Source organism: Nuphar pumila, chromosome 14 (genome assembly GCF_984573655.1).
Source record: "Nuphar pumila chromosome 14, dmNupPumi1.hap1.1, whole genome shotgun sequence".
NCBI classification, from domain to species: Eukaryota; Viridiplantae; Streptophyta; class Magnoliopsida; order Nymphaeales; family Nymphaeaceae; genus Nuphar; species Nuphar pumila.
The window spans coordinates 87,747,848-87,819,936 of record NC_143262.1 but is presented as its reverse complement, the minus strand read 5'-3'; the positions used below and the strand labels follow the sequence as shown (position 1 = coordinate 87,819,936).

The window sequence follows — 72,089 nt, the reverse complement described above, 5'->3', positions numbered from 1 at the left end:
TACCTCTAAAGAATAATGATATGCACACTTAGTGGGGGTAGTACAAATAGCTAGTGACACGCTTGATGCCACTATATTACATTGTTCAACACTCCCCCTCAAACTTGAGATGATGCAAGAGGAATCATCCAAAGTTTGAAAAGAAATGATTGAAAGTGTAATGGGGTTAAACTCTTAGTAAAATCAGCTGCAATTTTCTCTTTTGTGCCAACATGCTCTAGAGCTATATCTCCATCCACAGGCGCTTCTGGTGAAGTGACAATCAATCTCAGTATATTTCGTTCACTCATGAAACTCGGGATTCTTGGCAATATGAATAGCACTCATATTGTCACAGTATAGAAGTGTCTTCTCCGGGACTCACTCCCAGCTCTTTCAGGAGCCATCTAATCCATATGATTTCAGCAGTAGCCCGAGTCATAACCATATATTCTGCCTTTGCAATAGACAAAGCAACTCGCTGCCTCTGCAGTAGACAATCATATATAAATAAAACACTAAGTAATGTCTGTTCCGGAGTTACCAGAAGCGCCTAGGCATATGGGGAAGCGCGGTTCCCCGATACACGCTTCAGAAGCACGAAACGTCGCGCTTCCGAAACGCGTGGGGAAGCGTCCCCCTTTTATGGGAAATGCGCTTCCCATTTATGGGAAACACACTTCCCATTTATGGGAAACGCGCTTCTCATTTATGGGAAGCGCACTTCCCCCACGCTTCTCCATTTTTTCATTTTTTTCGCTTCCCCCTCGCTTCTGGTTCGCTTCCTAGGTCGCTTCCGAGACGGTTCATAATTTTCTTCTAAGTGGTCCCCCACTTCCCCGCTTCCTAAATTTTTGAAAGTGCCTTGCTTCCTGCTCCCGCTTCCTCGACTGGTAACTCTGGTCCGTTCCCTATATGATGGATCTAGATATTAAATATGGATCTAGATTTAATATCCAAATCCAGCTAATGTTATCTCTTAATAGCCTCCCTTAAGTTATGCATGGTAATCAATATGGACAACTTGGACTTTAAGTACCAAAACCGTCAAGCCTTTTGTGAAGAGATCTGCTATTTGGTTTTCTAAGCCAATGAGTTGGGAGTGACAGGTTTGACAAAGCAATGGTTTTGGTACTCGAAGTACAAGTTGTCCATAGTGATTATTACCATGCACAACTTGAGGGAAGTTATTAAGAGATAATATTAACTGGATCTGGATCTAAAACCCAAATCCAACATATAAGGAACTAACATGACTTAGTGTAACACTTCAATTTTTAAATCCTAAAAATGGCAAAAAAAAAGTTAAATACTTTTAATCATTTTAGCAAAATAACAACGAAAAAATCTATCAGGACCAAAACTTAGCGTGCTACTTCTTATATACATTTATAACCATACAACATTCAAATTGGAAATAAAGCATTCATAAATTGAATTTAACAATCCATAATTGCCCAAAATTAATTACAAACATCCAATTAACAAATGAATTAAAAATATTAGAGTCAGGAGCAATTAGAATTGCTCTCAATCCAAAATGTCGGAGGTTTGAGAAAGGTATGGCTTGGTTCATGTCGCAACCTCACGCCATCACACATGAGTTCACTCACTTTCTGAAAATATTAAAATTCATAGGGTCAGACAAACATTGTCTCAGTAGGATAGAGTTATGCTAAACAAGTGAATCAAAATACGTAAGCAGGAATTTCATCAAACTTTTCATACACCTAATCAAATTAAATATAGAAGAATTCAACACACATTTCAACATTTCAAGTAAGCATTCTATTAAAAAAATAACAAATATGCATTATTCATTCAAACTTAAGCAAGTAAAATACATGTACTTACCAATGCAAAAGTCATTCATATGCATGAATTAATTCTTATCTTTAATTATCTTTTCTTTCTTATATGATGCATGTCATGCCTATCTAATGCACAATCATTTAGGTTACAGTTTTTAACAGAACTCTATGGGTACAAACACAAGCAGAAGTCCTAGGTCAAGGTCGGGGTGCAGGTAGTGTTTTCAATCAAGGAATAGCTTTTATCCTGGCCAGGTACCATTCACCGGTGCCAAATAAGGGATGCAAAGAGCGAGAAAAGTTCTCACACTACCATCCTGATGCATCGGACTTTACTCATGAGATTTTATATCCTCAACGTTGTAGTCTAATGTGGAGGGTTCCCCTATCTTCGTGGTTGGGGAGGGGTAACCTTTCATACTTAAAACAATACCCACAAAGCCAGATTAGTATCACTCACCTTCTCTTAGTGAGTATCAGTCATTTAATGTCACATGTTTAACCTTTAGTTATTTGTTTACATGCAGTATCCATTTAGCAATCTCATTCAATAAATTCAGCCACTTTAGGGCCTAAGGATGCATTTTCGAAACCTTTGGTTCGAGAACATAGCACGTGTTTCATTCCTTTCAAAATTGTGCATGAATGCGTGACAAGGAAATGAAGTTTCTTTAGACACTAGATGCATCCATTCATTCACATCATTCATATCATGTACATGACAGTCATACGTAAGGATTTGCAGCATGTTCATTAATATACGACATTCACATTCATTACACATAATGGACACTTTGGTCCAACCACTCAATATAGGCCACAGGCACGCTTGTGCCTTAATATTTTTATCAATTAGTGTCCCAAGAGTGGACACTTCAATTTCCTGCAGCAAACCCATACTCATAACAGTTCATAGCAGATAAATATCCATTCGAAACATCATGCATTCATACGTATAGTTTTGAAACAAATAACTAGCTGAGATTGAAACCAGATTCCTATCTCGTAAAAACTCAACTTTGTCCGGCTCTTACAGAGACTGCAAAAAAAAATTCAGTTGATGGTCAGAGCTGAATTTTTCAAAGTTTGTAAGAAATTTTATCAGCTTTCTAATGCCGCAAACAATTCCGTAAAAAATCATCTGTATGAGGGAGTTACAAACGTTTTGGTGTAGACCGATACTTTTTTATTCCGACTGTCACATAACAGTGCACAGTCCATCAACATAGCTCAAAATTTTATAGTAGATGTAAAATTTTGTTAGCTTTCTAAACTCCTTCGGACGAGGGAGATACAAACGATTTACCGATCGGATGTCAGGCCAAAAACCAGTAATATCGGGTATATACATTCGGGTGGGCCAAAACGGGTCACTCGAATTCATATTTTCGATTTTTTATACACAAACTAAGCAAAAAAAGTTATGAAATTTTAAATACACTAAACTAAAATATACTACAATGGACAAATCTTATTTGCGTAGCTGTTTGGCCAGAAATAGACCCGACTCTCATAGGGCTTATTTTCTCAGAAATAATTTTGGTAAATTTCACAATAACATAAGTAAATCACGCAATTTTTCTACGAATAAAAATTCAAAAAATCATGCAATAATTTCAAAATATCAGTATGCACATACACTACAATTTACAATTAAATTTTGCATGAAACTAATTAGACATATCATGGTTTTTACTAAATTTACCAAATTTTTTTCTTAGAAACCTGACAACACAAAATACAAAATTTCTAAAGAATTCGACCATAGAAATAATTCAAATTTTTACAGAACATCTATATTAACATGATCTACTAACCTAAATCGAAATTTGTAGAAAAATAACTAGATAACTCATGTATTTCAAATTTTTTACGGTTTATTTTATGAGAAATCGGTTTTTAGGAGAATATGATTTTTAGAGGGGCGAAAACCCCTTTTAATCGCATACTTTGATAGCCCTAAGCCCAACCCACGTGTGGGAGGCATAGTTTAGGGTCTATACTTATGAAAAATCGATGGAATTCGTGCCCACGAATTCTGTTCTACAAGTAGAGCATAGAACCCCCTACCTATATGGTCCAAACCCCTTTTTAAGTTGAAAATGTCAACTTGCTTGCTTGGCAAGCAAGTTGACTAGTCAATGTTTATTCTTTTTCTTTCCTTTTTTCCATATTTGCTATTATTCTTTTTAATCCAGCCACCCCCCCCCCCTCTTAAAATGTATCTCTCTTATGTAAATATTTACATATATATATAAAGAGAGATACATATACATATATACATGATGTATATATGTATATGTATCTATCTTTATATATATATGTAAATATATATGTTTCCTTTTTTTCTCGTAAAACCCGCAAGGGTATTTTAGTCATTTCCTTTCCTTTTGCGCATATTCATAATTATGAATATGTTGTAATATTTTTTGTATTTCTACTTCTTTTTTTCTCTTCATTTTTTTTTTTTCTTTTTGTTGACTCAAAGTCAACTTGGAGGGGGCTCAACACTAGTTGTTGAGCCTCTCCAACGGTTAGAATTCTAACCGTTGGAGGGGCTCCAACAGCTAGTGGAGCCCCTCCAAGGCTCCTTGCTTCTTATAAATAGGGGAGTTCCCCCTTTGTAAAACTTCACTTCTTGGAGCTTTTGTTCTCCATTCTTCTCAATAAAATTCTTTATATTTTGTATGCCTTTGTGCATTTGAGTTTCTTTATTGTACATTCGTGTACATTTGTTCTAAGTGTTCTTGTGCATTTGTGCACATTGGTGGTGTTGTGCTTATCGCACACTTTATCTCTTTTTTGAGATATTTTCACCCCCCCCCCCCTAGAATCATCTAGGAAAGGATGCCCCTCTCATGGAAGGCCTTAATTTGAAATAAAGAAAGTTTTGACTTTTCGAAACTTGCCTTGGAATTAGGTAAATTTTAATTTAAACTTGATTTTAAAGTTTGTTTTTATTGTATCTTTTTAAAAGTTAAAATGGAGTGCCACATAGGATGGGATGGCCCACCTATGGACTCCTAAAAGTTTAGAAATTTTGGTTAAATCACAAGTTTCATTCCACTAAATAAATTTTAAATTAATTCAAATCAAATTCAAAAAAAAATTTATAAAAATTCAAATGTGAAATTATATAAAATGTCAACAAATGAAATTTAAACTAAGCTTAAACATCATTAAATTCCATTTATAAATTTTTGAACTCTCATATATCTAAATTATTTATTTTAAATATTCATTAAGGGGTTAATTCAAATTCTTCATAAATAATTTTTGAAAAATTCGAAACTCAATAGGGTTGATGAGACCCTTGGGCGTGTAGGGGTATTTTCTCATACTCAAGATTTTTTTTAAAATCCCAAAAACCCTATAGCACAATACTTAAGTCAAATTATCATTATGAAGTTTCTCTTCTAAAAATATCGTTTTCTCAAAAATGCATTTTGAAAACAATTTCTACCAGGGTCGGCAGAACCTGTTGTCGTTTTGAATATTTGATTTTATTTTTGTTTTGTATATTAGATTTCAAACTAAATTCAAATTTATAGAATTCACATTAGATATATATCAAGTTATCCTAAATTCGTCTGAAATCACATTCGACTTTATTTTGATAAAATTTATAAGTTATTTTATTAAATTTTATCTTTTTCAGAAATTCGATTCTGAATGTGAGTTTCACTTAAATCAACTTGAATCAACTTTATTTTTTCATAGGATGTTTCTTATATTTCATTTTAGAATAATTTACATTTTATACTTCTTTCTCGTAAAATTCATCATCATTATTATTTTATTCATTAAAAATATCCTAAAGAATTCACAGGTATTATTTCTAGATTCAATCGAAGGTTTCAAATTCAAATTAAAATTCAACAAAATATATAAATTATTATATATTTCAAACTTGAATTAACATTCAGTTAAGTATTAATTTAGATTCGAATCAAACTCAAATCTAATTATAATATTCGAGACATATTTATTAAATACAAATTCAAATTCAAATCTGATTGAAAATCGAAACCGTGATTCAGAATAAATTCTTCACTGAAAATTTATTTTGAATCATAATAAATTTTTGAATTATAAATAAATTCTCATTTTAATCTCAAATAATATTTTAGGCTTAATTCAATGTTATTTCTCGTAAAACATAAAAAAATTGTGAGTTTTACACTTAGTGTCCTATTTATGTATGCATGTCTGCTGTAAAGGCAACAAGTTACATAAATAAGGGCAATTCCATATGGGAAATTCTTCTATAATTCTTCTTTCGCTTGGCAACATTTGTTGCATAAATAAGGTTTTACTATGGAACATCAAGCTTAATAAGGAAAAAAAGTCAAAAGAAGAGGTTTCAGCTTGCCTAGCCAATGTTCGTTTTGCCGAATACATGAAGAATCATCTTTTCCATATTTTTTGGTCATGTTCTCTTACCAAGGAGTGTTTCGCAAGGATCATAGTGACAAACGTTTTTATCGGCAATTTCTCGTTTTTCAAAAACTCGCGAGAAATCGAAAAAAATCATAAATCTTGCATTTTTTTCGGAAAAATCTCAACAATAAAAAAATTAATTAAAAAATATAAAAAATATTTTTTATAAAAAATATTTTAAAATAAAAATACATGATTTTTTCGGGATAAATAGCCATTTAAAATGTAAATATCGCGTTTAAATCGTGGTATTTATGTTTTTTCATAAATCTCGCGATATTTTAAAAATCTCGCGAGAAATTGCCTTTTAAAATTTTAGGCAATTTCTCGCGATATTTTCGCGAGATTTTCATAAATCTCGCGATATTATTGCGAGATTTTCATAAATCTCGCGATATTTGTCACTATGGCAAGGATTTGGCAATGTGCTGCAACTAATTGGAATACGCCAAGCGACCTTCAAACTGACATTATTGCACCCCACATGTATCAATTTGGCGCCAAGCTCTTGCACATATGGCGTTGTTTTGTGCTAATCTTATGGCGACATGTGTGGCTCCACCGGAACAACTGCCGTCACTCAGAGACTCCAATAAGTGTTTACATACTTATTGAAGCGGTCAAGCGTGAGCTGCTTCTATGTCTTTCCTTCATGGGAATTGACGTACCTGGTTTTCTGCGATGATCTGTAAGCTGCATCTCTGATTTGGGTGACAACTCATCACCTTTTTTTGCATTGGATATTAACGCTGTATCTTTTATCATATCAATCTGAATATTTTTCCTTAAAAAAAAGGTTTTATTATGATCCTATTGATTCCGTTAGCAAAACCATAAAAACAAAAGGACCTCTCTCCATCAGTTATTATACCCTTTGAATCTTGATATCGGATGTCATTATAGTTTGATTACCCATTTTCTTCATGTGACCTGAATTTCACTTTTTGTTCATCTTTATGGTTATGTTCATAAAATTTAATTATCTCTAATGTAAAAATTATAATTAACATAGTATTCTTACTTATTATGGATTCACCATCCAGCACCATAACTAATCTTATTTATTTACATTTTTCTTGCATGTGTTTATCGTTTTCTTTATAATCAAATACTCTGAAAATGATGCCTAGGTTCTCATTTTTTATATCTAAATTTTGGTTTCTTGATTATCAAGCAGCATCATTACCCCTCACTTAATAGTTTTTTATGATTTTTCCGTTTTTCCTTTTCCTTTTCTCTTTCTAGATTTCAGATTCTTCATTGTTCCCGTATCTTACACCATGATATAATAAATTATGACAAAATCTGTATCTCAGACCCTTATCATACATGTTAAGATACACTTATTACAATATTGTTTATGACACAAGCACGTCACTCCTTGTTTTCAAGCATATACTAACACCCAGATAAAAAAGGACTCTCTATGGTTAATGTCCATGTTTACAACCATAGGTGAGCACCCGGACTGTCTCCCCAATGCATACTTATCCTGATTTATGACAGAACCATAATCCTAACGCTACTAACTTGCCAAATCCCATTCGACACCAAAAAGTGGGGCATCCTTCATGAGGGATCAAGCATGGGAAATTAATGCAGGAGTGGAGCGGGATAGATTAGGGTCCACATAGTCTACTTGGGTCTCACTTTCTATTTTCTCATTTGGTTCTATTTGTATTTGGATTTTGGATCATTATGTTAGTTCCACATTATGATAGGATAAGATTTTAGAAGATTTATCAAGATTATGCAGTGCTTATCCAATTAAGAAGTTGTAATTTGTTAGGATTAGAAGCTTTCATCTATAAAAAGATGAAAGACCTAGGAGTTAGGGAGCAGAGTTGATGAGATAATTTCTAGTTCTACTGATGTCCAGTTAAATTTCACTTTTTCTTGCGTTTCCTTTTAATTTCCTGCATTTTCCTAGATATTCTTAGATAGATTAGCGTCTAGCTGCGCTCGGGTATCAAATCTGTAGGTTTCAGGAACGATCTTCCTGAATCGCTACATCAGAAATCCACCAAACTAATCATCATATCCCAAATTCAATGTTCTCCAACTAATTGAATCAAAATCAACATATTCAAAGGAAAAAGGACTCATGGTCAATCAAATTCTTATATGGCACAGGAGAAGAGTGACTAGCAATACTTTTGAACACCCATCCCAGATGAAACACTAGCTTCTAACATACAACTCATGAACAAATTGATCGTATAGAGTTGTCCCAAGACCAAGTTCAACACTAACACAATATTTGTAAGACCAAACTACTAAAAACGAAAGAACTGACAAACAAACAACAATTATGAATAAACAAACTCCAGAAAACCATATGCTTACCACTAACGAATTCTTCTTCTTCTACATACTCATCTCGTACTTCTTCATACTCATCCTCTACCACGATGGATTGTTCGATTTGGGTATTCTTTTTCTTGGCATATAGACAGAATCTACTGGCAGAAAAGGCTAAAGATGGAGATGGGTGCTCGTAAATTGGAAGGGAGAAGACGTTTTTGGGCGCTACAAGCTTCGGAAATGTGAAGGGAGTGAAGATGGGAGAACCCTTAAGAGTGCCCATCGTCTCCATTGAGAGAGAGAGAGAGAGAGAGAGAGAGAGAGAGAGAGTAAGAATATTTGCAATGCTGGTAGAGAGGAAAGGGGATATTCCTATAAATCAGGTTTACGGTTCCCATTCAATGACCAAAGATACTCTTATGCTGTTTCATTATCCGAATTGGTTTCCAAGTGAATCGGATTCTCTGGTTCGGTCAATTTTTTGACTGAATCTAATCGAGTCAATAACAATTTTTATGTTTGTTTATTTTTCACGTACATCACAAAGACACGTGAACAGGAGGATGCGTGATGCAAGTCAAACTTGCAAGTTCAATTTCTTTTTTTTTTGGAAAATAGGATACAAGGATACATAATTTTTTAATCAATAAAACTATTTTATATTTTAATGTTAAAAAATACATTTTTATTAAAATACTATTTTAAAAATTAAAAATATTAAATATTGTCTGTACGGGTTGGTGTCCTTGTTTTTGTGTCCGCTCGTGTCACCAGGGATACACCACCGAAATGGCATTTCCCTGTGACATAGTTTTTCACAATCTTAAGCTAAGTTACGGCATGTTTGGTACGTGCATGGTAATGAAAATTAGTCCCATGGAATCATGGAAGGATGTCAACTGTTTGGAATTGGGTCGGACCATTTAGTGGGGTTACTAAACAGATCTGGATTTGGTATAAAGTATCACATCAGATCTGAATCTGATGGATATGGATATCCGCAGCTGAATACATGTAAATCTTATATTTGATTAGCTATTTGAGCTAGTTGGACCTGGATTCAGTTTTAGCTTCTTCTTCTGAGTCTATGTCCAACTTAAGTCTAATTAGATCTGATTCAGTAATGCCAACATCCAAACTGGATTCGAACACGAGACCCCTCCTAGTGCGACTTGAGATCTAGCAATCTCATTGGGCCCTATAGTTAAATAATTCATTAATCAATTCCTTCACCAGCCAAGCGAGTGCTCTACCATCCGAGCTACATCCCCTTTTAAAAGGACAAATGGCACGGGTGTATCCATAGCTTTTAGAGGTGGGCCAAGTAAGGCAAGGTGAGGGGGGGGGGGGGGGGGCTCCCAGTTTTTTTCACACTTTGGCGATGGTTCTTTGTCATAAAAAAAAAAAATCCTTCACCAGCTAACACATATCACTGATATTTTGAAAATATCATGACTTTGATGTGATGTTTTTTAATGTCATTATTTTGACATTAAAAATGTGACAATTTTCAAGAAAAAATTAGAAATATCATATTCTCATGCAATTTTAATGGGATATTAACATACTAAAAATATTTTTTTGTAATTTTTTATTATTTATATATTATATATATAGGAAAAATATATGATGGTTATGTACCATGATAGCTTATGGTGGTAACACTATTGTTTGCAGAGATCTCGCCACCAAATGATAAATATAACCTTACATATGTATTTAGCAAGATTTATTTAGTATATTAGGTTTTATCATGTTTAGTACATAGGATTTCATTTTTGAGATGGTAAAAATCAATGGCTCACAATGCATGAAAAAAAAAATGGTTGAAAATGGTATAAAACTTTAACACATGCAAATATTAAATGGAATATGCTAAGTATGATCCAATGGTTAGATTTTGCTTTTGGAACTTAGATCTAAGTAACAACACACACACACACACACACACATATATATATATATATATATATATATATATATATATATATATGCGCGCTGCTAGTTTCTCAAGAAAATCCATATTTTGAAAATATCAGGTGATTTTTCCTTGCATATATTTTGCTGAAAATGGGGTTTGTGACTATGCCACTAAGCATATAAAATGCACTAGAATATATTCTTGTTTGACTCAAAATTTATAGTTTTTTGAACTAACACTACAAGAAAATCGTGGATTAGCGACGACTTATATCCATCGTTAATCCGTCGCTAAGCCGTCGCTAAACTGTTTAGCGACGGATTAGCGATAGATAGAGGCCATCGCGATTTTTTGCTCGCTAATTAGCGGAAAAACTTAACTGTCGTTAATTCTGTCACTAATTTGCGACAGATTAGCGACAGACATTATTCGTCGCTAAATTAAAAATAAAAATAAAAAAATGATCTATGTCGGGCGGTATTCCGGCAACAATAAACCGGACTTATACCGCACCCGACAGGCATTGCACAGAATGATCGCTCTGCCTCGTCGCCGAACTTGTATCATCCTCCGTGAACCGGTGCTCTAATTTATGGGAAAAGATAAATCAAGTCTACATGAGAGACTATTATCCTGTGAAGGTTGAAAGAAAAAGGACTTTGAAACTCCAATTCATATCTGAAAAATGTCTTATGTATATCATATACCCACCGTGACTAAGAACCTTGTATTAGCCTTCCCTTCCTACTAACCACACATGGTTTTAAACTTGTATTTGAATCCAACAATTTAATATTGTCAAAGAACCATGCATTTATTGGTAAAATTTTTGTTTTTGATGACCTATTCAAACTAAATGTGATCAATAAGACAATTTATGTTTATGCTTACTTGTTTGACTCTTTTGAAGTATGGCATGCTAGACTTAGTCATTTGCATTTTAGTTATAGTAAGAAAATAAGTAATTTATGCTTAATTCATGTATGCAAATATGATTATTATAAGAAATGTGATGTGTGTATTTAAGCAAAAAAATTTAAAAAGCCTTTTCATGGAGTAGAAAGAAGTTCTAAAATTCTTGATCTCATACCCTAAACTCTTTAGCATAATGGTGTTGCAGAATATAAAAATAAAATTTTAATTGATTTGATGAATGCAATGCTTATTAGTTCTGGTATTGAATTAATTTATGAGGATCAGAAGCTTTACTTAATGCATGTTATATGTTAAATTGTGTATCTTACTTGAAATTAGATGTTATTCTTTATGAATTATAAAAAAATCAAATTTAAGTTATCTTAAGGTTTGAAGTTGTATTGCTTATGTCAGATTCAATGAATTTAAATAAACTAAATTAGAACCTAAAACTAACACGTATTTTTATTGGTTATTCTTACAACAACAAATCATATATATTTATGAACATAGAAATTAAAGTAATTTGTGAATATGTACAAATTGAATTTAAAAAAGATTTAACTTTTATAAATTCATAAAATCTTTCTTCTCTCAATGCTTTTCATGAACGTATATTCAAAAATCATGTTTTGGAGCTAGAAAACTTAGAAATAGAAAAAGTAAGAGAATTAGAAAACAAAAGGATTATGTGACAAATTTTTATCTCTACGTGATTGATAAAGATCCATTAACCTTTTCTGAAACTATGTCCTCACCTGATGCTGCCTCTTGGAAAGAAGTTATTCAAAGTAAAAGTAATTTTATTCTTGAAAATAAAACATGGGTTTTGGCAGATTTACCGCTCATTTTTAAACTACTTGATTGTAAATAAAATTACAAAAAAAAAGAGTCAATGTATCAATTGATAAATTTAAAGCGAGATTAGTAGAAAAAAACTAAAAAAAAAATATAAGAGACTATTGTGACATGTATGCTCCAATATCTAGAATTAATTCTATCAGAGTTCTTATAGTTTTAGCTTCAATTTTCAAGCTTGAAACTCATCAAATGGATGTTAAAACTTATTTTTTAAATAACAATATAGAATAAGATATTTACATCAACAACTTGAAGGTTTTGTAGTTTCTAGTCAAGAAAACAAAGTTTGCAAACTATTTAAATTGTTATAAAGATTAAACAAGCTTTAAAACAATGGCATAAAAAAATTAACCAAGTAATTTTTGGCTATGGGGTTAGCATCCTTGAATATAAAAAATGCATTTATACTAAGGTTGATCATAAAAACATTGTTATAATTTGCTTATATGTATATGACATGTTAATATTTAATAATAGTATATAATGCATAAATGATACCAAGAAATTCTTGTCATTGATATGAAAGATATGGGGGTTGCTGATCTGATTCTTTATATCAAACTTATTAGACATGAGTATGGATACAATTTGACTCAATTATATTATATTAAAAAATTACTTAAAAAAATTGATTGTTTTAATTGCAAGGTTGTTGATACTCTATTTGTTCCTTATGTTAAATTATCTAAATACACTAGAAGATGTATTTCTTAACTTGAGTATGCAGTATTATTGATAGTCTTATCTATGTTATGAATGAAACTAGACTAAATATAACATTTTGTATAAGAAAATTAAACCACTATACTAGCAATCCTGGACTTGAACATTGGGATGCAATCTTTAGTGTCCTCAAATACCTTAAAGAGACATTGGATTATAAATTATTTTATATGGAAAAACTCACTAACCTTGAGGGGTATAACAATACGGTTTGAAATTTGGATAAGAATAATTGCATGTCCACAAGCATATAGGTGGAGCAATATCCTCAGCAAGAAGTAAACCATCATAACCCAATCCATTATGAAAGTTGAGCTTATAATACTAGCATTTGCTAATATGAAAGTTGAATGACTCAAAAATCTTTTAATTGAGATTCTATTGGTAGAAAACCCTGGCCCCTATAGTGATTCACTATGATAGCCAAACTATTATATATAAATCATGAAATAATATATATAATGACAACTCTAGTTTAGGACTTGGATTTGGCTTTGAATTTGGTTTTAGACTTGGACTTTGATTTTGATTTGGCTTTGGCTTTGGCTTTGGCTTTGGCCTTGGACTTGAATTTGGCTTTGGCTTAGGACTTGAATTTGGATTTGGATTTGGCTTTGGACTTAAACTTAGATTCAGATTCGGCTTAATCTAGCTCGGTTCAGTTTGGTCTTGGTTGTGGTCTTTGTTTGACTTTGACAAATCTTTTATCACTTTATTTTGGACAATTTTGTACCTCATAAAACTTTTTAAAAAACTTTAATTTTTTCCAAACTCTTTGGTGGTTGACTAGGATAGTCAAAGGTCATTTGTGACCTATTTGGGGAGTGACACCTAGCCATTAACGGCTAGCCTCAACATCTTTGGTATGTTGGGATGGCGAGTGGATGAATGCAACTTGTTGTGGGTGGCCATTTAAACCTTTTTTTATGCTACCCCTTTGGCCTTTATGAGCCCATGCAAATAGTCATCTAGACTGTTCTGCTGGGGTCTACAGCTGGCTTAGCCTTTCTCTACTCTGTCTTTGTCTGTCTTTTACTGTCATTTTTCTTGAAGGTGTTTAGGGTAGCCATGTGTGGTTACTGGCCATCTCAATGCTAGGAGTGGTTCATATTGCACGTGAGGTGCATGCTTGGTTGTATCCTAGAAGCGATGTTGTGTTCAACCCTATTGCACTCAAGTTCAACCCCGATGGGCAACTGATGCTTTTAAGAAAACATCAATGATTGACAATGTCTGTTGCTTTTTATTTATTGCTTCTAATTTTGGAGACCCCCATGCCCTTTGATCCCATGGTGTCAATCATTGATTCCATTCCCAACAGCTAGGCCTGCATCTCTACTTTGTGCATGCCTTGGTTTGAGCTGATCAAGTTCTGCTATTTCATTAGAGTTGGATTACACCCAGCTTGGATTCTTGAAAAATAAGCCAAAGAGCTACAATTTGCAAAATTATATTGCTTTCTCCCTTACATACAAACATCTCCTTGAGCTTTTCTTGGTCACCATATATCACTCCTCGCTGTTCTCTTGAACATGGACATGCAAATCTTGACAGTTGGAGCCCGTTTGATTGGGGACAGGACTGTGCAAAACAATCCTGTCTGAACACTGCTGGCGGGCTGTAGAGGTGTCCTGGACAAGCTGAGTTTTTGTCCCAGGTGCTCCATTTTATTTTGTTTTACTTTTGTTTTTTTGGTTTTTGTCCCAAGTGTTTCAGATACCACTGCTCCAGGAGAAGGGGTGAAACACTCCAGTACACCTAAAAGGTGTCCCCTTGGACGCGCAGGATGCAGTGTTCCAGGGGCATGTCAGCCGTTTGCGCGTGGACAGCAGCAACCCACAGACGCTACTGTCTGTGCAATCACTGATCCGAGGATCTAGCATGGCATGAGCAGATATGAAATTCTATCCTATAAAAGGAAATAGGGCCAGATCCTCGGATTTGAGAATGAATAGAGAAGGGTCCGCTCTTGATCTTTAGATTGCAAATCTGAGGATTTCCCTCAGATTTGAGATCCAAACCTTTCAAATGCACCCATAGTGACTTATCTGTTCTCTAGATAAAATGGATCTCATAGTCGATGGGCCAAAATATTGAACAATAGATCACATTGCTTTGTGTGATAAGAGCTCAATCTGCCTCCACATTTTGATTCATGCAAGATAGTGTATAATAACATATTGGACCATTGCATCTATTGACATTGATTACAAAATTGAACTTTTGATCATAAGGTGTCATAGCCATTGGATCCAATTTGGAGTATATCCATGTCCATTTTGCCCAATCAAAACTCAACTCCATAAAATCAGTGTTATTTTGCTTGATCAAACAGTTGGTATTTAAATTCAGAATTTTTCATTGAAGAGTCGTATATGCAAGAAGAGATGTAATGAAGTCCAATGCAAACCAACACACCTAAGCATAAACCTTATGCTTTCTAAAAGGTATTTAACATGAAATTATCGTCTAATTTATTGGATAAATGAGACTCACCAATAACGATCAAAGAATTACCAACTAGTCAAATAAAAAAGCCATGGCTACGAAATTAAAAGTTTGTCTTAATAAATTTAATTACAACTTGAAGAAAGAAATGAAACTCATGAATAACTAAGTGTCACCAAATAGATATGGTGAATAATCCATGAAATAATGGCGTGTCTCAATCTTTGAATGACAAGGGACATCACTAAGAGAACCTCTCTAGTCAACCACATTCGATAAAAAAAGGTTTTCTATAACACAAACTGGCCTACCAATTATGACGTTTTATAACATATTTCAAGGAAATATATTCCAGGGAATAATTGGCAATTAGTGCTCGAAAATTTACTTATTTATTTATTTTTGAAAGAATAGATTCATGTCACATGAGAGAGAGAGAGAGAGAGTAATACTACTGAAATCTGACGATTGCAACTAGCATTACATGATGTAACACATTGCCTTCAAAGAAACTTAAGATATGATTTATCCTATAGCATATGATATTTACACATCATGCACACCGCATGCGTACAATTGCATGGTATGTTTGCATCACACACACACATCATTGCAAGAACCTCCCAAGTCAAAGAAATCTTAACCACCAAGCCACATATTTAAGAAGGTACCATACAACATAGACTGGCCTAACAATCATAACATGGTTCTTCTGTAAGTTTTCCTATGCCACAATCTTTTGAAAATAACTGAAACTTATCAACCATACATGAGTATTTTTAGCAATTAATCTATACCATGAACCATATACCTTTTTTCTTTTTTTCTTTTTTCCCCCTCTTTTTTGGCTACCTTCTTAACTCAAGAAGATGATCAGCAATTGCACCACTGGAGAAGCCAAGTGAGGCAGATGCAAGAGACCTTGTGGAAGAGTTAGAACTTGAAGAAGGGATGAAACTCAAATTATTTGTCATGTCTCCCATTGACCAATTATGTGTAGCCACATATGCACCTTTGCCACCTTGGCAAGGATAGTGATCAGACTGTAGCTCCCCTACTAGTTTCTTCAAGAACTTGACATAAAGAATTGCCTCATCCAGCATGGAAGCTGTGTCCATCTTAGACCCCCCTGGCACTAGCCTCCTGAGGATCCTGATCCTCTCGCTGATCCGCTCACGCCGGAGGCGGGCGGCGACACTCTGCGGGTCATTTGAGATGTGCATGTTCCTCCTCTGTGGCTTCTGGATCATTGTCGCGTCAATGCCCATTGGCTGCATTGCAGCAATCTTGAACATCATCTCTTTCATGGACGCTATATCTTCATTGTGGTCCTCCATGTCATTGCCAGAGCTAGGGAGATCTTGGTATGACATGGATTGGAATGAAGGGACTTGGTTTGCATGAAGATGGCTCATGGGGGACATGGATTCAATAAAAGCTTGAGACCAAGAGAACATTTGATCATTCATGATCAACTGGAGGACCTAAACAACAATATGAGCTTGAGATGCTGAAAAAATGAACCAAAGGATGTAGGAATTTAATGTATAAGAAGGGCAGAGTGAATTGAAAGAAGAAATTAATAGGCAATACAAAGACAATATGAAAAGGGAGTAGTGGGTGGACAAAAGGAACCATCATTACTTTTAAAGATTTTTGGGTGATATGGCTAACAACTTTTCATTAGTTGCCATATATGTGTATACATAAGTCATAAAAGTGTAGTAAAGGAAGATGATGTAGACCCACAAAAAGTCATGGGCCATGTGTGCACCCTTATGAAGGGCATTGCAGGCTTTTGAACTTGCCTAGGGCATGTCTTTGTCTTGGGATGACGATTGCAGGCAAGGGAATCCTTGCGATATGATGTTCCCAAGCATGTCAATTACTGTCAAGTATAGCAGATTGTTTGGTTTTGAGGGGATTACTTTCATGTTTTCAGAAAAGTTGTATCGTGGCACACCTCAGCGAGGTTCAATCAATAGGAATTTGATGGTGCATTGCTTAATTCTCTCTCTCTCTCTCTCTCTCTCTCTATATATATATATATATATATATATATATATATATATATATATATTTGGTACAAACAATTGTACCTACAATCTAGTTTGAATCTCACCATGAGAGTTTTGACACAATCTAACCTCATAGATGTGTTCAGCCTTATTGATTAAGTAGGAATTGACTCTTGAATCATGTTTTCTTGACGCAAAAACATGTTTTTATGAGTTAGAAAAAATGATGCTTTCATAGCCATTGATTTTTAGATCACCGGAAAAACATGTATACAGGTTGGATTCCAGCGATCTAAAAGCCGGTTCTCACTAAACAAAACCTGTAGATCACATCTATGGTGATTTTGTAATTTTTTTTTGCAAAATAGGACGTGAGGGCATAAATCTTTTCATTTTACAATTGATTAAAAAATATTTTCTAGTTATTTTAATATATATATAAACTTATATTTATTATTGAAAATGTTAATAAAACTATTAAGAATTATTAAAAGTAACAAAATATTTTCGTGATTTTTTTAACAGTGTAAATAAAAATGTCCCACTAGTAGCACTAGCAGCAATATATGTTAATTAATTTTGTGATCTGTTTAACAGTGCAGCATTTACATGACAGGCATCATTGACCTTTTGATTAAATATTCTTGCATGCGACCATGTGCACGTGCTTGTTATAATTTTGCATCTCTGATTAATATATGCACAGATTTATCAATATTGAGAGAATAAGAGCAAAAGTAGTCTTTTTTTTTTAAAGAATAAGAGCAACAGTAGTCAATATTGAGAGAGAGAGAGAGAGAGGAAGCTTGTGCATGTGGCATGCTTTTGGATGTATACATAACTAAGCAAAAATAGACTGGAAGGGTTTTAATTAGGGGTGTCAACAGGTTGGTCTTACCCATACCCGACACTGATCAAACCCTATATGATCCGGGTATTGTGAAAAATAAGAAGACCCAGGTTCAGACTTGAAGGTCCAATTAATACATGGACCCAGGTATAGTTTGTGAAATTTTATACTAGATCCGGGCCCAACCCGAGTTCCGATTAAGCTCCGCAATTTTTCAATGTAAAAATGATAAAAAATACTGGGTATGGTCCGGATCTGGTTCATGTAGTTCTTATCAGGTTTGGGTATGGTTTCTCTTATAATTAGACCTAGGTTCAGACCAGATACCATACATGAAAATCTGGTCCAAGTCTGGTTTCACCTGGGTCTGAACCAAACCCGACCCGTTGACCTTAGTTTTAATGGAGAGCAGATCAAGTGATTTAAAAGTGATTTGGCATCCTCACCGTCCACAATGTACACAAAGGACCATGAGGTCTTGTGGGATGAAGAAATGGACGGTGAAGATGTCAAATCACTTTATTAAAGTGATTTGACAGATCACCTTATCTGCTCTGGTTTTAATGTGTGAGAGCGTTGCAACATGCATATACCGTGATTTGTTAATCAAAGTGCATTTTTGTGACTTAAGATCCAAATCTAACATGCGCACCATATCATGCTAATTAGCACAATGACCACATTTTAAGTTTTTAGACTAAAAGCTAATCTGGGTCATCCAAATCCAAGTTGGTGCCATGCCATACCAATATGAGCCATTCAGATGATCAAATCTGAAGGTGTGCACCATGTGGGTCAAACTTGAACCCCACAAATCTTTGTTTTGCACCATCTCATGCTAACTTGGACCATCCAAGACAGTACCATGACTAGTTGGTAAGAGAGAATAGGGATTTATTCAGACCCCTTTTTCGTTAGGTCACAGTTGGGACCTTCCAAAAATCATAGTTTTAGGTGTTTTGTGTTAGATATGAACTGTGTTTCTCATTGCCTATTTATTAAGAAATAAACTTTGTTTTGACTTGATTTGATGTAAAAAAATGTGAATATTTTATCATCAAATTTTACTATAATATCAAGCATTGATTTTTTTACCTATTTAAAATACACGACTGAGCATAAATATGCTTAATCAAAAACATGTTCTCTATTGAGTAAACAATGTTAAACACATCTCTAACAGTTCACATCTAGCATAAAATACATAAAACTATGATTTTTGAAGGGCCCTAACGGTGACCTAACAAAAAAAGGGGCAAAATAATCCCCATTCTCTTGATAATTAACCATCTGCATTGGTTTCAAGCACTGCTAACCGCCCTTTGAAGAAGAAAAAAAACTTGAAGCACTGCTGAGTGCTAACTACCCGTGTATACATATTTGGATTTCCACACAAGTGGGTGGTAGGAATGGTGTGAACACAACTAGCATACGCATTGATTTGTTCGTTCTTTTTTAACGTGATCTCCACAATGATATTTTTTGAGAAAATTACAAAAGACTGCCCAACTCATCATATATTGGTGAAAAGCACCCAACTTTTTGGTTATTGCATTTAATTGCCTATTTTTTCATCTCTCTCTCAAAGATAATACTCAGATGACCATTGCTTAGTAATTTAACTATAATGCCCTCGATATTTATCTCTCAACAAAAGAACATGAGTTATATTTAACAAAAAATTAGAAAGAGTAATCCTATATAGTAAGCAGGTATTTTAAATGCATTAAAAAAACAGGTGGTTTAGTGTAAAAGCAAAAGTTGTGTGATGGCTTTCTGTATAGCTAATAAGTTGGATGCATTTACTCTTCCTTATCCAAACGGAGATAAATAGAGAAGGAAAATATTGGTACACATTTATACAAGCTAACAGGAATATTTGTACATGTGCTTGTCCTTAGCCTCATATAAGAGTTTGGTTGAAAATCCTAATTAATAAAAAAAAAAGAGAATAAAAAGAAATAAATTATTCTTAGAAATGACATAAACATGATCAATTGTAGCACCAAAATGGAAGAGAATAATTCTTCTGGTAAAGAAAGGAAAGATATGGGCAATACTTAAAAGAATCGGAAAAGTTGAAAAATGAATTTACATATAAAAAAATCTTATAACATACTTTATCTGCCGTAGCTATATCAGGGAAGCCATATGATGCAATCAAATCTATAGTGTTTCATTCCTTCTGTAATCAAACAAAGCATCCAAGGCTTTAGAATCATAGACAAAAGGACAAGGATGGAATATTGTGACAGACCTAAATTCATGAATGAGACTTTTATCGCTTTTTTTTCTTTGTTCTTATTTATCCATTTGATTTGGTTGAGGCGGTTGGGGATTAGATGATGGTAGTTTCTTTTGATTTGCCAGGATATCAAAAGTATTGCAGCCAACTTGCAAAAAGTACACCTTGAGAAATAGGCGGCTGCTTTAAATAGTAGGGGAATTTTAGCTGTCAGCAACAGTATGTTATTCAAGTTTTTCGAGATTAAGATATTCCTAATCACATTGTGCCAGCTGGTTTGGCAGATCGGTACCATCTTTAACCAAGGGGTTCCTGGTTGGAATCCCACTCAGCTTGGCAAATGTGTGTGTGCATGTGCATGTGGTATACTCTTGATTTACATAGGTCTAATCACCAAAAGCAAAAACTAACCTCTGAATGATGTTTAACATGCTCTACTCACAAATTTCCATGCCTTAAAGTGGACTAACATGATATTTTGATGCATCTTTAAACCATCCTCATCTTCATGAATTGTGAGCTGTTGAATTTTCACAATCTTTTTGAAGAATGAATCTTGTGGTATGTTGATTAAGCCTATTAACACAATGCTAAACACATCCACACAGCCAGATCTAACATTTGGTGGCTAGAACCATGCACACATGAGTGTGCACCCCTGTATTGTATCGTGGTTCAGAACCAGATAGAGAGAGAGGGTTGTGCACTAAAACTTCCCTATCCAATGATAGCGTCATCATCAATGATAACAGCAATAATAATACTTTATTATAACAACAATAGATAAAATCCACAACCCACGGAATATATGGGATGATGGTGCTATTCCTCCATATCCAAGACCATGTTGTGGACATACTAAAATAGTTCAAGAATTTAATCCAAACCAGATAGTGTAAATCAGGTATCTGCTGGGGACCTGGTTCATCTCTTAGGAACCATCTTTCAATTTATCAGGATGAACCATCACTCCAGCTTCGGAATTGATAAAGCCTATCAGCACATTGCAAGTATAATCAATCCAGTATACATGTTAAGAGAGAGACTGTCAAGACCCAGAAAACATGCCTAAAATTCTAACCCCTTTCCTTAATCATGCCACTTAGCAATTTGACCAAGTAATCGACTTACTCGGCGAAAAAAAAGAAGACCCAACCATTCTTCAAGTCACAGCAGATTTCATTAGAGCCAAGACTGAGCCCCAATCTTCTGAGCATTTAGAAAACATTGCTTGCATTTCTGGTGCAAAGCCTATCCTAAAGACCAGAAACTGAGATGAGCACCGCCCCACTTAACCACTAAGCATGACCAACAGCAGTGTTGAAGCAGCAGCATTTGGATTAACCAAGTCTTACCTAAGCATAACATGCATGGTCAAAAGATCTAGACATTGGCTTGGTGTGGTTTGCTTGGCGCTAATTAAGCAGTAACTATCTTGAACTACTTAATATGGTCATAAAGATGGGCGAGATATGGTTTGTGAGAGAATTATCAGACCACCCCCATATTCAGCTAAATCTGATCCATAACCAACACACCAGCATTTAATACATTTTCTTTATATATATTCCAATGCCAGTATCAATGAGGCTCCAAATCCTTGAAAAGTTTTTTTGATGAGTTTAGACCAAGTTTGCCAGACTAGGAAGCGGAAGCAGGAAACGATACGGGAAGCGGAAGCGAGAAACGATGCATTTGAAAATGTATAAGCAAGAAATGAGTAATAAAAAAAACAATATAAGAATTGAATGGGAATCAAAATGGAATGCAAATAAAAACTAAAATAAGTGATTATTTTTAAATGTCATGTTTTTTAGTGTAAGAATTAAATTTTTAACAAAATCTAAAAATGATGACTGTCAATTTAGAGAAAGCACATGGAAGTGAGTAAGAAGCGTGAGGGAAACACATAAAAAACAAGAAAAGTAGAGTGAGAGAACATATAAAGAATAGATGAAGTGTGGAAAGTATAGGAGAAGCGTGGGAGAATCGAGATTCTCATCAAGTTTCGGAAGCAATGAGTATCGTGCATCCGAAGCGAGTTTCCGAGAAGCAGGCTTTCCACTTATCTAAGAAGCTTCCGATAACTCTGGTTTAGACCCAACCCACATCTAACGTGTTTTTGGCACTAAAATTAACATTGATCTTTACTTCTAATCCTAGAAGCATTATCATTCTAAGAGTAGAGAATAATTATCAGAAATTATGAAATTTAACCAAACAGAAACATTAAGGAACATATTCCAATAAAAAAATGCTTCAAAATTGTCTTCTTAATAACATGAAGAGTGCAATACTGACAACAATGGAAAGAAGAAAATTATGTCAATGTGACAGACATGAATCACCATGCTCAAATTGCCATTTTCAGCCATGCTGCACATGCAATGTTACCTCACATGCATGAAATGGACCGTGTCCTTTTCCACTTTGCTCATGCGACATGCACATGTGCATTCAAAAAATAAACAAAATGACACCAAAACTATGATTCTATCTATATAACGACTAATGCAGGTTTCACTAGCCTAACCTGCCACAGCAATATAAGATGTATAAAAACTTCAACGATAGTACCAGGAAAATTTAACCTAATGAATTGCCTTTCAAAAGATTTCTTCTGCCATCCATATGCTCCATGTATCTCAAGCCTTCAAGTTTTTTTTAACAGGTCAACATATGCCTGCATATGAACAAAAGCTGGATGCTGTTAGCATCTTGATCAAATTCCTAACAGCTTGACCAACCGATAACCAAAAACAGCTCCCCAGGACATTACAGGATATGATTCAGCACAGGCCATGGGTTTTACTTAACCTATGGAGGCTATACATTAACAACTCTTTTTTTTTTTTTTTTGTGTGTGTGTGTGTGTGACAAAAAATTAAACAGAAATCTGTTTTGGAACTGCAATTCACCACAATAAACATAAACAGTATTTTGTGCCATGGCTGGCCCCATACAGATGGGACACGGTGTGATGATGATGATGATCAGGATGACAAAGATACATTTGTCACAATATAGAGACCTATAACCCTGTGTGTTTGATTGCAAGTTGAAAGTAGCAAGAAATTAGAGAATGCCCCATTTATCAAAATTGTAAATTGCAGAGATTTACCTGTACAAATTTAGCAAGTTTTGATCTTGAAAATGCAAGGTATTGATCGATCTGCTCTTGGGTATTAGGAATCTGAGGCCCTTGCAGTGTACTTGTCACCTTATCAACTACTTTCTTCGCTATAGTCTTGTGGGCTTCCTTGCTTATGTGACCATCCTCCCATGTTGGCTTCAGCAATTCCTTCACCACCTCTGCTAGCGCAAACTTAAATATCCTCAGTGCTTTTGATTCCCTACTTTTATTTTCCTTATTGGCTGCATCAACATGAGTGTCCATTGATTTCTCAGTTTCTTTTTCTTTCCAACAATGTTCTTGACATTTTTTGCATCCTTCTTTTCCCTCCGGACCTTTGTTTGGCTCGGGACATGAGCCCAGACACCCTTCATCTTTTTGGCCTTTTTCATCCATGCCAATCTGTTCATTTAGCTTGTTGTTGGCCTGATGCTTATCCACATCGAGTACAACACCCACAAAAGCTTTCTGCTTATTAGTTTTTGATTGATTAAGAGGGTTTATGCTATCTGCTAATGGATGTTTACTTTGAGACCATAGGCTGTGATTAGGCTGAACTGATGGGGCTTCGGCAGGAGGCAATACGATATTCGGATAAGCGAATGGGTGGGAAGATGCCAAAGTAGCAGAAGCAGCAGAGTTTAGTGAATTGTAGAGCTGTGGGATTTGCTTAACAGTTTCTAATATCTGGGCTAGTGGTGCTGAGACGTTTGATAGCTGAACAGCCTGATTTGCTGTACTAAGTTTTGTTTGAAATGATGCAGGAATTATGCCTTTGGATGAGGAAGCAACATTATCTGTTTTTGGTGCAAATTTCTGAACTAAATTCTCCTGAGCCAATTGAACTTGAATACGTGGATCCAAAGGACCTTTACGGAGTGGCGGCTGGTTCAGATTGATGCCTTCCCCAGGCCAACACACTGTGGGAGCATTACCAGCAGAGAGGTCTGACTGACTAAGATTGATACCACTAGCATGAATATCATAATTACTTGTAGGCAACAAGGTGCTGTCAGTATATTGATGCATGGAAGGAGTAACAGATACATTTGGTCGTAGAACACCGGTCTCATGAGGTGCACTGCCAGGACATGCATACATAACTTCATTAACATGCTGATGGCTTCTAACTAGAGGAGCTACAGAAGTTTCCTTGGGCAAAATCTGACGCTTGATATCTTCTTTTGGATTCCAATTGCTGTAATTAACATGATGGTGCTCATGTCCTTCTCTTCCATGACAATGATGGTACCATTCTCTATTGGCTCCCTTATCTGAATCTGAACCATCAAATAACTTAGCATCACTCTTTGAATCACCAATACCATCTCCCCTACAACTATTACTTTGAACCCAATGTAAGAAGATCTGAGAATCACTCTCTGATGTGACACCCCATTTAGAATAAAACTCCCCTAAAGACCTGTGATGATCATCCAGCCTAATACCCCAACTTTCATCTATTGACCTCTTAACAGAAGTTTCATGAGTAGGAACACAATGAGAATACTTGCAAGATGGTCCTTTTTGGCAACAGCCACTTGCAAAAAAATGACAAGGAAGTGGTTCTCTATCTCCTCTCTGCTCAAGGTCCCAACAACCCTGCTCATGATCTTCCTTCCTCTCCAAATCTTTTATTTCTTGTATTTGTTCTTTAATAGGCAAATCCTCATTTCCATAAAATCCAACTCCATAATGGATGTACCTATGTCCTGATTCTCTGAAGCACTTGCCAGCCCTACAATTGCAGCAGAAAGAAGCAGATCTTTTTTCCCTTTCTGCATCATGCTTGTTAAGATTATCATTCTGAGGGAATTTCCCCTGAGGATGTCCATGTGGATCAGTATGCATTTCACATTCAAAATGCCTTGAAAGTCTTTCGCTCTCTTGTCTACTACCATTTCTTTCTGTTGGGCCATTGTTGGCATACTTTGCGCTATCACAGTCATGATTCTCATGGAGGAATCTGCACTCACTTCCTCTCATGCAATGACCCCTCTTGTAACTTGAGAACAGAGGAAAAGAACATTGAGATTCTTGCCTCCATTCGTCCAGACCTGGGGACATCCTTGTAGCATAACATTGATCTCCATCCCTTATGGTGTAAGCTGTGTCTCCATTTCCATAGTCCTTGTCCCTCCACTGGACTCTGATTGCATCTTCAATGTTCCCCCAGCCTCTGGCAAGGGTGCTAACAGTTACTGAAGAATCTCCATCCATCATTGATCCTTTATGATGATAAGCATCACTCATTATCCCAGCATCAGGTTTATCTGTCCCAATTTGAGCTTGAACAGGTGATTCAGAAGCCAAATCCCGCTTTGAAACCTGCTTTCTGACGCTCACAGTCCTGGTGACCTCTCTCAGAAAAGCATCAACTGGTATATCACCTGCTCCAAGATTTATGTAGAAAATAACAGCTTAATATTACATGAAGACGTAGGCAATGAAGACGGATTTTTTTTAACATGTTCTCTATTGGAACAAATATTCAAAGCAAAATGGGTTATACATAAAACCAATGTTGTCAGTATCGTTGTGAATCAGCTGATTCATATCATATCAGCCAAAAATCAATATGAAACTCAGCTTATTTGGTTTGTTTTTAAATAACTTTTAAAAATGGTATAAATAGTTTTTAATATTTTTCTTGACATGTGTCATTTTCTGGTTAAAAATTGACTGATTCAGCTCAATTTGGTTCAGAATCAGAATTGGCTGATTCCCTGAATCGATTGGTCCGATACAATTCTGACAACATTGCATAAAACAGGATGACTGAGAAGACAATGCATACTTTCTGTAAACAACTCTTACAAAGTATCTGTGTTCAGCTAGACAAAGTATTAAATTACTCAATTCCTATCTAAGTTGGACATTCCAATAACGAGTAATGGACTAAATATAAACCCTTTTTGGATAAAAAAACTAACAGGACCTTGACCGTATTTGGAAGTAAAAAAAATGTTCTGCTAGAAATGAGCTCCATACTATCTTATCATTGTGCTCAGGTACTATCTTCTCCTGAGGGCCATGACACACACACTGTCGTTGATCCATAAGGATTCTTTATTGCCATTTCTAGCATTGACCTTGACTGATTTTACATGCTTTTGAATAGGGATGGGTGAATTAGGGTTTGAGTTAGGCCTGGGTAGCCAAACTACACAATCTTCAGGCAAGCATTTTGGCTTCAACAAGGCTAAGAGCTGAAGGAACTGAGGTTGCACAGACGCAACAGCCAAATCTCCACTAATTCAGGTTGTGCCTGTGCCAGAAACACACTCAGGGATAGGTTGACTCATTATGGCAGGTATTTTGGGGAATTCCTAATCATACCACTGGACCTTTTAGGAACAGTTTCATATTAATCATGATCGTCAACACTTAGATATGGATTTCAGACATGCAGATCTTTTGTTGTGGGATTTAGCCCACATGCAGATCTTTTGTCAAAGGAATATCTAGATTAGATAGTAATGCCAAAATTATTGTACAATGTAATTTTAATATGTTATAATAACAATTCAGAATAAACTATTGACTCATTCTGAACATATGCATTTAGCAGATATATATAATCCTAAATATCTCGCAGCAAGGCCTTAAATACTACTAACTGATCATCCTGCTAAATAAGAATAAATAGGAATAGCAGTAACAAAGTGACAGAGAATGACACAACTTCCCGCAAGGCAGCAGAAAAACCATGGGACCTTTTTTGCTCCCAACATCACCATGCATAACAACCATTTTCCAAGAAAGATGGAATCTTAAGATGAAAGAGTCCTATTTCAATCAAAGATGAAAAAAATCATCTAACAATTTCTTCAGGTAACATGGGAATAGAATCTTTTCCACCTAGAAATGATAAATATTCCTCCATTACAACAGCAGAGCATGCATCCAGAAACTAAGCCCTCTTTTTCTAGTCTGTGAAATGACTTGTCAAAAAATCCATCCAGCAGAAAGTTGAACGCTCATGCCTAGACTTACATTTGCTTGTAATTACTAGAAAAGCACATCTCAGAAAAAAGGAAACACCCAAAAGAAGGGCAGAGATTAAAGATCAAATAGTAACTAAACAACCAGCATTTTCAATTTACTCATCAAAACTTCAAAAATGAAAGGATGAAAGATACATGATTCTGTGGATCCATCAGCAGGAAAGAGGTATAATCACTAACAAAACATTACTGTTACACGAAGAAACAAACATAGCCACATAAGAATAACCTTTAAATACTAAAGCCCATAGCAAATTTCTCAAACTTTGCTATTGCACATAGCAAATACTGTACTGTAAACTGTTGAAACATGTGTACTCACCTAGACGAAGGCATATTGTTGGTAAAAGAGGGACAAAGGGTGTCCAACACTCACACTCCAAAGAACAAGATGTATAGATATGCTAGGAAACTATATTTTCAACTGTTTGATGGATTGATAGCAGAAAATCATTATACAAAATGGCAATCAAAGAAAAAGCAAAAAAGAGAAATGTTCCTTGACAATCTGGGAATCATTTCAGATATACCCAAAAAGAATATAAGGCAACTCCATATGGTCATCAGAAATATCCATACGCTCGTCCGTACATTTCAATTCCAAACAAATCTACTTTTCTGCACACGCCTTGAAAGAATTAATTTTCCACAGAGAAACCACACCAGCCCTATTACATGATGCATTATGTCATTTATGTCTATTTTTACATTGTGCCCAGCACTTCAAATGCAATGTGCTGTTAATCCGATCAAACGATAGTTCCATAAAAGGGTAACACTTAGTAAGATATCCAAAGAGTGTCTGACATAGAAGTGAAAATAGACAGGCTAGCATCTGTTATATTCAAATCAGTAACCATACCAAGCTTGTGTACCCAGGTTAGTTATGTTTTCTCTTACCTAAAAGACAGCTTTAAATTCTTTTTTTTCTTCTCTTGCAGATAGTACAGGATTTCCCAAACTAATTACTAACTGTAATTTACAACAACCTTCCCCAATTAACATGGATCATGAAAATTTTCCAATCGCTCATTACTTATTACTTCACTAGCATATTTCTATTATTTGCACTTCCCAATTCCCACATTAAAAACAAAATGAAGAAAGTGTTTCATAGTTCCTTTTATTTTTGCATTTCAATCATTTGTGTTCCTCTCTCTCATTGTCTATTACTATAGTAGGAGCACATTCCACTAAAGACCATGTAGAGGTTAAAATTTTAAATTATAAAAAGAAATTTAGAAGCTATTGATCATAAAAAAAAGGTGCTGCAATAAATTCATTATAATTTTTTGGCTTCATTTCATATGATAAGATAACACTTACATTGGTACAGGAATACTGCATTAGCTCATCAAAGCATTCCAACTCGGTGTATTGCATGGTCTAGTGACATCCATGACAAACTACTAAGATTCTGATAGTGCTCAGACAAATTAGCTTAAATGAAAGTGGAGAAAGGATTTTAGATTTTTGTTTGTCATATGATATGATCTTAGCAAACACTTGGTTTAGGAAGAGGGAGTCTCACCTAGTAACATTTAAAAGTGGGGTTAATACGAGTCAGATAGATTTTTTCCTACTTAGAAAGAGAGATAGGGGTTGTTGCATCGATTGTAAGGTTATACCGAGAGAAAGTGTAGCTACACAACATAGAGTCTTAATTGTAGATCTTAAAATTAGACAATGCCGCAAAAGGGATAGACATAGGATAGATCCTAGAATTAAGTGGTGGGCACTGAAAGGAGCTAAACAAGGAATGTTTGTAGAGCAGGTAGTTAAGGAAGATGATTGGTGTCTCAAGGAGGATTCAGAATCAATGTGGAAAAAGATAGCGGGTGGCATGAGAAAAGTGGCTAAGGAGGTATTGGGTGAGTCTAAAGGCGGTGCACCACTAGGTAAGGATACATCATGGTGGAACGAAGATGTCAAATTAGCTATTAAGGTTAAAAGAGAGTGTTATAGAAATCTAAGTAAGAGTCGTGATAATGAGAATTTGGAGAAGTATATGATAGCAAAGAAGGAAGCTAAAAAAGTTGTTCGAAACGCGAGGGCTAAGGTATATAAGGAGGTTTATGACAAGTTGGATACCAAAGAAGGCGAGAAGGATATTTATAGGCTTGCAAAGATGAGAGATAGGAAATCAAAGGATTTGGGTATGGTTAGATGTATCAAAGATGAAACGCAAAGGGTTTTAGTCAAAGATGAGGAGATTAAGGAGAGATGGAAAGATTATTTTGATAAGCTATTTAATGATAGTCATGCTCAAGATCTTGGAGACTTCTCCAATCCTTTTCATGAGATAAATCGTGACTTCATGCGCAAGATTCAAAAGAAAGAAATTGCAGAGGCTTTGAAGAAAATGAAATCAAGAAGGGCAGTTGGCCCAGATGGTATACCTATCGAGGCTTGGAAATGCTTGGGAGAGAAAGGTTTAGAATGGTTGACAAATCTTTTTAACTTGATTTGGCGAACAAATAAGATGCCTAATGAGTGGAGGAAGAGTACTTTGGTGCCTTTATATAAGAATAAGGGTGATATACAAGATTGCACAAACTATCGTGGTATAAAACTCATGAGTCATACTATGAAACTTTGGGAGAGGGTGATTGAGTCTAGGTTGAGGAAGGTTGTCATGATATCGGAGAATCAATTTGGTTTTATGCCTGGAAGATCAACTATGGAAGCTATACATCTTCTTAGACAACTTATTGAAAGATATAGAGAGAGGAACAAAGATTTGCATATGGTTTTTATTGATTTAGAGAAGGCATACGATAGAGTACCTAAGGACGTTCTCTGGTGGACAATGATGAAGAAAGGTGTTTCTCTCAAGTACATTAGTATAATTAAAGATATGTATGAAAGAGTAGTAACCAATGTCCGCACTTGTGGAGGGGTGACAACCAATTTCCCGATAACGGTTGGGTTACATCAAGGATCTGCTTTAAGCCCTTTCCTATTTGCGATAGTGATGGATGAGCTTACGAGATCAATTCAAGAAAATGTACCGTGGTGTATGTTGTTTGCTGATGATATTGTTTTGATTGATGAGTCTAGAGCTGGGGTTAATGCTAAGTTAGAATTATGGAGACAAACATTGGAAGCTAGAGGTTTTAAGTTGAGTAAGAGTAAGACTGAATATATGGAATGTCGGTTTAGTAAGCAACGAAGTAGTGATGGGAGTGTAGTGAAGCTTGGTGAGCAAGATATACCGGTGAATGATTATTTCAAATATTTGGGATCCATCATTCAAAAGTATGGAGAAATTGATGGAGATGTAAATCATAGGATAAAGGTTGGGTGGATGAAATGGAAAAGTGCTACTGGAGTGTTGTGCGATCGTAGAATGCCATTGCGGTTGAAGGGAAAGTTTTATAGGACGACTATTAGACCCGCTTTACTATATGGTACGGAATGTTGGGTTGCCAAGAGACATCATATTCAAAAAATGAGTGTAGCTGAGATGCGGATGCTTAGATGGATGTGTGGAAATACAATAAAAGATAAGATTCGGAACAAGGAGATACGTAAGAAGGTAGGTGTTGCACCCATTAAAAATAAGATGCGAGAGAATAGTTTACGGTGGTTTGGACATATTCGGCGAAGGCCTAATGATGCTCCAGTTAGAAGGTTGGAGAAATGTGATAATATATTAGTTAAAAGAGGTCGGGGTAGGCCTAGGAAGACTTGGATGGAGATGATAGGAAAGGATATGAATGCTTTGAACCTCACCGAGGACATGGCATTGGATAGAAATGATTGGAGGAAAAGGATTCATGGGGAAGACCCAAAATGATTTTCTCTTTTGGTTCATATCGCTGACCCCAATTGTTTTGGGATGAAGGCGTAGTTGTTGTTGTTGTTGTTGTTGTAACACAACTTGCTGTGAGACGAATAATCATCAGAACATTTAAAATTCATCATTAGATGGGATTACACCAATAAACCACTTTCTCATTCCTTATAAGATAATATACATGATAAGGTTTATATTTACATGCATGTGCACACACACACACACACATATATATATATATATATATATATATATATATATATATATATATATATATATATATATATATATATAAAGACAGGACATATTTCCCATGACAACATATTAGACAAAAGATTTCCAATAAAAGTTCTAAATGGCCATTGCTTGTAAGAAACCAATTTTTTTGTTCCAAGTTTATCCAAGTTTTATAGGGAAAATCAGAAAAGGGGAAAAGATATTATATCAAAAAGAATAATGAGATAAACAACAAAATATTTATGCTTCTATCAAGCATCTGTAAGAAAAATTGTAATAATAAATTATAATTCTCCAAATAGGTTTTTACATGTTCATCTTCCGAAAAAAATAACAAGGGAAATTTTTAAAAACACACCTAAATTTTTGCAAATAATCAAAAAAGCACCTAAGTTTTTAAAAATGTTAAAAATGCACCGAAGTTTTCATTCTGTTAATTAAAATAATTTCTCATCCAACTAACTTGGGTTAACTTTAGTTCAAGCTGGGTTAATACCTCAAATTTATTGATATTCCCTCTCTCTCTTCCCCACCCCAATCTTCTCCACTCTTAACTAGGGCTGGAAAATGAGACGAACGAGTTGAGACCATCTTGTTCAAGCTCGGGCACAGCTCATATTCATAACCAGACGAGCTGAGCTCGAGTCAGATGATCTGAGCCATGAGCTGGCTCGCTAAAACAATTACATGTATTTTGACGCATTGACAACAATGGGATTTGAACTACAAACTTCTCTTTTACATGTCATGTGTTCTAACCAACAATACAAAGCTATTGATGTGGACCCATTTCCTGCAGACTCAGATTCAAATCCGAGTTCAATGATCCAAGTACTCGATACGGATCCTAGTGTGGTAGATCCAGATCCAAGCTCTAAGCTTCAAGCACTGAAGCTTATGGGACCCACCCTAGGGTTGCCAGCCCAACATTGAAGATCAAGTGGGACCGACCTGTGGGATGCCCCCTCCTATTTCAAGAGGTCAAGACTTAGTGGGACCCACCCCTTGGGCATCCCAACCTATTTTTGAAGTCCATGAAACTCGTGTAGCCCTCTTGAAAGCTCTCTCTAAAAATGGTCAAAAGGAAGAACAAGGGCTAGACCTATTTTTGGAAGTGGACTCTATTTTAGGGTATGGTCCAAGTAGGTGTATCTAGGGCTCTAAAGGCTTAACTAGAATTAGGTTTTTCTCTATTAATTTGCTTGTAACTTGTGTATGCTTTAAGAGCCCTACCTAGGCATATATCTAGGGCCTCATCTTGTATTGAGAAGGCATGAAAGAACTTGAATTTGATCTCTCTCTCTCTCTCATTCATGTCCCTCTCTAAATACGCCTCTCTCTCTCTAGCTCAAGTCTCTCTCTCTCTCTCTCTCTCTCTCTCTCTCTCTTGCGAGTCCCTACCCCCTAGACTTGTATCTCTCTCTAAGGGCTAGTTCCTTCTCTATCAGGACGGGCTGATCCCTAGTGGGTCTGTTCTTCCAAGTGGACCAAGGTTGCAGCCTAGGCCCACCTGAACCGGTGCAGTCAACTCCAACACAATGGTGGTCTCGACCCTCTCAAACCCAAACTGTGGAACCTTGGCCTTCCTCAGCTGAACCAAGATTGTATCAGACTCCAGTAGAAGCCCTGAACCCAAATATGCTTAAAACTGAAAATCTGACGAATCTTGCTTTTTGTCAGAATTAGAAAAATCACCCAACCCAATCCGTAAGGAGTTTAAATCTGAAATTTGGACTCAACACACTTTAGGATATCTAGTTTCAACCCCCCTGAATTTCATGATTTATAGAGCTCTCTGTAAAGAAATCTTTATTTTACAATTCGGATCTACTGGAACCAAAACCCAATCTTCCTGCAAAAAAACCCTAAAAAACCATCCACTTGTCCAAGTTGTATCTCTTTGTCCCTGCGTCACCTGATCCTCAAATGTTCCCCATACTTAGTCCAAGGTGTTCAGAACCATCCCTTAAAATTTGGGATTTTTTTGTGGCACCGTTTGGGTGTACTAAATTTTATACTGAAACCTATTACAAAAACAGAACCTTGTCTACCCGAATTGGACTTTGACCTAACCCCTAACCTAACCGAGCCAACCCACTCCCTAAAATTCCTAATCCCAATTCCAGGAACGCATTCGCTACCTTTTATGACAGACATTGCACTAAAATTATATATCTTATATTCTTACGAGCTTACACTACCCGAGCACCCTTTCTTTGTTCTCGGCTCGGTTTTGGTTGACGAGCTGCTTGTGGATCAGCTTGCCAGCTACATGAATCGAACATGAACGAGTTCATGGCGAGCCAAACCATGAGTTTCTCGACTTGTTCCCCAACCCTACTCTTAACCCATAGTTCTTTTACAGCAACACACCAAATTTCTATGATAGTTGTGTCCTTCACCAAGAAGATAACTCTTGGATGTTGTGAATTTGATACCAGGAGTATGTGTTAACTCTTGGATGTTTTTTTAATGTATAGTTAACGGTGACTCTAACAGAAGATAACTCTTGGATGTTTTTTTATTAAAAAACTTAGGTGCATTTTTAATTATTGCCAATAGGTTAGGCGTGCTTTTGAAAATTTCCCAAATAACAATTACCTTCTGCTTCTTCCGATTTTTGTTTCTTCTTTCTTTGGCTTACATGTACCTCCTTCCCTTAATAGGTGGCTACTAAATTTTTGTCCCCAAGTTATATTAAAAAAGGTTATCTTCAAAATTTGGCAGCAACATTAGAGTACACTTATGTAAGTAATAACCCATTTGATTCACAGCGTAGTGCTAGGCTTCTGTGACACTATTTATCTGCATTACAATGCAAATGGTATTTGGTTTGAATGCAACAGATGGATAGTTAGAGTAGCTCTATCTTAGTCAAAGGCCTTGGATTTGGATTATTGGATCTCACTGCAAGTTATCTCATAGCTTACTTAGCAAAAAAAAAAAAAGAAAAAGCAAACAAATCTATCGAATACATAATGATATTATCCTGATTAATAGTCCGACCAATATTATCACAACATTTTCACTTTTTTAACCTTTTGAAGACAATCTAGAAGATAGCCCAGATAGGATTCAATCTCATGCCACAGTCAAAGGTACTACAAATTTACATATTCACCCACCATGTTTTGGTGACAAGATGGTTGTGCCAATGTGTTTGATATATCATGACATTATCCCACTATTTTAAAAAATATCAATGATACACATCAGTATGCTGCTAAGTATATGTGAACAATTTCCATGTAATCTCTTATCACAGAGATTTCCTTTAAAGATTCAAATGTTACTTTTGCAAATATAAAATTTAAAAATCCTCAACAAAATTGACATAAATTAAGTTAGTTAAGTATATCAGGAAACAATAGAAATATAAGTATAATAGAAAAATAGGAATACAAAATGGAAGTTTTAGAAAAAAACAATTCTAAAAGTTGTTTCAAATATTTGACAATTCTGAGATGCAGTTGACAAACTTCTTGAAGCATTAGTAATACTTCTCTCTTATTCAAAAGGATGCAGTCTATGTAAAATGGGTGCTTCTACACCCCCCAAAACACTGGTGTCACACCCACACCAGCACCCATTTCTATGTGATATAGGTCCAAAATTGTCCAAGTTTAAAACAAAAAAGCTTTATAATTGTATAATTGTAAACGCATTTTGTCAAATATATATATATATATAGAGAGAGAGAGAGAGATGAGTAGCTCCTAACCGGTTCATATCTTAAACACTTCTAAAAACCATAGTTGAATGTGTTTTTCGCTTAATCCTAACATGTACACTCATTCTTATTTGTCTATACTTTGGAACGAATCGATTCGATGAGAAACCTTGATTTCTATTTCACCAAATTTTGGTGCAATATGAGCCATTGTTTCTTTATTGCTCTAAATAGACATCTAAACATGAAAAATGCCTAATCTAATACATGTTCTCCACTAAGTAAGCTATAAAGAATATGCCTAATCTGAAGCACAGCAATAAAATTGATGTTAAATTACATGCACTTAGAAGAAAAGAAGTATTCTTGGTAAAAAAATTATTGTGACACTCAAACTCCACTTTAAATTGGCAATAAAAAGGCCTTCCTCAACAACAATTCCCTAAAATCCCTTTGAAAAGGCACACGTGATTAGAAGGTCACATTTACTTGTTGAGAAGCAACAGAATTACTTGTAGACTGAATACACAAACTTATACAGGTTAAGGAAGCACCAGGCAGTTGTTTGCCCTTTTGCTTGTGACTTTGTGCGTGTGAATATCTTGACTGAGAATATAACAGGTCATCCACGAAATATAATTTCATGCAGGCTAGGTGGACAATCAAAAGGTTTGACCGGGACATATAGGCACCATAGGAGTATAGCTATCCAAACTAATGCATGAGGAAAAAGAACTCAAGATATACTGAGAGAAAAATAGCACAATGTCCTTGAAGCTCAAGCAACAGGAAGCATCACAAGAATCACAGATGATCAAATTATGACCTCTTTAAATAGAAAACATGACTAATATTAACAATATAATGGTAAATGAATGTAAAACTCTACAACCAACTTCAAGTGGAAAAATATAAAGCACCATATTTCTGAACATATTTCGCAAGTAAAAAACACATGATCATCCATTTCTTTATCCAAAATATGTAACCTACAGTATTCATGTACGTGTGTATACATGTATATACTGCTACACAGAATACTTTTAGTAACCCTTTGTTCAAACATGTAAAATTGTTTTAAAAAAAAGAAAAAAGAACTAAAATCTACAGGAGCCTCCCAAAAATCCAGTCCAATAGATGGTACATTTAAAACACCAACAAAAACAAATGCCAAAAAGAAAAATAGAAGAAAAAGGAAACTGTCTAATTTCTTCAGAAAAGGCAAGAACAAAAGCCCTTACCAGCAAACTTGCAAGCAGGAAAAAACTCAACAAGCAGGTCAAGACAATCACCATCCAAGATAAAAGCAATACGTGCATGCACAAAAAGCACAACCCACAAACCCATTTTCCCCAAAAAACAATAACCCAGAAAAAAAGGAAACCATCATTAGACAAAGAGTACCAGTGAATGGTGATGATAAAAAACCCAGAAGAAAAAAGGAAACTACCCAGTTCCTTAAAAAGAAGACCCTTACGAATGAACTGCAAGCGAGAACAAACTGAACAAGCATGTCCAAGATAATCACCAGCCAATATACAAGGAATTCATGCATGCATGCATGAAACCATTTTGCCCAGAACACAGGAAAACCGCAAAAATGAAAGGAAGCCACCATTACAAAGAGTAACAAAGAACGGTGATGATAAGAAACAACCTTACCTCAAGAGAACCCACACTATGGAAATGGTTTATATGAAAATGAGAACGAGTATGCCATCCCTTAGAGAAAGAATCATATGAAATGGGTGGCGTTTTAATATAGCTATGGAAAGAAAGGAAACAACTGAAGTTGGTATTTGACATGTGGAGGGAAGACAAACAGAGGTTCTCAAATATAAACCTGTCATAAAAGATTTTTGCCATTTGGAGCTTCCAGAAAACTAATAAGGAAATTATCTCTGAACCGTTTTCTCTCTTTTTTATCTTTTCTGCACTGTCAGGTTGATAACTCAGTCTGAACGGGTTTTGAGACTGGCCCAGTGGGTCTCCGGTCAACCTAGAATAGTGAAGACTTGGTTACTGGCTCAAGCTTAGACTCAAAACTTGGTATTTGTATTTGTCACTCAATCATCAACTGCATAGATCTTTCTAATATTATGTGAACTAAACCAAATGGACAGAGTCAATTGACTGCATGAACCAAACTTTCCTTCCTAGCAATTGAACTTTGACTTGGCTATGTTGTTAGGGATTACAATATTAAGACTTCACTCCATGTAGCGAACCTACTCAGGTTGCCTTAGAAGTAGTAGGTCCTAAATATTTTCCTGTATTGTGAGAAACAAGAAAGACATAAGACTTGTGCCAGACCTTTTCTATTTTTCTTTTGGAGAAATAGAAAACAAAGTCCACCACAAGTTTCTCGATTGACCATTGGTCATAGATGAGGCTCTTTTGGCAAGACTTTCATGAGGCCTTCCAAAGATGGTATGCTACCAATAAGCAAGATATAAGCCAGATCTAGGTTCAAATATGACTGGTATGCACTTTTATTTTGTTTTCTGACTTCAAATCTATGTCACATGGATACGGATGTGGATACGGGGATACAACAATTTTTATTAAGTTCACAATATGACTAGTATATAAGGGAACAAGATACGGGGGCCAAAAGCGAGTATCCATGTGACAGCTTCAAATCTAATCTAGATATGTAATGAACCTTATTGTAGTGTCTGGTTACATTATTTCTTTGTTTCTTTTTTTGGCATCATGATGGATGTCATCTAAATATCTTGGTTACATGCGATATTGGAGAAAAAATCTCAAGAGCATACCCACATATATATGGTAAATTGGCAAGATAGAACCACAATACCATAGAATGGTACACACTCTTGGTTGCGTGGATCCAGCCACCAAATATTGGATCTAAGCATACAAATGTGTTTATGCATGGTTTATTTACTAGCTAGTATGTTTCGTCATCTTCAATATACAGTAAGATTCAGTTTTCAAGACAGTGAAAAATAAAAAACTCACAACTCATAAAGATGAGGGTGGTTTAAAAATAGCCCAAAACATCATAAAGTCAACTTGAACACATGGAAATAGTAAATAAAACATGATAAACATGATCCAAAGTTTAGTTTCTGCTTTTGGAAATAGGATCTATGCAGTCTTTCTCTTTCTCGAATACGGAAACAACAACTAGGCGGGATTGGAAATTTAGATGCCTAGGTTGAGATAGTGCAACTGTACCAATTCACCCTATCTCTTCTTTCTTTCTCTAATTGAAGCATATAGACACAAAGACACACATACACACACAAAGGAGAAACAATGGTTTGATGAATAGAATCCACAAGATCTAAGATCGTTGTATCCAATAAGATCTAGTCCAAAACTATATGAATATATTTCATTTTTTAGAGGTTTCTGTACCTTCACTACTGTGTGTGTGTGTGTATATATATATAGAGAGAGAGAGAAATAAGTGGATCTCCAAACAGTCAATCGAAATGTAATTCCCACACAAGTAGCAACGAGAAAGCCAGTTTCTCACATGTGCACCCGCGAAGGAATATATGGAGAGTTCACCCAGAAAGAGAGGCAGAGGTGGGAGGAACAAAGGCTTTGGTCGTCTTTTTGTTTTGCTGTTTCTCATGAAACTAGCCTTACAGATAATTTAACAAGAATTCTTGATATTTAGTTAATCATGTTTTGGTGTAATATGAACCGTTGATTTTTTTTTGTTGAGCTAAAAACACATCTAAACATGAAAAATGTTTAAATGAATACATGTTTTCTACTAAATAAAGCATAGAGATAACATCTACGGGTTTAGATTAAGAAAAATATATATGCGAGTATGTTTTTTAAAGGGATCTGGGATGTTCTGTGAGATAAATGGTCTGGAAGCTACACATTTATATTTATATATAGGTACATATGTAGTATTGTGTGTGTATTCAATGAGATAGTGCTTTTTCAAATCCCTCAAATGGGAATCTGTCCCAAATATATATACCATGGTTCCTTCAGCAGGTTTCCCCTTGAAATGAAATGAAAAAAGTTGTCTAGATCCACAGATTCCTCAATAATGAGCTGGCATAAAAGCTGAATTTTTGCTGATTCTGATTTTCTGGTTAGGAATCTTGCTAGATTAGCAAGGGAGGAATTAACAAGATATGGAAAGATCATCCCCAAGACTGGCACCCACTTATGAATGGGTGATTCTGTAAATCTTTACCTAAATTCAATGAACTGGTAAGGTCCGCCTAACCCCAGCTTGACTATAAAAAGAATCATATTATTTATATACACCCATCTATCTCATAAGTGTCATACCAAATCCCATCTAAGATGGGTTATCAAAATAGTTCTATTTATAAAAATCAAAGTCAAAGAACTTTCAAAAGTTATTTTCTTATTTTAGATTGAGGCAAGTCATTGACCCAAATCAAAACAAGAAAGATTGCAAAATAAGTAATAAAATCATCCATGAATCACCCATTAGAATTGGATCTAGAGATTGGATAAACGGTTCACTGACTATATATATATATATATAGGGCCATTAAAATATAAAAACTGAAAATATAAGAATTAAAGTATGAACCAGGGTTACCGAAAGCGCCATAGGGCATGGGGAAGCGTGCTTCCCCAAAACGCATTTCGAAAGCGCGAAACTTGGCGCTTCTGAAACGTGCGGGGAAGCATAAAAAAAATTGGGACGCTTCCCATTTTTTTCATTTTTTTTGTGTTTTCATTTTTATTTTTATTTCTTTTTTCTCTTTTTTCGCTTCTCCCTCGCTTCCTAGGTCGCTTCTGAGACAATTTCTAGTTCGCTTCTAAGTCGTCCTACGTTTCTCGCTTGCTAAAATTTTGGAAGTATCTCGCTTCCCGCTGCAGCTTCCCGAATCGCTTCCCACTCCCACTGTCTCGACTGTCAACTCTGGTGTGAACCGAGATTTTCATGGGTTTTTTTGTTTTTTTCTTTAAATCTGACCATACATATGTGATCTACATGCTTGGTTTGCCCCTTGAATCTTCCAATTGTGATGCATAAGCATGATTTTTTAAGGCTTGAAAATTGATGGATCAAAATTTTTATAAATATTCAAGCATTCAAAAACCATATTTTTTGTCAAAAAAACATGTTCAAAGAGTCAATTCCTAGCAAATGGACCATGTTGAATGCATCTACAGGGTCAGATTTGCAAAAAAAATCATTGGAAATGCCTAGCTCACACTCTAGTTCTCGTATTCTAGTGGCCCTATATATATAAATAGTCACTAGAATATGATAAGTGGAAATATGAGAACTAATGTATGAATCACAATTTTTATGATTTTTTTATTCTTTTCTCTTGAATCTAACCATGCGGATGTGATCTATAGGATTGGTTTCATAAGAAACACCCTTGAATCATCTAATTTTGATGTATAAATGAGATTTTTTTTAAGGGTTTAAAATCAATGGCTCATATTCTTCATAAATATTCAAGCATTCAAATATCATATTTTTTCATCAAAAATACACTATCCAATGGTTGATTCCTAGCAAATTCATCATGCCAAGAACATCCACATGGTTGGATTTGCATGCCCATATTTCCAGTTCTCATATTTTGGTTCTCATATTTCAGTTTTCATGTTCTCTCTCTCTCTCTCTCTCTCTCTCTCTCTCTCTCTCTCTCTCTCTCTCTCTCTCTATATATATCTATCTATCTATCTATCTATATATATATATATATATATATATATATTTTTTTTTGCTTAAGCTGAGCCGACCCCTCGTACTCCAAAAAAGAGAGAAGGTCGGCCTTAGTCTAGAATTAGATGGACGGATGGGTGGATAGCGGGTTATCTCCAAAAGGCATTGACCTCTCCTTGAAAGGGAAGCTTATTCACCAAACTGAGAACTGAAATAGGCCAAGATGAGGCATCATCCCTTGGAGTTCTACGTCTTCTGAGAACACGAGCTAGTAGCAGGCCTTGTCGGACAACAGAGCTAAATAGTTGTCTCTCAGTTCGTTCTGTCATTTCAGTGATTGACTAAGATATATATATATATATATAATATTAGGAGAGAGAGAGAGTTGAATACAACATGAACTTAATCTATGATCCAATGGCCAATCAGGTTCTTGGAATTATGTGAAGCTTAAATCCAAACTAAATTGTGTCAAGTCCAAGTGTTAGTACCAGAGTTACCGGAAGCTTCTTAGGGAGGTGGGAAGCTCGCTTCGGAAGCGCGATACTCCTCGCTTCTGAAACTTCATGGGAAGCTCGATTCCCCCACGCTTCATCTATGCTTCTCATACACATGGTCTATGCATACTATATACTTTACTCACATTTCTTTTCATCTTTTTCATATATTTTCTCTCACGCTTTCACTCACTTTCCATGTACTTTCTTTAAATTGGTAACCATCATTGTTAGATTTTAACAAAAATTTAACTCTTTAAAAGAAAAATCATGAAATATAAGAATGATCAATTTTATTTTAGTTTTTATTTGTTTCTTGTTTGATTCCGTATTGTTTCATTTTTTATTCATATTTCACTTTTAAATTGAAACTTCGCTTCCCACTTCGTATAAATTTTAAAATGCCTCGCTTCTCGCTTCCACTTCCCGTATCGTTTCTCGCTTTCGCTTCCTAGTTTGGCAACCTTGGTTAGTACCCCTTGAAGTCACTATTAAGGAATGTAGTTGAGCAGGTAATGATCAGTTTAGTAGAAAAGGAAAATTAATATTTTAAATTATGTACATTTAGGAAAATGTAATGGATCAAATACAATATACAGTTGATCTTACCTCAATTATTAGTATAAATTTCTGGTGCAACATGAATAAAAGGGACATTTAAGGGTGGGTTGATATCGCTATGATTAAACAAAGAGAGAATTATATAAATGTAACATAATAGGGCTTGGAAGAAGCTTCAAAAATTGAATTAGAGGGAGGCGGTTAAGCTAAAAGATTCAATGTAGGGGGGTGATGATGCATGTGAATCATGGGATATAGAATGGTTTCCGTATTGAAAATATCAGAAGTAGAATACCCTCAAGTACTCAAACACCTTCCCCTTAAGTGCCAATTTTAGTAATAGCAACTATGCATTTAATCTATGCAAGGAATATTGGTGATATTTCCAAAAGCCAATTTAATGTTGAAATGCAACATTTTCTGCTTAAAAATATTACATTTTTATAATGGTATCAATGCAATAAAACACATTTTAATATTTTTGTATTATTTATATTTTACTTTATATGTCTATATATTTCTTTTATTTTTATACTTTCATATATGCCATGATTTTCCCAAGGAGATCTGTGACATTGCTTTTTAATTGCCACGGACTAGCTAAGCCATCAAAATTAAGTTCTATAGTTTCAACTTTAAATACAACATGGAGATAGATTTGCATATGTTTTGAGTTTAAACATACACGAGCCCATCCACAATGTTTAATTTTACTAACAAACTTTGTCCAATTGAACACCACCAACATATTCAAAATCCCAAAACAAAGACTGGGACAGAAAAAAGAGAACTATCCAAATCCTTCAAAAACATAAAAATAAACAACAGCCCCCACCAATGGTTTTTAAGCAAGAACAAAACTCAACCAACAAGTTCAAAATAACTGACATCCAACACACAAACAGCTGAAGCATTTGTAGAACACAAAACCATGCTCTTTAAAAGCACAACAAACCCACAAAAGTCAAAGGAAACAACCATCGAAAAAAGAATAAAAATGAATGGTGTAGATGACAGCTCAACTTACCTCATGAGAAACCCAACTTCAGGAGATCATTACGATAAAATTGGAAAAAGGGTTTTCTCTTGTAGGCCAATAAACATCTAAAAGAGGTGAATTGAAGAAATAGCCATGGAAAGGGGACTATCAAAGTGGGTGTTCGAGATTTGATGAGGACGAAGCAACACAAAGGGTCTCCAATTCGAACCACAAGACTAATTAAGAAAATCTCTCTCTCTCTCTCTCTCTCTCTCTCTCTCTCTCTCTCTCTCTCTCTCTCTCTCTCTCTCTCTCTCTCTCTCTCTCTCTCTCTCTCTAGCTTTCTTTGCGCATCAATTGAAGGCTCAAGATAACAACTTAGTTATAGGCTTATAGCAGAGTTTGAGTTTGGTTTGGAGGGTCTGGGGATCAACTTGTGAAATGCAAAACTTGAATAAGGTGTTGGACCTAGGCTCATAACTTGGTCACAGGCTTGGTCAGGATCTATACGAGTAGACTACACCAATCTCAGCCAGGGTCGCCCCAGATTGTGTTAGATTGAAAAATTTGTATGCAATGTCACAAATAAATAACACTGATATTAAGAAGCGTTTTTTGCATCAATATCATGTTAAAAATAAAATATTTTCAAAACACAAACAATATTTTGAAAACATCATGCTTTTAACATGATGTCAACTTTTGAAATCACAATAAAATCACAATATTTTTGAAACATTGCCAATATTTGTTATATAGATCATATGTTGGCAGCTACTAGAGATATATCTTTCTAAAGTAAAAAGTTTTTCAGCCTCAGAAGAGAGGGTTGGGCTAATAATCCTCTAATCTTGAGCTCCACAGAGGTATATCTAAGGTCCAAGGCATTTGAATATAGCCCAGAAAGAGCTATCAATTGAAGATAACAGAAAGTTAAAAAGTGGCCCTTGCAACCATAAAAGGGATTCCCTCCCCCAGTGCGGCTTGCCTTAAACCAAAGAGAATAAACAAGGAACAGCAAAAACAGAATGAACTCCAGTTGATCAATTGAATCTGTAATACCAAGATAACAATGAATATTTTCTAACACGAAACAAAGAAATGAATCCAGTTGTCCATCGAATCTTTAATGCCAAGATAATAACTATTTTCTATCTAGTTACAGCAGATATGAGGAAAATTTTGAGACACTTTCTCTTCCTTACACAACATACCTCTCAAAAGCCACTCCATAAAGCTGTTTCTTGCAAGCTATTGAAAGTGATCTCTGCCTCTCCCCCACACACTCACACATAAATGCAAACACAGGAAGTTACAGCTAATAACTTGTAACCCATTCGTTCCTTTGTATGAAGCTCTCAACAGAATACATATGAACATTTTGCGGTGGAATCTGACTGCTCCAAGGCACCCTGCTAAATTGTCATACTCCCCATAGTACAGTGTTTCAGTGCAAAATCACCTCTCCACGGCATCCACCCTTCTGGCCGTATAAGTGCCACCAGGCAACAATGCAGGAACACCGTTCGCGAATACTCCTTCCATGGCCGACCAAGATAGTTCTGATGAACCACCGGTTTTGAATAGAAGTAGCCCATATACTCATATGTGCCATTTACCACACAATTCTCGAATAAGAACCCAGTGGATTGCGCCGGATCTGTCCGCCCCTGGGCAGTGGCGGCATTGCTCTCTCCCTTGACAGGCGACAGTCGCCGAGGGGTGACGAGGATGGTGCAGTTGTGGAAAACTGCAGCCGAGTTTCCAAAGACGAAGTAGATGGTGCCCTGAATCAGGCATGATCTGAAGAACTGGCGAAGTGTGGGTGTAAAGTGTGTCTTGATTACCAAGGAATTCACAATTCTCAATCAAAGGGAGGTCACTGTCTGAACGGAAAGCCACGGCTTGGTGGTTATATGGTCCGGCAGAGTTCTGAAATGTGATTCCCTTAGCCATGAAGCCATCACCACTAACTCCTGCCAGACAAGGGTCAGTTCATTTCGACGGAAAAAAAATCACAATTATTTCTCCACCTTATTTGGCCGAGAAGTTTTTTCAAAAGCCCGCCTAACTTTTATTGGTTGTGTTTTCAAAAGCCCTTCTTTCGTTTGGAAATGCATTGGAAGATTATGTTTTCACCCTTTTGTTCAGAATTTTCATACTTTTCTCGGAATCCTACCAATTCTGAAAAAATCTCGGAAAGGGACCGATATATCCGAAAAGAAGAACATAAATAAATTTATCAAATGTTTGAGAAACCATCAACAGAAGTATCAAATGTTTGAGAAACCAGTCTCGATTACATGAAAAATCCATACCATAATTCATAGAAGCATGTTTTTGTTACATTATAAATGAGTATTAAGTTCTTTTCAATCAGCATTTCTGCATACAAACAATAAATTTATTTTATAAAAACAATTTTTGTTAAGAGTTTTAAATATTATAAATTATGAAAATTATTATACAATAATGATTGATTTACATATTATGTTTGACTATTTTAATTTATAGGTGTCTATAAAAACATATACTTCATATCAATTTTTTAGAATGACAAAAATATCCTGTACACAACAAGGGATATCAATGGGTCGGGTTTGGCTCCGATAACTGAACAACCAATCACCATTTACATGGACCCAGTATGACCAGTCTAGATCCAATTAAAACATTGGGTCTGATGTTGGGCTCAGAATTTGGACCCCAATTTGGTAGGATCACTCCTATCCGAATCAAATCTGAATCTAGGCCACTAATCAATGGATCGGACTTTCGCTGCGATCAGATCGGCCCAAATAATATGTGGGTCGAGTTCCCACCTGACTTGACCCACCAAGGAAGGGCAATTCGGTAAAAGAGACACGAGGAAGCGACGGGGAAACGTACCAACCGTGACGGTGTAGTAAGTCGAGACGCCGACCATGAACCCGTAATTACCATTTTGCCCATGCCGTCTCCCAAAAAGACCACGTTCCGCTTCCTCTCTTCATACACCCCTTCCTTTATCCTAATGACGAAATTCTCCGAACCGTTTTCCGGAGCCGAGTCGACCGCCTGCTGCACCGACCCGAGACACCCTCCTGTCCGGTCCTTGCAGACCACCACGTCGGGCTCCAACCCGTCGAACCCGCGCAGGGAGGGCGGAGGCTCTGCCCTTCTGGGTATGCCGGTTGCCGCCGCCGCCGAGCCCGTCTCGCTCGGTCCGCAGCGGAGACCACAAGCCGGTGTCATCGCCGAACCGAAAGAACGCGAAGACCATAGGGGGGGCGTTGCTGGTGAGGGCCATCATGGCCGAGCCGATCTGCGCCGTGTTGTTGACGTACTTGAGAGCCGACCAGCAGTCGTACTGGAAGGTCAAGCCCGCGCTGAGCCACGGGCGGGCGTCCTCGACCCGGGACTCGATCGTCTCGGCGTCGGAGGAGATCCCGAGACGGTACGCGGAGAGGGAGAGGAGCTCGATGCAGTTGTGGGCGGCGTTCATCAGGTCGGGGTCGCCGCCGGCGGAGGCGAGGATCGAGTCGGCCGTCGATCGGGCGGTCGTCAAGGAGGCGGCGATGGCAGAACGGACGAGGTCGGCGGCGGTAGGGTTAGGGTTCAGGGAGGCGTGGGAGAGGGTCACTTCGCAGGTGGAGAGGAAGCGGGTGGCGGAGCACGCCGGTCGAATGGCGGATGAAGGGAGGAGGGTGGTGGTGGTTTCTTGGGAGTGGACGGTCCGGCAGAGAGGTGGGGACGATGGTGGTGCTTGTGGGGGTAGAGATGAGTAGGACGGGAAGGAGAGGGAGACGATGGATATTGGGTTTCTGAGGTGCTTCCTTGGCATCTTTTCTGGACGGATCTTGGGCTTCTTATGATGAAGGAGGTTACTCTCTCTCTCTCTCTCTCTCTTCAAGAATAGCAAGTTTGGCTCAAGCCCCATGAGTGCTTTTATATCACAGAGATACGTACGCGGTTCGATTAGCATGTTCAAATTTTTCTCAAAAAATAGGACACGAGAACACGGTTTTTTTTAAGTTTTAATCAATAAAAAAGATATTTTAATATTTTAGTCGTACAAGTATATTTGTTATTAAAAATATTAAAAGGTATTAACATATTATTAAGAAATGTTAAAATAATGATCGTACGTGTTGTATCCCCGTCGTCGTGTCCGCTCGGGACCCAAAATGGCATGTTCTTGTGATGCAACGGTTTGATGGTACATCAATAGTGGCGTCAACGGGTCGAACTCAGTTCGGACCTGGATGGAACCTAACTCGGATCTAATTTTGAGGTGCTGATAGCAGGTCCAGATCTAGGTCCGATTGGGTCAATCATAAGTAACCATACCTGAGTCTGAGTCTGGTATTAAATTTCACAAACCATGCCTGGCTTCTTATATTAATCCAACTCTTTGAGTCCAATGCGAATTCTAATCAGACCTTTATCACCAGACCCTAACCTTATCGGGTTTACTACAGGTCAGATTCAGAAGCCCGACCCATAGCATCCTTATGGGGTGTCCGAAGTGGTCGACTCATAGCTTGCTCTATAGTGGGATCTCCACTAGGTTCACCCACTCATAGGCCTTAAAGGAATCCTTGATGGAGATTGGGATGGATCCAATTCAGACCCTAAATGATAGATTTGGATCTTACATACTAGAATATGATGGGATGAGACATCATGTAATCAACATGAACGCATCATATGAATATCCAAAATTGGTAGGGACAATGTTGTCAGTATCAGTCGGCCAATACCGATTTTCAAGTGAATCGTTCTGAGTTGGTTAAAAAATAATTAAAAAATATTTCATGTCAATCAGAACATGACACGTATTAAAATCATTAAAATAATATATTAAAAAATTAAATTTAAGCATTTTTTATATTTATTAAAAAATGACCAATTCAGGTTAGTACCGATACAATACATATTGGCCGATACTGACAATATTGGGTAGGCATGCCCATTTTATCAAACATAGACTAATTTGCATACGAGGACTAATTGGAACATACTTAATTGAGGTTGTAGCTCCCCTCGTCTGATAGGAGCGGAGCGACTTGTGAATGTCACCAAGTTGAGGGAACATCAAAAGTTCAAGACTCACGGGTGGCATCCCTTGCTGCGAGGTCCAAGCTGGGTGTACTCTCCCATTGGTGGGGAGGGAGGGGTACCTCAAGGGTTTTTACCAACCAAGGCCAGCCAATGTGCAGTCAGTGATGAGGGGTTTTACCCTTGGATTATCGGAAAAAAAAACGGGTCTCCGACCCATTAAGATGCACCCAAACCCACCTTCGAAATAACAAGCACCCATGTTCGAGTTATTTCGGATCAAGAAAATGAAATCCCAAATCAGATCCACATAATTTAGAGGGTATTTAGAATAAGTTTCTTACATAAAAATACATGAGAAACTCAACCATGTATTACAGGTGTTGGGCACAAATACATACAGAATGCAAGAATTTTCCCATCTGTGACAACCAAGTTCAACTTGTCATGCCAAAGTGGAAGAACCACATATTTCTTTTCATGAATCCCCTCGGTGTCAAAAGAGAAATTTCATCATCACCAACCTGCTAAAGCCCATAAGGAAAAGTTCAAAATAAAATTGTATAAATTTACGAGTCATTAATTAATCATGAAAGCCTACATTCTGTACTGAAGGGTTTTTGTGTTACATAACCGGTTCTTAAACTATGAAAGCCATATTTTATTTGTCCAGATATTCAACAAAGGATTGCTACAACAAGGGCAAATCAAGAGCACAGGTGAAAAACATCTGCATTGCAAGGATGAGCCACGAAGCTACATGCCAACAGGCTGTATAGGAATGAAGCATATCTGTCATGATATAAAAATACATCAAATTTCTATACGATGAAATCACATTTCAATTTGCTAGAAGTTAATCAAACAATTTATTGAAATTGTCAAGTTCGACAGTACAGTTCAGTCAAACAAAATGAACAAAAAAAAACTTGTGAGCCATCATTAAACTGATAATAAAAAATTAAAAATAGCAGCATTTGAATTTATTAATTCATCGGTTATGCAAATTAGCTAAGAGAAAGCAAAACTTTGTATCTATAAAAGTCCATGTATGCATGAGAGAGAGAGTATCCTCTAGTTATAAGTTATAACCATAGAGCAGTGATTTAGCAATAAGAAAAAATTTGTATATGAAGAAAAATAGATAAAAAGTTCCTAACGAAAGCATTACCTTCGCAGTCTACTTCTTTAGTTTGGATCACCAGCATTCATCTTATATTGATGGAGTGGTTGTTGTACCATCTGGACCCACAACAACTGTTGGAATATTGTAAATTAGATTGTGCACTCGTGTATCTAACAATTTACCTTCATTTATAACAAAAAATGCTCAAATATGGGAACTATTTATTTTTTATTGAAAGATAGTCACCTATCATTTTTGAGTTAGGACAATTTCTTTTATCATGACCAGTTCTCTTGCAAGAATGACAAATTCTTGGTGGCTTACACACTTTAGCATCAATGGAAGAGTTTCTACAGAAGCAAAAAGAAAAAATGGTAAGATATGCTTGCAAATAATAACAATTAGTATATTCTATTATCTATAAATAGAAATACCACATTTCAACAAATTACCTTGTTTTGCAGCCGAGATAGCAAGTGCGAGAATTATGACCTTGACCGTTACAAGTTGCACAAGTCCTATGTTTAGTTTTATGTATATCCAACTTAGTTTTGTCACTTCCTTTCAAGTTCACAGATGGGTGATCTTCAAGTGGCTCAGTAGAACAGACTATTCGAATTTCTTCACCACTTTGAACACCAGTTCTACATGGATTTTCACGTTCAGCCTCCTCAATAACAGATTCTCCATCATCAACATTACTTCCGCAAGATTTCTCATGATTAGCAGCTCTTCCATCATTGTTGTCAACACTTTTGGAGCTTTTGTTCCCATCCTTTGAGTTTGCTATTTCTTCTAGTTTCATAATTAGATTTTCTAAATTTTGCTTTGCAACATCATAAGCTTCACTATTTTGTGCTGCCAAAGAAAAACACTTGCTTCCTAGAGAGAAAAGTGCATTGCATTGCAATAGCACAGGATTACTTGATTCACCCCTGGTTTCATGAGAATCAATACGATGCCTTGCAGTACTCTTTGCATTTTTTGTCCATCTTTTTAGAATATATTTGGATGGCAACTCTTGAAAACGCTCTGCATTAAGTATGGAAAATATATGACGACAAACAATCCCTTCAAATTCCCACATGCAACAAACACATTTTGATATTTCCTTAGAAGTTCCATCAAAAGTTATAACATATTCTTTATCACTTCTTGAAGCATCAATTACCTTATATGTCTTGATATTTGTAGAGGCATCCACTTGATCCAACATAGCACAACATGCCAAAGAATTAGCAAACTCATTTTGAAACTTACTAAAAACAGTTGGAGTTAAAGTATCACATAAGTGTTTTTCTAATTTACTTACTGTCACACAATTTTGTGACATGTCTTTCATCTCAGAATCCAATTGCTCTTGCTTGCAACGCTCACTTTCAAGAGCTGCTTCGAAATTCACAACCAACATTCGCATTGGAGCACCCTTAGTAGCCCACTTTTTTACAAATTTGTTTATGCATTCATTGCATCGAGTAGTGGACATACCTGCAAGAAATATATCTTTTAGATATGCTGGAACCCATATGGTACGAATATTCCACATATTGCAAATCCAATCTAATTTTTTAATTTCAGGAAATAGTACCATCATTTCTTTCCAACGATCCTCAAACTCTTCGATTGTATCAGAATGGTGGATGCATTCAGCCCATTTAAAGTTAAAATCTGGACCTATTTTAAAATGGTTGTTCAAATACTCGGGTGCATTATGCACTACATGCCACAGATATAACCTATGAATGGTATTTGGAAGTACTCGTTTTATTGCTAGCCGTATTGTTGGGTCTTGATCAGTTATAATAACTTTTGGATAATGACCACCCATAGCATTTAACCATTCTTGAAATGTCCACTCAAATGAATCAATTGTTTCATCAATCATCAAAGCACAACCAAACAAGATAAATTGTTGGTGATGATTAAACCCAACAAACAAAGCAAAAGGCAACAAGCATTTATCTGTCTTATATGTAGTATCAAATGTAACTACATCTCCAAAATGATAATAATCATCCCGTCCTCTTGGATCTACCCAAAAACAGCTACCAATTTGTGCCATGTCATTAACTTGAAATGCGAAATAAAAATCTGGATTCTCATCCTTTTTCCTCTTAAAATAATCAAAAATAGCTTGACAATCTTTCACACGAAAATTATTCGTATTTCTTCTAAGGTGTCGTCTGAGTTGCTCTTCTGAGAAAGAGATGTTTTTAACACCATTTGCTTCATTTGCAAGGACATCCACAACTTGAGGTGGTCTAATCTCAGATCCAACCCACATCTCAACAAATTGTCTATGTCCATTGCTCATCTTGTCACCTGATTGATGCATGTTTACTTTTGGTGAATTTAGTACGTGATTGTGCCACTCTATCAAAGATCGAATAACCCATTTCCCTTTTTCTTCATGATACTTGACATAGATTTTTGCTGTACATTTACATCTAATGGAAACTTTCTGCTTTTTAAATCTGCTGCCCTTTGTTGCCTGCAATCCTGCTCGATGACATGAGAATCTCCTGTAATATATTTCACCCCCTTTGTTTTTTTTATGAGAGCCTTTCCGGACACTAAAGCCGGCCATGTTAGCATATGTATTATAAAATTCATAAGCCTTTGCTTCACTCTCAAATTCCAGACCAACATAAGGCTTATACTCTAATGGCACATCTGGGAAGTATTTGATTTCATTACAAATGTTCTTGTCCTCATAAAGGGTAAGAGTATTTGCTTCATCCAAATTTTTCTCATCTACCATTTCATTTTCTTCATTACAGCTCACACCAATATTCTCCTTTAAATGAAAATCCTTCAACATCTCTTCATCAAAATGTACACAAAAATTCAAATGCTCATCTTCAAGATTATTTTGATCATCTAACACCATGGTTTTCTATCTATTAGTGATTTTTCTGATCATTGCTAAATACCTAGGAGGAATCACGACCTACATTTGTAGTGGTTAAGACTTGAGCTTCCTTGCTGCAGTCTTCTAGGTAACATGCTCAAAGCTTCTTATGACCTGATACATTAGTGTAAAACAAACATTCTTTAGTCTCAATCAATAATCTTAACAGTTATAAATAGAAATGGTTTGTGAAACAAAAAAACAAAAACAAAAACAAAATGATAAGTCATCAATGTAGGATAACAGAAATGAGCAGTGCATCAGATGGTTCCCTAATTCTTTTAGCAAAGCGAAGTCATCAACTGATCTGATATTCATTATAAATATGGAGTACCAAGAAATGATTCCTAACAAAAACAACCAAATCACTAAATAAAAGAGTTCAGAAACAACAAAAAAGACGACAAATAAAACCTCAAGAAAACCAAGCAATCGTAAATTAAACAAAATAATCCAAGGTTGTATCATATTGTTACCCGTATCGGTCGGGCCCAAAAAAATATATGTATCGTATCACATCGTAAAAAACCATAATTTTTTTTAAAGTTCCAAAAAAAATAAAAAAAACAGAAAAAATTCTAAAAAAAATCAAAACACATGAAAATTGATGAATTGCACAATATACAACCATAAAATCGCATATGAAGCACTTATGTCTCTATGAACTGCATAAGACATCATCAAACATCAACTATCTCACAAGAATAATGCAAAGTATTAAATATCTTGTAATTAAGAACATGCCATAAGACTCATACTTTCATATTACATAAACAAAAACAAAATAACCAAGTTTATGAACACTTAAGTGTTAAATAACTAAGCTTTTTGAAAATATAACCTCAAGCATCATCATTATCGCTCTCATGACTACTAGTGTTTGTGGATACCCCTCTAATGGCCTCTACACAAATGAGGAAGTCGACCCTCGAGAGGTCTTTAAAACCCAAAAAATAAAAAATATAATTCGGCCCCTTTTAAAGTGTGTCGAAGGTGTGGTGTATGGTACAGTATGATACAAGGTTGTATTGTACGATATACCCGATGCAGATACGATACACACTCGTATCGAGTGTGTATTGTATTGATTTTTCTCATAGTTACGATTATGGTACGATACTTAATAATCCCAAACTTTATTGATGAGAAACCCACCAGCAAGAACATTGAACCAGAAGAACCAACAACAAACAACAACAACTACGCCTTCATCCCAAAACAATTGGGGTCAGCGATATGAACCAAAAAAGAAATTCATTTTGGGTCTTCCACATGAATCCTTTTCCTCCAATCATTTCTATCCAACGCCATGTCCTCGGTGAGGTTCAAAGCATTCATATCCTTTCCTATCATCTCCATCGAAGTCTTCCTAGGCCTACCCCGACCTCTTTTAACTAATATATTTTCCCATTTCTCCAACCTTCTAACTGGAGCATCATTAGGCCTTCGCCGAATATGTCCAAACCACCGTAAACGATTCTCTCGCATCTTATTTTCAATGGGTGCAACACCTACCTTCTTACGTATCTCTTCGTTCCGAATCTTATCTTTTATTGTATTTCCACACATCCATCTAAGCATCCGCATCTCAGCTACACTCATTTTTTGAATATGATGTCTCTTGGCAGCCCAACATTCCGTACCATATAGTAAAGCGGGTCTAATAGTCGTCCTATAAAACTTTCCCTTCAACCGCAATGGCATTCTACGATCGCACAGCACTCCAGTAGCACTTTTCCATTTCATCCACCCAACCTTTATCCTATGATTTACATCTCCATCAATTTCTCCATACTTTTGAATGATGGATCCCAAATATTTGAAATAATCATTCACCGGTATATCTTGCTCACCAAGCTTCACTACACTCCCATCACTACTTCGTTGCTTACTAAACCGACATTCCATATATTCAGTCTTACTCTTACTCAACTTAAAACCTCTAGCTTCCAATGTCTGTCTCCATAATTCTAACTTAGCATTAACCCCAGCTCTAGACTCATCAATCAAAACAATATCATCAGCAAACAACATACACCACGGTACATTTTCTTGAATTGATCTCGTAAGCTCATCCATCACTATCGCAAATAGGAAAGGGCTTAAAGCAGATCCTTGATGTAACCCAACCGTTATCGGAAAATTAGTTGTCACCCCTCCACAAGTGCGGACATTGGTTACTACTCCTTCATACATATCTTTAATTATACTAATGTACTTGAGAGAAACACCTTTCTTCATCATTGTCCACCAGAGAACGTCCCTAGGTACTCTATCGTATGCCTTCTCTAAATCAATAAAAACCATATGCAAATCTTTGTTCCTCTCTCTATATCTTTCAATAAGTTGTCTAAGAAGATGTATAGCTTCCATAGTTGATCTTCCAGGCATAAAACCAAATTGATTCTCCGATATCATGACAACCTTCCTCAACCTAGACTCAATCACCCTCTCCCAAAGTTTCATAGTATGACTCATGAGTTTTATACCACGATAGTTTGTGCAATCTTGTATATCACCCTTATTCTTATATAAAGGCACCAAAGTACTCTTCCTCCACTCATTAGGCATCTTATTTGTTCGCCAAATCAAGTTAAAAAGATTTGTCAACCATTCTAAACCTTTCTCTCCCAAGCATTTCCAAGCCTCGATAGGTATACCATCTGGGCCAACTGCCCTTCTTGATTTCATTTTCTTCAAAGTCTCTGCAATTTCTTTCTTTTGAATCTTGCGCATGAAGTCACGATTTTAGATTTTAGATTGTAGAAATCAAGAATTCACCAAGTCCAAACACAATAACAATGCTCCAAATGTATATCTAGCATTGGGTGCAAGATTCAGCTATCCAGATGAAACTTTGGTGTACTCACCAAAACAATGTTTGTTTGTATGGCCCTAGACATAGTATGTAACCGCCCTAAAATAACTTAAGCATTGGATGGATGGCAGATATTCACATGAGCATCACACCTAGCCTATCAGCACGCAATACCAAAAACAGAAACATATTCATGTATAAACCTAATGTGTGCATAACAAACATGAAACAATATAATATTGATAACTGCAGGTTTTAAAGTTGAATACTGCACAATGGTTTTGTTGCATTGAACTTCCAATCAAAGCTTTATCACATGAGTCATTTTATAAACAAAATACGGCCATTCAAACTGATGACCAAGCAATTCCAGTAAAATGGTTTAGTTTCAAATATAAATTACACAGGGAAGAACAAGATAACAAAGCTCGATATGAGAACGGTCATTATGAAGCACATATCCATACACTCAGTATCAGTATCCAAACGTGTGCCAATCAAACCTAATTATGAAGCTTCAACAAGTTTCCCACGAAAGAATTCCTCAATACAGTAAAAATATGTAAAGATCTAGTTTGAATTGATGCTAACAAGTCCTTAAATAATAAAAAGGACGCTTCCACCTTGAGATCCCTTCCACCAACTATCAATTCCACTATGCTGAATACTATAACACGTATAGCTGGAACATTTTTCTTGTCCATGAAATGTCAATCAGGTAGAACAATAAGAGCATAAGGAAAGAAAAAAGTCAAGAAATCCATCATAATCAAATCAAATTAGCCAACTTCTGCCTTAGAAATTATTTGCACAAATACACTCCAATCTCCATCTAAACACATCAATTAACATCCCACAAGCCAAAACACCAAAAATTAAGACCACCCACATTGTAAAATACCCCAATACCTTAATGCCCATCATCATGTCCAGACCCTTACCCCTCTTCCCAGAAGAAACACACATAAGAAGAAAGCAAACCCTTTTGTGGGCACCCATCTAGAGTCGACTAAACTCCCATAAACCAAGCACCTAATTCTTCTTCTCATCCCAAAAAACAAAAGAAAACGCAGAAATTATCACCACCAACCACATTCAGATCAAAACAATGCAATATTGATTTCTTCAAATACAGGACTTATGTGCAAAAAGAGAGTGGCGTAGCCCAACTCTTACCTTGCCGGAGGACAACGTGAAGAGAGAGAGAGAAAGAGAGAGAGAGAGAGAGAGAGAGAGAGAGCTGCGCACAGGAGAACTATTTTAGGGATTGTTAACCGTCCGATTCAAAATACTGGAACAAAATCTGACGGTTAAGCGAGGGTGCACACTTGGTTGCATACCTTCCGAACGTGAGCAGGTTAAACGGGTCGGACTGTGCTTGAACCGGTACTGCCATTCCCTTTTTCTTTATTAAAATAGATCCGGTTTTGAATGTATATTCAATTTGGGTCGTTCAGTAGATTCTAGATCCAGATATACTTTACATTTTTATTGTAAGCTCCACTATTTTTATATAGGAAAACAAAATTGAAACGGGTTGGATTGGACTGGATCCGAACCATCTGTCATCTCAAATAGTTTTCTGGATTTGATTAGAACCAGTCATGTATGTTTCCAGATAAACTAGTGTGTCTAAAATGGATCCAGGCCCAGCTTTTTTTCCATGACATATTCAAGATATCAAGAAAGCACATAGCTTTGTATGCATTTGCATAATCACCAGTATTGATGTTTTTTTACTATGAGAAACCGCCCTAGGACAAATCAGGTTATATGTTCCCCCCCCCCCCGAACAGGGCAGTTAGCTACATCTCATGATCGGGGGTCCCAAAGAGCACCACGTATGTAAGCATGTGCATCTCGTATCCCCATGTTTGTCAGCATTAATTAGCGTTGGAGTTTGATGCGATTGCAAAGACTTAAGTACCCTCTCCTCCATTGGTGCAAAAAAAAAATGACGGTTCTTGAAAAGGAGTGGTTGTAAAGACTTAAGTGCCCCGAAGATGATTATTTAAGACCCAGTCTCTGCACTGCAGGATTATCCGAGAAAGAAATCTTCCCTGGAGGAGGCCATGAACATCAACCCTCTTACTCTCTCTCTCTCCCTTTTATTTCTGCTTCTGTGCACATCCATTAGAAGATCATACATTGCTCTATCAAGCACCGACTGACCTGCACATTGACTGTTGTGGAACCTGATTCAAAGTTTTTACCCTTACAGGAGGAGGGTTTGGGGGCTCATCCCAGCGTGGGTAGCATCATTCAACTCTCACTCTCTCTCTCTCTCCCTTCTATTTCTGCTTCTGTGCACATCCATTAGAAGATCATACATTGCTCCATCAAGCACCGACTGACCTGCACATTTACTGTTGTGGAGCCTGATTCAAAGTTTTTACCCTTACAGGAGGAGGGTCTGGGGGCTCCTCCCAGCGTGGGTAGCATCATTCAACTTAAAGAGTTGTGGAGTCTGATTTAGAGTTTTTACCCTTACAGAAAGGGGGGTCTGAGAGCTTCTCCCAGTGTGGGTAGCATCATTCAACTTGAAGAGTTATGGAGTCTGATTCAGAGCTTTTACCCTTACAGAAGGGGGGTCTGAGGGCTCCTCCCAGCGTGTTCATGGCCTTTTGCCCTTACAGAAGGGGGGATTTACATTTCGTAGAACACCCGTCACCGGAACGAGATGAACACCCGTCACCGAAACGACGGCTCCGCTGAGACCTCCTCGCTAGGGAGAAGAAGACGACGTGGTGGAGCTTCTGCTGGCCATCCTCAGTGCGACTGCACCGACTGGGTTGCTCTCGAGGAGGAGGGCGAGAACGGTGACTCTTAGCTTGGGCAATCTTTCTTTTGATGATTGTGGTTGTAATGTATCGTTGAAGTTAAAATGGGGAATGAAATGACAATAGAAATTGCTGAAAATTTACAGAAATAAACTAGACTCAATAACGAAGACACCACTTTTTACGGATTTGGAATATGACCTTCGGTTAGGGAGATATGACTCTGACAAGTTGGTCCTAATTTGCGGAAGACACTACAAATCGCTATAGCGATTTGCGGAAGACTATATAAATCGCGGATTTAGAATATGACCTCCGGTTAGGGAGATATGACTCTGACAAGTTGGTCCTAATTTGCGGAAGACACTACAAATCGCTATAGCGATTTGCGGAAGACACTACAAATCGCTATAGCGTTTCGCGATTTACGGAAGACACTATAAATGCTACAAATTGCTGTAGGAAAGCCCGATAATACTACAAATCATTGTTGGAAGGCCCAAAAAAAATTTGGTCCAGAGGGATCCGCGCCGGGGGGGAGCCCCCGGACCCCCCTCCTGTAAGGGCAAAAACTCTAAATCAGGCACATAAGTAGAGAGAGAAGGGAGAGAGAGTGAGAGGGTTGGTGTTCATGGCCTTCTCCAGGAGGAACCCTTTACCTCTCTTGATTTCTTCTCTACAAAGAGAGAGGGTTTTACAGTGTTTTACGAAGAAGGATGAAGAAGAAGATGACGATGCAGCAATGTAGGATCGTCTGTTGGATGTGCACAGAAGTAGAGAGAGAAGGGAGAGAGAGTGAGAGGGTTGATGTTCATGGCCTTCTCCAGGAAGAACTCTTTGTTTCCCTTGATTTCTTCTCTAGAGAGAGAAAGGGTTTTACAGTGTTTTACGGAGAAAGAAGAAGAAAACATGTTTGTCCTTTTTTTTAACAGAAAAAGAAGAAGACTTTGAAGAGTCAACATCATCCTCGACTTTCTGGATGGAGGACATGTTTGTCCTTTTTTTGAACTATTTGTTTTTTCTTTTTTGAATGAAAGGCATTTTTGTCATTTTCTCAAACCATCACTTTATGAGAACAATAGCAATAAAGGGTACTTAAGTCTTTGCAACAACACCAGAGTCCGATGCAAAGTTATGTCAACATACACGGGAATACGAGCCTCATGTGCTTGTATACGTGGTGCTCATTCAAAGCCCCGAACACAGACGTGGGATTCAGTGAATCATCGAGGGCGAACATACACAACCCTCTCGCCCTAGGAGAAAGACCTGGCCGCGCTGGCTTTGGGGTAAACTCTGAGGGCTTACCCCTCGACCCCAAAGGAGTCGTCAAGCTTCTGCTTACACAAGGGGGTCACGCCCATGGGATTTGAACCTAGATTGCCTGTCAAACGGTCCAAGCCCCATCCGACTACGTCAAACCCCTTGGGTCTACCAGTATTGATGTTCTTTTGTCTAGAAATGTATAGCTATTAGATCATTTATAATATCTTTAAAAAATCTACTTGCATTAGTTTTTTGCTTAATCTAAACTCTTAGATATGATCTTTATGTTTTATTTAGTAGAAAACATGCATTATTTTAAATATTTTTTTATGTTCAGATATGTTTTTAGCTAAAAGAAATCAATGATTCATATTACATCAAAAACTTAATTAACTAAAAAACAAGAATTCTTGTTAAATTGATTTCATCCAAAGCATATTTTTGGTAAATCGATACTGAGAAACACATTCGCAGGTTTGCATTAAACAAAAAATGCATGCAAATATATTTTTTTAAGAAGTCAGAGATAAATGGTCTCGAAGCTACGCATCTCTCATTATTTGACAAGCCCCATTTGGATCGGGGATGGAAGCAAAATAGAGGTTAAAATCAAAACCCGTGTTGGGTTGGGATGAATGCAAGAATGGACTTACGCTTTTCCCCGCCCTGCCATGCTCCGTCCCCAATCTCCGTTAATAAAATGCTAAAATACTCTTTAGGGATGACAGTGGACCGAGGGGAAATGGGCCCCTGCAGCGCCTCACCTCGTTTGGATCAAGGATGAAGGACATGAAACAAGAATGGAGGCGGGGATGAAGGTTAAAGTCAAAACCTGTCCAAGGATAGAGGGCAGAATTTTGAGACGGGCCCCATTCTCCCCCAACCCACTGCCATCCCTATGCGGCACCATGAATGATCCCTAGAGTAGGCCCATTAAGAGGTTATAAGGGTATGTTTGATGACACGTCTCGTGTGTCGCTCGAGACAAAAATCACAAAAAACTCATATTTTTTTAACAAACGTGGGATGCGACGAAAGCGCAGAACGTCATCTGCCTCGACCATTATCTATTGTCTTTTTTGTTCTATGTACCCCCATGTTACAAAAATAACAAGACGAACATAATGATTAAAAAAAATGCATCGACGGGCACATTGCGCCTGTCGATGTGTCTATCTCTCTCTCCCTCATGTGCAATTTGTTATTCGATCTGATGGAGGCGAGAAGGGTTCGGAGCACGATGAGCTCGACGGTGTTGTCGGCAACGGTGATGCACATGCAGGCAGAATTGAGGAGGAGGGTGGGGTGGGGTGGGGGAAGTGAGATCATCATCGATCTGGTAGGCATGGCAACAAAGGAGGGCAGTGGAGGTGAGGCGGAAGACCAATCGAGGGCGGGCTCGATGACCTTTGAGGCGATGTAGTCGACGGCGAGGAAGAGGACGTAGAGGAAGACATCGACGTCGGTTGGGGGTAAGCCCGGGATGGAGGAGTCAAGGAAGTCTGGGGAGGAGGGGAGTTGTAACACCCCAAATTTTTCAACTTACAAATATAAAATTTTAACCCTAATTTTTATTTTTATTTTTATTTTTATTTTTATTTTTGAAATAGCACAACAGAAATAGTTGGGGTTTTGAAAAGTTGGACAATTTCGGAGGGTTACAGAAATGAGAAATATATTTGAAACAAAATTTCATCACATAACCATAAGAAGTAAAGATCAATTCATGCATTATAAATAAATCAAAGTTTATACATCTTCAAAAGTTTAATTAAATATCTCATTAAAATGAGACACTTGATAGCTGGTTCGAAGATTGGGAATGTAGTTAGGAAGGTTTGAATCATGGCCTCGCCTTGCATCGAGCTCTCGCATTGTATCATGCTTTGTCACCTGCGACTCATAACAACGAGGTCAAACTCTTTCGAGCAGATAAGCAAACTTAAGCATCATGCATTATGATAAAAAATCAAATATCTGTCATATTCTCTGATATGCAATATCAACATGAGTAACATACTTGAAATATGAAATGATATGTTTATAAGCTTGATAACAACATCAATAACATGATCATAATAAGAAGAAGACATAACTTCCATAATAGCAATAACAATAGCATGCTTATGATCTCAAATAATCCACAGCTAACTCTGTTAGTGAGTTAGCAAAGTTAGTATTAAGTTTCGATAGTCTAATACCTTTGGGTACTCAGAGGTATACATTGTGCCAGTGAAAAATACTACGGTGTTCATTATACAAAGGGGTAAATTTATCATAGTACCTGCTGACCGGATCTCAAAACCCAAGTCGCGACCTTCTAAGGATTGAAAGATGATCGGTGCATGAGTCTATATGGATTGCAATCCCTATCGTTGTAGCAACTAAGGTCTATCAAGTTGTTCGATGACTTGTACCTCCTTGACGCCAAGTGATGGAGGTCTGAGGATGTCATGCTCTTTATTTTTCAAGTCGGTATGACATATAGTTTAAATCTACAAATAACATTTAACACTCGAGGTTGTACCATCCATCATCTCTTGGTGAATCAATTTGTGAATGGGTGATGTGGGTAGCTCAGTCTTTATTATGGGTATTTTTGTAGTCATGCCCTCGTATCATATGAGGTATTTAAGGCTTAATAGCCCCATACTCCCCGCAGGATAGTATGCCATGACAAGATTTATGACCAGCCCAAATCACGTACCCCTTCCAAAAGCAATTTGCCAATGAAAGCGTAAATACAAGATTAACTGTATGGGAGTTAGTATAAGTAGTGAGACTTCCTCTCACGATGTGGGGTTGTAGCCACTCAACTTTCAACAGAGCACTAATGCATTTTTGGAGTTAGTTTATTCCACACACATAAGAGATGTTCATCATGCCCCAATGCATCAATTCATAGTATAATAAGTTGGATAAAAAAATATTATTGTTTTACGAAGGCATCATATATGAAAGCATGAACATCAATATCGCTGGCCTTTATGCAACATATGCTACTTGTGCATGTATTTGTCATATGCACTTTCTTCTTCGTATAATATTTCATTGCATAGGCAATATAACACACTATCACACATGTGTTGTATATATATCTACATGGCATCCCGCTTATGTATAGACATTTACGTACTGAAATCAAGCATAAGTTTGTTATTCTATGTCAATGTGCATTTGTCACATTCATGAGCATATGTATACGATTCTTATGAGTGTTTGACGTATCTTATAAGCATTTTCATTGCATTGTCGCCTAGCTTTTGTCATAAGCTTTGTAGAGTTTTGATCATGCCTTTTGCAAACACATAGACTTGTGAAGTCTTTCAAATTGTGTTGAGTAGAGTCTACATATAAACGTGTCTAGCCCCTCTTAAGGCAACAACATTGTGCACTTTTTTAGACTTACCTAAGGATTTGATTCTTGAATCATGCTCTATCTATTTGCTCATTCTCAATCGAGTGTTGAGTACAAATTCTTTAGTTGTATCATCCTTTAAAACCTTCAATTTTCTTTTCATAAAAAAAAAATGGAATTCGAGTAGTTATTTTTTAAGAAATCAATTCTCATTGTGTGAATCTATATTCATCCCAATTTTCAATTTTATTTTTCTTTGAGAGAATCATAATTCATTCGAATTTTTCCAAATTCATTTCCATTGAGTGAATCTGAATTTTTCAAATATATTTTTATTGAATGAATTACAATCATCTATTTTTTTTCTAATTTTATTTTCATTGAGTGAATCCGAATTTTCCAAATCCATTTTCATTGAATGAATCATAATCATCAAATTCATTTCCATTGAGTGAATTCGAATTTTCCAAATTCATTTTTATTGAATGAATCATATCATCAAATTTATTTCCATTGAGTGAAACCGATTTTTTCCAAAATCCATCTCCATTGAATTAATCATAATCATCAAAAATTTTCAAATTCATTTTCATTGAGTGAATCCAAAATTTCCAAATCTATTTTTATTGAATGAATCATAATCATCAAATTCATTTCCATTGAATGAATCCAAATTTTTCCAAAATCCATCTTTATTGAATGAATCATAATCATTTGAATTTTTAATATTCATTTCCATTGAGTGAATCCGATTTTTTCAAAAATCTATCTTTATTGAATGAATCATAATCATCAAATTCATTTCCTTTGAGCGAATCCGAATTTTTCAAAATCCATCTTGATTGAATGAATCATAATCATCCAATTTTTTTTCAAATTCAGTTCCATTGAGTGAATCCAAATTTTCCAAAATCCATCTTTATTGAATAAATCATAATCATCTGAATTTTTCAAATTCCTTTTTATTGAGTGAATCCGAATTTCTCAAAAATCCATCTTCATTTAAAGATTTGAGGAATTAAATGTTAATCCTACTAAATCCTATCTCACTTTTTTCAAATGCATTGCAACATTTTCATACAAATTTTGAAAATTCCAAAAATCTGATTTTTCATATTCACATCAATTATTTTCAAAAATGTATTTCTCATAAACCAGTCTCATCATCTAAACACAAATTTCCATGAAATCAAGATTTTAATTCGTATATTCACATGGATTTTCCAAAAAACTTCCAAATTAGATAGTAGCATAATTTTCTTAAGTAGGTTTGGATGGAATTAAAAATTTATGAAATACCTAAACTCTTAAAAATAAAAACTCTATGAAATCAACTAATTTTTCATGGTTTGACCATGGTTCTTGAAATGAGAAATTATCATTGAAATTAGTGATTCTCTTTTTCCAAATATGAGCATTGTAAAAATCATGTAGATCAAGAAAAAGATATAAGAGAGAAAAAAATAGCAATATGCATATTCTTTTGCCATATCCATATGTGTTATGAAAACACATGTTTATATAGTTGAGGAGAGAGAGAGATTATGAGAGAGAAGAAGGTTTGAATAATTATAAAGATGCATAAATAATAAATTTACTTACCTTGACTTGTGAACTTAGGTTTTGAGCTTTTCCTTCTCTTGAATCTTTCAAGTCACTAGGAGAGTAGAGAAGAGTTCCTAATAGACACCCTTCACTACTCTTAAGTGAAGAAAGAAGAAAACACAAAAACGTGAATGAGGAGAAGAACAAGAGAGAAAAAGAGTAGATAAACTCTCGAATGTCTCTTCCTCACCAATTGATGGGGTATTTATAGGGTAAAGATAATTATTACATCTAAGATGAGTGACTTTGATTAATTATAAGGAATAAAAGGTTGAGATCAAATAATCTCAATTCTCAAAAATTTCCTTCCAAGAATAACCCTTCACCTCCATATCACATATAGAAATTTCCTAATATGGAAACCTATTCAAGCAAGATATTCTAGCTTTTCGACTTTATTTGTTCCACCTATGATATATTTGGAGATTCATATTGAATTTAGTGCATCTCACTTGGATTCAAAAAATTCAATATCTAATCATTATGTAAAATTGCCCCCCTCTAGTTGTACTTTTACTTAGATAGATTCAAACTTGTCATTACTACTTAGTTGTCCTTTCTATTTACTTTAACTAATTATTTTTTTATTATTCCTTAGATATTCTATTTAACAATCTCATTTTCTGATAATCCCACGTTAGATCTTATTTTTTTCAAAATTCTATATTAAGTCTTTAATTTTTCAAAATTCTATTTCAAGGGTATATTTTTCAAAATTCTATTTAAAGGCTATATTTTTCTAAAATTCTATTTCAAGGCTATATTTTTTCCATTCAGAAATGACTAATCAAATTTAATTAGTGATAACGACTTAGTATTTGATACTCTAGAGATATAAACAATAGTTAGAATAAATATTTTTTTATTAACAATTGTATTAAAATACCTAAAAATTTGTGGGTCTTATAGGAGGTTCTGGAGGCAGGATCGTCGTCGAACTGGTCGGTGTGGTAGCAGAGGAGGGTAGTGGAGGCGAGGCAGAAGACGCAATCGAGGGCAAATTCAATGACCTTGGGGGTGGCGAAGTCTAGGGCGTCAGAGAGGGCAGAGAGGAAGACATCAACGTCGATTGGAGGTAAGTTCGAGATGGAGGAGTCGGGAAAGTTTAGGGAGGAGGGGAGGTTCTAGAGGAGGTCGAGGGAGGACTTGCAGGCCTGAACCAGTTGCGACTGCTTCCGCCATGCCACGTTCTTGATGATCTTGTTCAGTGACGGACCTAGCACTCGCCCCGTCTTCGACTCTGTGTATTCTGATTGAAACTCTAGAGTTTATTTGAGCCTCATCGTTCTCTCAAAATCTTCAATTTCTATCAAAATTTCTACCATAGAGTTTTATGAAAAGGGCCTAGATGATGAGCGATTGCGGAGCAAGTTCAGTATCGGATGAGGTCGATGGCTTTGTGTGGAGCAGGGAGCAAGAAAAGGCCTTCGAGAATGTGCTTGCAATCTACTCAGAGGATTCAAATGACCGGTGGGAGCGAATTGTGACTTCGGTGGCAGGCAAGAGTGTCGAGGAGGTGAAGAGCATTGAGGCGCGTCAACTGACAAGCTCCTTCTTCAGCAGGGGTTGCCGTCGGTGACCTCCACGAACGACGAGTACCGACCTTCGCGAATGGATTGCGCCAGCGACCTCCGTGAATGGCGACCTTCTTCAACAGGAGTTGCTGTCGGTCCACCAGCCGATGCACAATCGGCGAATTTTGTCGAACGCATCGGGGTCGCAGCAAATCCATCTCACAGTGCCAGAAAGCTATCCCCCCTACCGGATTCTGATTAATTCAGGGGGTTTTTGGTACCGAACATCAAACAACGAACATTTGGAACATAGCATCTAAGTATGATCCAAACAAACTTTGGACTTAGAACAATTGTTTAAGAACCAATAGAACCAATGTTCTATTCTATCTTTTTTGTTCATTTCGTCCAACCCTGAACAAGCCATCAAACACACCCTAATGTTACACCCAAACCAATTCAAGAATAATCAATCATATTCACGATCAAATTGAAGTTATTTGGAAACAATGAAATGGAAGCCCAAACCTTACCCATATAATTCAACTGACATTCTCTGCCTGCCATACTTACAATCACTATCCTAACAGCGTAAAACTCCATGAGCTTACCTCTGCTTCCTCTGAGAGTCACCACGCTTCAGCTTGCTGCAAGGTCGAAGCTGGGTATACTTGGTCATGGGCAAGAAGAACTCAGAGTTTTACACCAACTAATGCATACAGAACACTAGTCAACCAATTGGGCCCAGCTGTGTCAAAGGGACATGCCATTTTTTGTGGGTGTCCCTAGTGACACAAGCGGACACGCTCGGATACATAAACACAGACACCAACACTTAAAGTTAATATGTTAATAATTTTAGTACTTTTAATGTCTTTTTAGTATTGTCTAAATAAAAAATGTAATTTTTTAATATTACAATATCAAAGAATAATTTTATGTTGGGACGTTGCAAGTTCAAATCCCATTGGTATCGTTGTATAACTGTTAGGAGTCTGCCTAACCCCAACTTGCCTTTAAAAAAAACAATTGGTTTGTTGGGTAAGATTGTAAGTCTTGCAACCACCACCATCATCATCATGCACCATCATACATTAAACGATCATGACATTTTAGTAAATCATGATCACGGCCTGAAGGAGATAAATGTCTGGTTTATGGTATTATGCTCCCCGGTGTACTGGGTATGCTACTTTGCCATGAGCCACATGATGCTTATGTCATCATGACTTCATATACATGGCATTTCTTGAATAATCACCCATGGGAAGTTTAACTTGAGTGTGCAAGCATCACGTGCCAATACATGTACATCAAAGTCACATCCATGCAAAATCACAGGTACAACCACATGGGCAATCACCCATAAAGTTTGTCTTATTCATGATGTATGACAATTCATGACCATATAATAACAACAATCACATGTATGACATAGGCACGCACGTTTGTGCCTGCTGGCTTGCTCAGTTGCTAACATAAAGCAAGGGACATTGCTCACCTTTATAGAACATTTCAATGGATCGGGTCCAAGTATTTTGATTCAGTACCAAGTATGTTTGGATGAACGGTAGGTGGTGCAATTGGATCAAATATGGTTTGATATCTGATCCAAATTCACCATACCATACTTGGATATAGATCTTCAAATAAAATCCAAATGCGTTTAGATCAGTGTTTAAAAACTCGTTGAATCAACTAGGTTGACTTCCCTTGACTCGCCCATTCACCTGGTCAATAAACTTGTTTGACCAAGTTTTCCACAAGACTCGGCCGAGTCAGCCAAGTTTTTGTATGGCTGGATTGAATCAACTTATGACTCAGTCTAGTCATATGTACATGTACATTTATATATTGCATGACTTACAATGTATATATTTTAATGTATATGTGATCTATGTACTTTATTTTATAGGGATTCTAATCCGACACAGACATATGGGTGAGTTTTTATAACGTTCTAAAAATCAACAGTCTAAAATCTTTGTAAAATTTTGAGGCTCCAAATATCATTTTTTTCATCAAAAACACATGATCCAGGTGTGGATTCCTTGTAAATCGATCATGTTCAACACATTTATGAGATAAAAACTGCGAAAAAAACACCAGAAGATCCGAAAAACCCATTTAGCATGTTTCATTTAACATATTTCATTTAGAACGAACTCATTAGCCTGCGAAAGTATACTTATCTAACTGTATATGTATATGTATATGTATATAAGTAATTACTTATATATCTATTTGATTCGATACACTTAAAAGTTAAAATGACTCAGCTGAGTCACCAAGTTGACTCACCGCCTAGTCGAGTCCCGAGTCACTGGTTTTAAAAGATTGTTCACATCAATATTTTCCACCAGATCTGTATTTGGATCTAGATCAAATCTCTAGTGCATGTCTTCAACTTTTACGTGAACTACCATATAATATTCACTATCATGATCTGGTCTATATGCATCCGGTTTTCTGTTTTCTCCACTAATTAAAGATACTTTAATCTGGATCCAATGTGCAGCAGATCCCAATGGAGATTCGATTTGGTTGGTATGCCCTAATTCAGACCATTAAATACCCGATCCATGTCCAACTCTGGTTACCATTGAGTTTTGAATAAGGATGGCAGTGGACCAGGACGGGGCGGGAGACAAGGTCTCCACCCCCACCCCATCACAAAATCCTGCCCTCCACCTCCATCTCCCCATGGGTTTTGATTTTAACCTCCATTCCCGCCTCCATTCCTGGTCCCAATGGGGCGAGTCAGGGCGGAACCCATTTCTCCTCGGTCCACTGTCATCCCTAAAGAAAGAGAGGAAGGTTTACTAACGGGGATCGGTGACGGGGCGGAGCGGGGCAAAGTGGGGCAAAAAAAAGCATAAGTCCATCCTCGCACAGGTTTTGATTTTAACCTCCATCCCCGTTTCATGTCCTCCATCCCTGATTCAAACCGAGCAAGGCAGGGCGGGGCCCGTTTTTCCTCGGTCCACTGCCATCCTTAGTTTTGAATTGAATAAGCGCCTCAATCGGAGTTGAGATATGCACAGGTCCGGTTCTTATTGGATTGGATCAGGGCAGAAGGGATCCATGATAGCCATATCCATGGTTGTTAATCGCAGTCACAAATACTATTACCGGTATTTTGAAAATATAGTGAATTTAATGCCAGATTTCCAGTGGCTATTATTTTGCTACTGAAAATGTGATATTGTCTAAAAAATCACTTACATTGAAAATATTCTGTTTTTAACACATTAAAATCATGTTAAAAATACCATTTGATTATATTATGTATATATTGACTATATAATTTTATATAATATAATTTATTAAGTAACATTTTTTTTTAGAAAAAACAGATTATTGAAAATATCATTAGATTAAATGGTTATTTATCGTGAAAAAACATGTATATTTTTTTAAATGGTTATTTATCGTGAAAACTGCCTCTGATAACTTCCAGCTTTTTGGAGGCCATAACTGATTTATCCATTTCTCCTTTAAAGTCCAAATTCAATTCAATCTAGGGATGGCAGTGGGGCGGGGGACAAGGTCTCCACCCCCGCCCCGCCTCAAGATTTTATTCTACACCCCCGCCTCCATCCCCGGAGGGGAATGGATTTTATCCTCCATCCCCGTTTCATGTCCTCCATCCCCGGTTCAAACGGGGATGAGGCGGGGTGGGGCGGGGATATTGCGGGGAAAAGTGGTCGGAGCGGGGATGAGGCGAGGATCGTGGCGAGGACGGGGCGGGGCGGGGAAAAGTGCACGTCCATCCCCGCCTCCACCCTCGGACGGTGATGGATTTTAACCTTCGTCCCCGCCTCCATCCCCGTTTCATACCCTTCATCCCCGGTCCAAACGGGGTGAGGCGGGGCGGGGCGGGGCCCAGCTTTCCCCCAGTCCACTGCCATCCCTAATTCAATCACAGATCTCTCTCTCTCTCTCTCTCTCTCTCTCTCTCTCTATATATATATATATATATATATATATATATATATATATATATAATGGATAAGTGCTAAATAAAATATGCTAAATGATATGTGTTAAATGGTTTTCCACGTTTTTTTCTTTAAATTCTGATCCCGTGTATGGGTGAGTTTTCATAAGGTTCAAAAAATCAAAAGAGTATCCAACTATAGGAGAACCAGGAATGGGGAGCTCTCCTCCTTTTTCTCCCGCCTCTTTGGTATGTTCTAATTTGGGCATCTTGTTTGGGCTACTTGATTCATGTTCTTAATTTCTTGGCCATCCAAAATTTTTATAAATTTTTTAAGCTCCAAATATCATATTTTACATAAAAATACATGATTCAGGTATAGATTTCTCGTAAATAAATCATGCCCAACACACATTTATGGGGTAGGAACTGAAAAAAAAAACACTAGCATATTTCATTTAGTACCTACCCATTACTCGGTTGGTGCTAAATGATATGTGCTAAATGAGTTTTTTCTTCTCTTTTGATGTTTTGTTCCTTATTCTGACCCTATAAATGTGTTGGGCATGGTCACTTTACGAGGAATTCACACCTGGGTCATGTAATTTTTATGAAAAAATGATATTTGGAGCCTCAAAATTTTACAAAGATTTTAGACTGATGATTTTTTTAACCTTATAAAAACCCACACACATGTTGGAATCAAACACTTCTAGTGTTGATCCCTATAAAATAAGTACATAGATCACATATAAATAAATATATAGAGAGAGTACTATGCCCCATTTTTAGTTCTGCCTTGTAGTTTTGAAGTGTTTTATAATAGATCTAAACCTTTAGATGTGTTTAGCATGCTTGATTTAGTGGGAATCAACTACCGAAAAATGTTTTTTTGACGAAAAAACATGATTTTATGGGCTTGAAAATACTAGAAGCTTCATAGCCATTGATTTTGGATCACCAGTAAAAACTGGTATACAAATCAGGTTCCGGTGATCCAAAAGTTGGTTCCCATTAAATATCAGAACGAGAAGGTGGGGCAGGAGTGAATTACTCATATATATATATATATATATATATATAGAGAGAGAGAGAGATGCTTAATGATACATGCTTAATGGGTTTTTCTGCTCTTTCGCTATTTTTTTTGCAGTTTCAATCCTATAAATGTGTTGGACATGATTTATTTACGATGAATCCACATATGGATAATGTGTTTTCAATGAAAAAATGATATTTGAAGCTAAAAACTTTACAAAGATTTTGGACCGTTGATTTTTTGAAGCTTATAAAAACCCACCCATGTGTTGGAATTGAACACTTCCAGAGTTGATCCTTATAAATTTAAGTACATAGATCACATCTGTACGGTTAAACGGAAAAACCATTCAACACTTACCCCTTATACTCTCTCTCTCTCTCTCTCTCTCTCTCTCTCTCTATATATATATATATATATATGAGAACTGAACATATTAGGTCTTATTTCTCATTCCGTTTTGTTTTGTCTTATAAGTTTTAAGTGTTTTATGATAAATCTAAACCGTTATATGTGTTCAACATGATTGATTTAGTGAGAATCGACTCTTGGATCATGTTTTTTTGACAAAAAACTTGATTTTATGAGCCAGAAAAAACTACTTCCTTCATAGCCATCACACCAAAACCATACAAATCAAAACTTTTATATATAATCGAATGTAATTTACATAACTTGCTATCTAAAATAAGCATAAATGGCATTGTCCCAGGCCGATCTTTCGAAATAAGACATATGCAGTGCAGATCCTTACTGAGTGAAAAATGCATCGAGTGTAGGAACGTGCGTATACGTTCACTTGATCGGTGACGTACAGTGGTAGCACGACATGCGATAAACATCAGTATCATCGTTAGTGCATCACTGTGTGCCGACACAGATGTAGAACGTTGTTTAGTTAAGCAGTGCCAACAGATCAGAAGATGTTGCCTTTGGAGATTTGGTTAAGGGCCTCTCAACTTGCAAATATCCTACACGTAGCGGTTGAATGCACGGGGGTGCGTGTGAGTTAGGGCTAATTCCTTCAGGGATCATCTTAGGTGGTTCCAACTGAGTATGATGACTCGGGGCTAGGCGAGTGAATGCCTAGGCACCGGTGAATGAGTCTGGGTGGTGCTCTTCGCTATGGTGTTCAATCATCAACTGGACTTCGGATTGGGGCCGCAAGGTATTACTCCTTTAGTGTCAAGGTTTTGTTGTGTCGTGCGGATGGAGTCACAATACACTCCATGACACACAAGGCTAAAGTAAAGTTTGTGTCTCTTTCGAAAGTGATAGCTAGTATGAGATGACTATGCAAAAGCGGCATGGACTACATAGAATACATATTTGAAAATACGCTTGATCAGCTTCTGTTAGGTAGCTGCGCACGAGATGGTATGCATGGTCAATAAAAATGATTCAACATATGAAAAAGTATTGGTATGTGGCCTTTGGCCATTAGGCTGGCCAGCTTGGTGCGTCGCGGGTTTGCAAAACATTCTATACCTATAGCAGAGCGATAGAAAAGCTTATAGCAATAAGGAAGGACCATCACGTCGCACTAACTTATTGAAAAAAGTAAGCCTGTGACATGCATAGTGCAATTAATAAAGAGATCCAAATGAAAGCTTAATTTTGTATAAATTAACT

At 36.6% G+C, this 72,089-nt stretch overlaps 3 protein-coding genes and 2 pseudogenes across 4 annotated transcripts in view; all 5 read right to left on the bottom strand.

Annotated features, from left to right (window-relative positions):
• The window catches only part of LOC149817280 (uncharacterized), a 13,882-nt gene extending 4,959 nt beyond the window's left edge, over nucleotides 1–8,923 (bottom strand). The window contains exon 1 of one of the 2 annotated variants that reach the window (XM_089987173.1): nucleotides 8,577–8,923. In XM_089987173.1, the coding sequence (XP_089843299.1) occupies nucleotides 8,577–8,826 (250 nt within the window). In that variant the 5' untranslated portion in view covers nucleotides 8,827–8,923. The remainder of the gene's footprint in view (nucleotides 1–8,576) is intronic. The other variant, XM_089987174.1, reaches the window with a different exon arrangement.
• Nucleotides 8,924–16,250: 7,327 nt separating this feature from the next.
• LOC149817279 (transcription factor HEC3 pseudogene) lies at nucleotides 16,251–16,739 on the bottom strand (annotated as a pseudogene).
• A 6,014-nt stretch (nucleotides 16,740–22,753) lies between these two features.
• LOC149817278 (uncharacterized) lies at nucleotides 22,754–44,758 on the bottom strand. The gene is made up of 3 exons (XM_089986780.1): nucleotides 44,275–44,758; nucleotides 23,637–26,038; nucleotides 22,754–23,198 (listed from the first exon to the last, which is right to left on the bottom strand). Exons 1-3 carry the CDS (start codon nucleotides 44,291–44,293, stop codon nucleotides 23,169–23,171), a joined length of 2,451 nt encoding a protein of 816 aa, XP_089842906.1. The 5' UTR covers nucleotides 44,294–44,758; the 3' UTR covers nucleotides 22,754–23,168.
• Nucleotides 44,379–46,883, bottom strand: LOC149817277 (putative pectinesterase/pectinesterase inhibitor 51 pseudogene; annotated as a pseudogene).
• A 1,524-nt stretch (nucleotides 46,884–48,407) lies between these two features.
• On the bottom strand, nucleotides 48,408–52,236 carry LOC149817276 (protein FAR1-RELATED SEQUENCE 5-like). The gene is made up of 4 exons (XM_089987057.1): nucleotides 49,679–52,236; nucleotides 49,473–49,576; nucleotides 49,272–49,357; nucleotides 48,408–48,624 (listed from the first exon to the last, which is right to left on the bottom strand). Exons 1-3 carry the CDS (start codon nucleotides 52,114–52,116, stop codon nucleotides 49,314–49,316), a joined length of 2,586 nt encoding a protein of 861 aa, XP_089843183.1. The 5' UTR covers nucleotides 52,117–52,236; the 3' UTR covers nucleotides 48,408–48,624; nucleotides 49,272–49,313.
• Nucleotides 52,237–72,089: the final 19,853 nt, after the last annotated feature.

Excerpts from the sequence above, each read along its gene's own strand:
- LOC149817278 (XM_089986780.1), bottom strand. Across the intron at positions 23,199-23,636 it reads AACTTGCTAAATTTGTACAG|GCATATGTTGACCTGTTAAA; the intron begins GTAAATCTCTGC and ends GTTCATATGCAG.
- LOC149817276 (XM_089987057.1), bottom strand. The coding sequence starts at position 52,116 with ATGGTGTTAGATGATCAAAATAATCTTGAAGATGAGCATTTGAATTTT. Across the intron at positions 49,577-49,678 it reads TATCTCGGCTGCAAAACAAG|AAACTCTTCCATTGATGCTA; the intron begins GTAATTTGTTGA and ends TTGCTTCTGTAG. Across the intron at positions 49,358-49,472 it reads TCCTAACTCAAAAATGATAG|TTGTTGTGGGTCCAGATGGT; the intron begins GTGACTATCTTT and ends ATATTCCAACAG.